The 55,701-nt window shown below is 45.3% G+C and overlaps 3 protein-coding genes and 1 long non-coding RNA gene across 9 annotated transcripts; 2 read left to right on the top strand and 2 right to left on the bottom strand.

Moving 5' to 3' along the window:
• Positions 1-203: 203 nt before the first annotated feature.
• Positions 204-21,376, bottom strand: ABCF1 (ATP binding cassette subfamily F member 1). 5 transcript variants are annotated; one of them, XM_072833860.1, is made up of 26 exons: positions 21,208-21,376; positions 10,601-10,647; positions 10,332-10,415; positions 10,074-10,203; positions 9,889-9,926; positions 9,697-9,804; positions 8,327-8,401; positions 8,132-8,245; positions 6,874-6,978; positions 5,981-6,103; positions 5,490-5,590; positions 5,308-5,393; positions 4,876-5,015; positions 4,642-4,790; positions 4,248-4,331; positions 3,960-4,084; positions 3,645-3,757; positions 3,332-3,503; positions 3,094-3,168; positions 2,935-3,005; positions 1,789-1,821; positions 1,537-1,705; positions 1,293-1,357; positions 1,134-1,206; positions 829-991; positions 204-610 (listed from the first exon to the last, which is right to left on the bottom strand). In XM_072833860.1, exons 1-26 carry the CDS (start codon positions 21,269-21,271, stop codon positions 607-609), a joined length of 2,511 nt encoding a protein of 836 aa, XP_072689961.1. In that variant the 5' UTR covers positions 21,272-21,376; the 3' UTR covers positions 204-606. The 5 variants fall into 5 exon arrangements, with proteins under 5 accessions (XP_072689961.1, XP_072689960.1, XP_072689963.1 ...); XM_072833859.1 differs by lacking the exon at positions 21,208-21,376 and adding an exon at positions 14,657-14,861 and having other exon boundaries at positions 10,074-10,200; XM_072833862.1 differs by lacking the exon at positions 21,208-21,376 and adding an exon at positions 14,657-14,829.
• Positions 14,932-21,764, top strand: LOC140637371 (uncharacterized). Its single transcript, XR_012034526.1, has 2 exons — positions 14,932-15,155; positions 21,158-21,764. It is a non-coding gene; the product is annotated as an uncharacterized lncRNA (long non-coding RNA).
• Positions 21,765-21,971: 207 nt separating this feature from the next.
• Positions 21,972-27,921, bottom strand: PRR3 (proline rich 3). Of its 2 annotated transcripts, XM_072833879.1 has the most exons (5): positions 27,267-27,921; positions 26,476-26,538; positions 24,389-24,571; positions 23,748-24,038; positions 21,972-23,285 (listed from the first exon to the last, which is right to left on the bottom strand). In XM_072833879.1, the coding sequence occupies exons 1-5, from the start codon at positions 27,370-27,372 to the stop codon at positions 23,179-23,181; spliced, it is 750 nt and encodes a 249-aa protein (XP_072689980.1). In that variant the 5' UTR covers positions 27,373-27,921; the 3' UTR covers positions 21,972-23,178. The 2 variants fall into 2 exon arrangements, with proteins under 2 accessions (XP_072689980.1, XP_072689981.1); XM_072833880.1 differs by lacking the exon at positions 24,389-24,571.
• A 305-nt stretch (positions 27,922-28,226) lies between these two features.
• Positions 28,227-36,265, top strand: GNL1 (G protein nucleolar 1 (putative)). Its single transcript, XM_072833863.1, has 12 exons — positions 28,227-28,584; positions 28,998-29,163; positions 29,513-29,649; positions 29,800-29,951; positions 30,070-30,141; positions 31,194-31,401; positions 31,571-31,666; positions 32,085-32,279; positions 34,743-34,921; positions 34,999-35,161; positions 35,403-35,543; positions 35,916-36,265. The coding sequence occupies exons 1-12, from the start codon at positions 28,512-28,514 to the stop codon at positions 36,155-36,157; spliced, it is 1,824 nt and encodes a 607-aa protein (XP_072689964.1). The 5' UTR covers positions 28,227-28,511; the 3' UTR covers positions 36,158-36,265.
• The last annotated feature ends 19,436 nt before the right edge of the window (positions 36,266-55,701 follow it).

Consider the following 55,701-nt stretch of genomic DNA (forward strand, 5'->3'; position numbering starts at 1 on the left):
TGAACCCCTTTCCCTTCCTGTCTGAAGGGCTGGAGGAAGGGAGGGAGACTCCTTAAACAAACACCATCTAAAATGCATTAAGACTACAAGGTGGAGCCATCTGTATTAGTGGGGAAGAGTGGATACTGAATGCTGCTAGCAAACGGAACAGAGCAAATCAACACTGAGAACAGTCCCAACTCCCACAAATCTCCAAACAGTGATAGGGCAGCAACAACTCCTTTCCTTTATTTCCTCCCCTTGTAAAGGGAGATTCAAGCTGAGTGTCCATTCTTTCCTGTCCCCAAGTCCCCAGCTAGACAAGTGACTGCAGGCACCAAACCCTGGGCTGGGTGATAGCACAGGCCTCAGAACGTGCCTCTAGCACTGAGATGCAGCAGTTATTTGTATGAGCAAGTCAACATTAAGTCCACCAGAAAAGAGGAGCACCACTCAAAGACCAGGGGGCCAGCTGGGCCTGAAGCTTTCAGGTGGACCAGAGGCAGGGTTCTTAGTGATAAGAGAGTCTCGAAATAACTGGCTACTTAAGCTTGGCTGGTTGGAGCCCACAACAATGAAGGTCACCTCTGTGTATATGGCAGGATGTCAAGGATAAGGCCAGCTCAGTTACCTGAAGAAAATTGAAACACACAGTCTTTCAGAGAGAAAGAACCAATCAAAGTGGTACCCTGGTCACGTCAAGACCATGCTCTGCCTTCCTGTGCCTGAATAGCTGCTGGGTCAGCTGCAGGCCAGAGGAAGGCTTCCAAGAGGAGAAAGGGAGACAAAAGGGGGCTTCTAGGCCACACAAGCTTGTTTTTCAGGAGACTTCCAGGAAGGAAAACTCACTCTCGGGGTCTGTTGACCATGACTTCACCAAGGGCCTCCAACACCTCTCGTTTGTAGTCCTCGAAGTCACCATCGATCTGGCTAACACTCTGCTCCTCCACCACCCACAGCTGGCAGTTGGTTTCTGTGATGAGTCGGGCATCGTGGCTGACGACAATCACAGCTTTGAAAAAAGATGAGAGAATGGAGGGCAGGCAGGAAAAAGGTAGAGGGCAATCAGAGCCTGAAAGAAGGGAGCCCTGGCCAAGGGACACAACAGTCTGGTCCCCAAGGAAAAGAGGAGTCTGCATCCTGAGCCAACTTACCGCCCTTGTATTCATTGATGGCTTCCCCAAGAGCATCAATAGACTCGATGTCCAAGTTATTGGTGGGTTCATCCTATGGAGGAGACATTCCATGACCAAGCGTTACAATTCCTTCCAATACTGTCACCTTTAGCCCCTCTTGCGGTCCAGCTCACTCACCAAGATGAGGACATCAGGCTCCCTACAAGCCAGCTCAGCAAACACAACCCGGGCTTTTTGCCCACCTGTAGCAAAGGAAGAGGAGGGCCATCACACTTGACTGCCTTAGATTTCTGAAGGTAAACTGAACATGTGTGCGCAGAGTTTCCCCAAGTCCTAGCTCTTCTTCTCTTCTGACTCTAGGTACAGTCTGGAGATGAAAATTAAGGAGAAGGACATCTTCCCTAGCCCCCTACAGTGGTACCAGAGAGTTTGCAGATCTGGATGGTGTGGGCGTGACTCTCAAGGCCAAAGCGGCCCAGGCACTTCCGGGCATCCTGGTAGGGCAGATTGAAGCCCCGCTGCAGGTACTCAGTGGGTGTCTCCTCCATGCGCAGCTGCTCTGCATACTGCTGGTTGAAGAAGCCAATTTTCTGCCCAAGAGAGGGAGGTGGTCTGTGAAAATCATACTTCCTCTATCAGACTCTTTGTTCCCTAATTCCCAAAGCTAACTTACCAGCCGGTGGTTCTTTCTCATTTCTCCACGCGTCTGTAAGGAAAAAGCAAGTGATAAGATAAGGGAAAGGGGAGACAGTGTCCTGCTCCACACCCCAACTTTTCTGAAAGGGAGACAAATACTAGAACTGGACTGGGAATAAGTCCATGCAAGAAAAAGAACCCAGATGTTCTCCCTAATGTGACAAAGGCACACCCAGGAAAGGAGAATAGTACAGAGCCAAAGGGGAATGACAGACGAATGAAGAGGAGAGACACAAAACACAGATTGAGAACCAGGAGGGAAGGGACCACAGACAAAGACGACCCCCTTCCCACCCAACAAGACCCACCAATGGCATCTTTTTCACGATTCTGCCTCAGATGGGGATTAAGAGACAGTTTGTGAGAGGCTCTAGCAATGTGGTGTCTGAAGAAAAGGGCTCTATTCTCAACACTTTCCTAGAAGGAGTAAAGAGGGCTACACCCAATCTAAAGCACTGTATGGTAATATGTTGTTGTAAAAGTCCTAAGAGCGATTATAGGCAGTATATCCTAAGAAAAAACTACATCCATGAACACATACCATAAGAATATTTACAACCGACCTTCAGTGAAAAATAATTTAAGTGACTGACATCAAATAAATCATAGTAAATTCACAAAAACATGAACGTACATGGATAATTACTGGCATGTAAAAATTCTCAATGTACATTATCTGAAAGAACTGGCTATAAAACAATCTGAGAGCCCATTTTTGTTAAAAAATTTATATATATATATATATATATATATATATATATATGTATTTTTTTACATTTGCAGAACCAAAGGGGAAAGCAATGCACCAAAATTAAAACCAATGACCTCTAGAATTTTCTTACACAATTTCTAAGCATTCTATAACAGACTTAAGTTTCTCGTATAACCAAAGCACATGTGAGGGAGGGATACCCCCAGTCCAACCCCTCTTCTACCTGCTTTCCTCCCCTCACCTGATCTACAAGCACTCTCTTCTACAACACCTCTTAGGGAAATGAGTCATCTGTGGTGAGTTCTGTATTTAAATCTTCAGCACTAGAAGGGGGCTGCCTGACTCTAGCATCTGGTGAACAGCCGCCTTTTCACAGCTGTCATGCTCTCCTGGCCTGGCTCCAGGACTTACTGGTGTCAGCTTGCCCGTCAGTAGCAGGAGCAGGGTGCTCTTCCCCACGCCGTTAGGGCCCACAATGCAGACTGCAAGGAGGAAGACAGGTAATCAGAAGTCCCCAAAATTGTCCCTGCAGTCCAGCTTCACATCCCCAAGCACTCGACACCAACTCACTCCTTGAATCCATGTCAATGCCAAAATCCAGATTCTTGAAGAGTGGTTTCTGCCCCTCATAGCCAAACGTCGCACCTGAGAAGCAGGAAAAAAAAAAAAAAAAAAAAAAAGATTCACTTTCTTTTCAGTCACCCTGAAGGTCCCGGCCTTGGGAGAAAAGAAATGGATCCCATGCTGGATGGAGGACATGGGGTGCACACGCTTCCACCCAGCACTGTTGGGGTCTGCAGCCACTCACCGTGCAGACCCAACACAGGAGGGCTGAGTGGTGGAGGGTTAGGGAAAGTGAAGCGCACAGTGTACTCCTTGGGGCGCTTCAGCAGCTCAGGAGCCTCTTGTGAGTCCTCGTCCTGGTTTTTCCGCCGGCATTTCTGCTGCTTCCGTGTCAGGGCTTCCTTTGTTTGCTTTTCCTGGAGAGAAAGGAGAAAAGGAGAAATCTTCACTGTTCACAGCGGTCCCTGAAATGGAGGGTGGTGCCCCTCCAGAAAGAGCCCCCTCTTTCTCTGTACTGAGAAAAGCCCTCCAGAAAAGGAAGACCCCCAGCTGCTCACCGCCTGCTTGGTGGACTTGCCACCTGCCTTTAGCTCCTTCAGCTTTTTCTCCTGCTTCTCATACTGCTTCAGCAGTTCTTTCTGCTTCTGCTGATACATCTTTTTGAAGGTCACTGCAGCAGACGAGGAGGATGGGCATCAACAGTTGTCTCTCTCCCCAGCAGAGGGACAACCAGGACCAGTGAGGACAGAGGTGAGCATCACTGCCTAGACTCCGGAGATTTAACATCACTGCATCCCTACCAGTCTTCCCTCTAAGTAAGGCCTTTTCTCGAAGGCCTTTGCTTTCTTCCCCCTACAGATGATCTCACTTACTGTAATTGCCCCGATAGTAATGGAGCCGCTGGGCATCAAGATGGATAATATCGGTGCAGACATCATCCAGGAAGCCCTGGTCATGGGAGACGATGAGCAATGTCTTCCGCCAGCCCTGGAGGTAGCTGGGTTTTAGAAAAGAGTGTGAACATATCACAATGGTCAGGTTAGGGTTAGGTCAGAGAAGCAGACCGACAACAAAAAAAAAGGGAGGAAGAGAGAAAGGGCTAGATCGTAAAGACAGAATGGGAACCCATGATGTCAAAACTGTAATCAAGGGTGATGTACTTATTGAGCCAGATGACAGCATTGAGGTCCAGGTGGTTAGTGGGCTCATCCAACATCAGCAGCGTCGGTTCCATGAACAGCGCCCTAGAGGGTGGGGCAGCAAAATATAGGATCGGGGCTAGCAAGATCCTTGCTCAGAAAACCCCACAGAAGCCTCTGGTAAGAGACCATGAACACTCCTTTCCAATCTCTCCTCAGAGAAGCTCCTATGCAGGACATGTCGATGAAAATATACCACCAGGTAGGGAGGAAAGATCTTGAGTTTGACAATGCAGATGATACAGAAGAAAGCAGGAAGCCTTGCAACTCCCTACTGGCCCTAAAACATGGAGAAGGGAAAGCCTCCCAGTAGATGGAGGCTGGAAAGAGGAGGGTGGTGATGTGGGTTGCCCACCTGGCCAGGGAGACACGCATGCGCCAGCCCCCCGAGAACTTCTGTGTGGGCCGATTCTGCATTTCAGGGTCGAAGCCCAGACCGGCCAAGATCCGCCGGGCTTTGGCCTCTGCAGCTGCTGCCCCGGTCGCCCGCAATTCTTCATATACCTGGAGGAGGGAGAAGAGGACACATGTCTAGAGGTTCTAGGAACTCCCAAGTCTCAGCCCATGTCCCCTGCGCCATCTCCTCTACCTTCTCTAGCCTCTCAGCAGCTGTGTCATCTCCCTGCTCCAGCTGCCTCTGGAGCCGACGCTCCTCTTCCAGCAGCTTCAGTCGCTTGGTATCAGCTCGAAGAACAGCCTGCACGGCCGGCGTCTCATCTGCTACCACCTCTGAGGGGAAGGCAAGGACAGACAGGTCGCCTAGAGAGCCAAGACTCCCATTCCTTCTTTCCTTCAGCTCTACTTCTGGTTTGCCTGGCCTTGCCCAACTCTTTGTACTTGTTTCACATAAAATATTCTCTATATCTCCTCTCGTTGGCACCCATCTCTCAGTCCCCAATCCCTGCCCCCTGCCCAAACGTTTCTCACTCCATAACCACAATTTCTTCTACTGTCAGTCGACTCTTCTACCCCCACTGCCCACCCCTCAGACCCCACAAACCCATCCCACCACTGGCCTCACCCTGCTCACACAGCAGCACGTCGATGTTGGGAGGGATGCTCAAGGCTCGGTTGGAGATATGCTTGAGGAGAGTGGTCTTGCCCTTCCTGGGGAATGAGAACTATTGGGACCAGGACACCCCTGAGAAATCTCTTCTTTTCCTTCCAGCTCCTTCCCCTTTATAGCTTCAGCCCTCTCCTCACCCATTGGGTCCCACTAGTCCGTAGCGGCGGCCGGCTACAATGTATAGGTCTGCGTTGACAAATAACTCCTTGCCATGGGCCGAGATGCTGAACTTCTCCAGCTGCAGTCATCAGGGAAGCAGAGGGAAGGAACAAGTACACAAGAGCCATAACTTCCTAAGTGCTGGGAAGCTTCTGACAGACAGCTCCAGCATGACGCTCCTCTTACCATACTGGTCTCCTTCCTGTTCACTGCTTTGAATTGGCATCTCCCAAATTCTAAGCCAGTCTAGCCCATTTTACTTCACCTCCAAGGGTGGATCCCTCTACTTCTGTTGGTTTTCCTACTTTCTCACTGAAGCTGACAGAACTCAAGGTATGGAATGCGCCTCCAAGCTGTCTTCCAGTGGACTAAACCACTCACAGTTTACTTTCTTGGCTGCCACGGCCACCTCAGGAAAAGGTGGTGCTTCCCTGAGCAAAATGGTTGGGAGGGGCCCCTCAGACCTTACCTTAATGTCAGATGCATTTTCTAACATGGCTTGGCGGGAGGACACCTCCGCTTGGGACACAGAGAAATCATTTTCAGCAGCATTGGCTGCTTTTAATGAAGCCACCTGGCGCTCATACTCCATCTGAGAAGGAAGCAAAAGCCACATATGAAGTCACTGTCTGTCAATTACCTGTCACAAACAGAGCCATTTATCAATAGACAGCAAGAAAAAGTTAACAGGGCGCCTGGGTGGCTTGGTCTGTTAAGCACCTGCCTTCGGCTCAGATTATGATCTCTGGGTTATGATCCAGACCCACATCAGGCTCCCTTCCTCTCTCTGTTCTCTCACTCTCTTTATTTATGTATTTGAGAAGGAAGGAAGGAAGGAAGGAAGGATGGATTCTTTCCTTATTTTAATTGTTTTTCTTGTAGTGTCCCCCAAAGCTCTCTTTCTTGCCCTCCAAATTCAGATGTCCCTTAGCTGAAAAAAAAATTTTAAAGATTTTATTTTTTGGAGCACCTGGATGGCTCAGTGGTTGAGCGGCTGCCTTTGGCTCGGGTCGTGATCCCAGGGTCCTGGGATCGAGTCCCATAACAGGCTTCCTGGAGGGAGCCTGCTTCTCCCTCTGCCTGTATCTCTGCCTCTCTCTGTGTATCTCTCACAAATAAATAAATGAAATCTTTAAAAAAAATTTATTTTTTAAATTTCCGAACATATAGCATGACACCCAGTGCTCATCACATCACGTGAAAGACTTTAAGTAACCAATGTGGGGCTTGAAGTTACAACCCCAAGATCAAGAGTCACATGCCAAGACTGAGCCAGCCAGATGCACCAACCCCCTCACCGGAATTTTTTTTTTTTTTAATATTAAAAAAATCAAATGTTCCTAACTTTGACCAAGGTCTTACCTGTTTCTTTAGCTTCTTCTTCTCCTTTTTGCTAAGGTGAGCATAAGGATCATCAGCCTTAGACTCCCCTTCCTCCTCTTCATCTTCTCCTTCTTCCTCTGAACACTGTGAGAACCAGGCGGTGATGAAAAACAAAAGATCCCTTCTAGAACTCAGATTTCATGTCATTCATCCAGGCACATAGCTCATCCCTTCTCCACCCAGAGTCCTGAAATATCTTGTTGGGTCCTCTCTCTCTCACACACTAACCCCTGGGCTCCCTGGAGTCCTTCAGCCACTTCTGCTGCCAGCAATGGTATATGACAAATAGTATAAACAAGTATGTATAAAATATAACAATTATACATATCTACAAATTAACTACCTATACCACTAGGGGAGGGGGGAATAAATGAAACAGGTTTTCTTCATGTATCAGTGAGTTTCTGTGGCTTATATGCTAACATGCAAAAAAAAAAAAAAAAAAGTCCAGAAACACTCAGAGCACTGAGAAACCTAACTGAATCCAGAATTAGAAAGTGCTAGAGGTGCAGGGACCTCAGAGAGCATTAGATCTTACAGATAATAAGCCTCGAGGTGAAAAAGTCACACTGCTGGTGACTGACAGAGCCAGAACCCAGATCATCTGAGGCTTACACCAGGGTCCTTTCCTCTCTGAATCAGGAGGTGAATGGGCCATGGGCCAGATTTCACTTGATGCCTTTTTATAAATTTATTTTTTATTGGTGTTCAATTTGCCAACATATAGAATAACACCCAGTGCTCATCCCGTCAAGTGCCCACCTCAGTGCCCATCACCCAGTCATCCCCACCCCCCGCCCACCTCCCCTTCCACCACCCCTAGTTCGTTTCCCAGAGTTAGGAGTCTTTCAAATTCTGTCACCCTCTCTGATATTTCCCACTCATTTTTTCTCCTTTCCCCTTTATTCCCTTTCACTATTTTTTATATTCCCCAAATGAATGAGACCATATAATGTTGTTCTTCTCTGACTGATTTAGTTCACTCAGCATAATACCCTCCAGTTCCATCCATGTCAAAGCAAATGGTGGGTATTTGTCGTTTCTAATGGCTGAGTAATATTCCATTGTTTGATGCCTATTTTTATATGGTCCACGAGCTAAGAATGGTTTTATACTTTCAAAGAATCATTTTAAAATAAAAGGATACGTATTAGAGATTGCATGTGGTCCCCAAAACCATAAATTATTCTGTGGCCCTTTACAGAACTCCTGCTTCCCCAAACACCAAAATATACACCTGCTCTGCCTTCTTGGCCTTCTCCTTCCCTTGTCTGGGTGGCTCCTTTTCTTTTGTTATTTCTTCTTCATCCTCCTCCTCTTCATTGTCCAGAGCAGCAAATTTATTATGAGGCTAACAGGGAAGACAGCAGGTCTGATGAAATTTTCTAATTCCTGAGCCCCAGCACCTCCTCCTGCCAATACCTGCCAATACCTTGGCCTTCCCCTTTGATTTCTCTTCCTTTCCCTTTCTGCCCTTCAGCCCAGGCTGCTGTTCCTCGGATACAGCCTGGAGAACACACGCACAAACATACACACACACACACATATACAAAGTTAATTCACTACTTTGTTGTTTACTAAGCATTTCTAGGGAGACTAGAACTAGAAATTAAGTATTACCAAGTCCTACTCAGGAAAAAAGATCTAGGAAAATCCTAGCTTCCAGCTTGAAATGAAACAGTGAAGAAATTAGTAAATGATGTTAGCAAAGCTAAGGGACTGAGTCAGGAAAGTGAGCAATGTGGGTGGGTGGCACTAGCACTGCAAGGCTTCCTAAGAGAGGGCAAATCTTGAGAACAGATAATGGATATAAGCTTGAAAAAGACATTCTAAAGAGGGAAGATGACATAGTGTAAGAACAAAAAATGGCTCCAGGGCAACTGGCTGCCTTACCTGATGGAGCATGCGACTGATCCCAGGTTTCTGTTTATGTGTTTGTTTGTTTTTTTTAACACTTTATTTATTCATGAGAGACAAAGAGAGAGAGGCAGAGACACAGGCAGAGAGAGAAGCCGGCTCCATGCAAGGAGCCCGATGTAGGACTCGATCCTGGGACTCCAGGATCATGTGACTCCGGGATCACCCTCAACTGCTGAGCCACCCAGGCACCCTGATCTTAGGGTTTTAAGTCCGAGCCCCAAGTTGGATGTAAAGATTACTTAAAACAAAACAGCCTCCAGAAAAAAAAAAATGCTTCAAGAGACATAAAAAAGAATGCTGAGAAGTGAACAAGCCTGTTCACACAAAGAAGAATTCCAATTCCAATTCTGCAAGAATTCCCTTGCAGAAGGGTACAAGAGGAAGAGCAAAGATCCTTTGTTTCAGATTTTAAGTCTAAAGCCCACAGAATCATTACAAACTTCTGAATGATGAGAACAGATATCACAAAGCTGATTTGATAGTGTAAATAAGACAGATCTAGAAACTAGTTTATTTACTCATTTTTAGGCAGGCTTCATGCCCAGTGTGGAACCCAATGAGGGGCTTGAACTCATGACCCAAGCTGAGATTAAGAGTTGGCTGTTTACCCAACTGAATCACCCACGTGCCCCTGGAATTAGTTTAAAAGCAGAAGAAGAGGCACCTGGCCTCCTCAGTTAGTGGAGTGCAAACCTTGATCTCAGGTTTGTGAGTGCAAGCCCCACTTAGATGTAGAGATTACTTACATATCTTTTAAGATCTTTTTTAAATTTACAAATTTAAGAAAGAAAAAAAAGGAGGAAAAAAAGCAAGGGAATTACCACACCATGGCCAGAAGGTGCTACATGGGATGGGAGTGACCAGCAGGGCTGCCACTTTCACCTTATTGATCCGATTCTTCTCTAGCTTGGCAGGTTTAGGAGGATGTTTTTCTTCTTCCTCCTCATCCTCACTGTGATCCTGAATCAGGGCTGCAAAAACATTACCACCCTAGAGAATAGAATGGCCAGAGAAGTCAGTGGAATGGTCAAGGTTGCAACCCTGGGGTCTCTGTTTACCACACAGATGGCTTACCTTAGTTTTCTTCCCTCCTCGGGGTATGGGGGCAGGGACTGAAATAACAAAGGGAGAAGATGAGGTTGGAAATGGTTATAATGTCTGGTTCCTCCATCTAATCCAACTCAAAGATCAAGGAACAAGGCACTTTACTATTCATGACTCAGGAATTTTGGGAACCCATTTCCCCTCAGGTCATTTACCCTCATCCTCCTCATCACTGGCTGGCACAGAGAGCTTCTTAAGACGCTCCATGAGCTCCTTTTCTTCTCCATCATCATCCACATCCTTCTTCCTTCGGCCTTTTCGGGTGTCTCGTTTCTTTTTTTGCTGCTGAAAGGAAAAGAGAGTAAGACAATGAAGCCCAGGCCCTTGCTGCATCTCTGCCCCAGAGAGTTCCCCATAAGCTGAGTGAAACAATGTAAGCTGGACAGGGTTGGCGGACCCCCTGACACTTGAACCTGCTGTTGCTGTTGCTCCTTCTCCTTAAGCACCTTCTCTTCTTCCCCAGCCTGTTTATCTTCTATAGCCAGCTCCTCAAAGAACTGTAAAGGGAGGTAAAATACAGGTAAATGTGGCTCTGAGACCAGCCCCCTCACACATAGGCCCACTGACCCTCCAGTCCACCCTCACCTTCCTTCCTCTCCAGAGCCCCCACCTCCTCCACATGGCCATATTTTGGTTGGAAATATCCATGGTCATTTCTTACCGACAACCCTCATTTTCTCACCGTCTTTTTGGTCTTTTTGTCCTTCTTCCCCTTCTTCACCACTTTGTCTAAAAGGTTAAACAGACATTGTGAATGCTTATCTACAAATCCCAAAACAGCATGACCACCCCTGCAAAGCTCTCAGTGGCTCCAGTCTATTTTACTATTTTCTATCATTCCCCAGGCATTTGTACTGTCCCACAAAAGACAATGGTGCCCTGGTAGCAGTGGAAGGGAGAAGTAGAATTCACAAGGTGAAGACAAAAGTGGGAATGGGAAGTAAGTAGTCAGAGTATTCAGAGATGATTCCTATTGTTTCTCGGTTTGGTTTTTTGTTTTGCTTTTAAGATTTTATATTTTGGTGATCATATACTCAACGTGAGACTCACCCCCAACACAGAGATCAAGAGTCCTATGCTCCACTGACTAAGCCAGCCAGGTGCCCCCAATGACTACTGTATTTTTAGCTTAGCAAAATTAGCTGTGCTAGTGGTACCACTATCAGCTCAGGATACACTAAAAAAGCCCTCTCCCCACCCCTGCCACCCATGAGGGAAAAGTACGACAGAGATACCACACATTCAGTTTCCCAAATGTCATTGGTGAAAAGCACAGACCGTGTAATCAGAGTGGTCTGGTAAGTAAATGAATACCTGGACCTCTGCTCTACCTGCGCTGCTCAAATTAACATTCTAGCATAAATCACACTGCATTGTACTTAACTGTTGGTACGTTCATCTTTCATCCCAGAGAGTGACCTGTCATACTGTTTAGCTTGCATTCCCATGGAACAAAGTGGGAAATCTTATATAAAATCTGACTTGGGTAGCCCAGGTGGCTCAGTGGTTTAGTGCTGCCTTCAGCCCAGGGCGTGATCCTGGAGACCCGGGATCAAGTCCCACGTCGGGCTTCTGGCATGGGGCCTGCTTCTCCCTCTACCTTTGTCTCTGCCTCTGTCTCTCATGAATAAATAAATAAAATCTTGAAAAAAATCTGAACAAATTCCAGCTCCTTTCTATCCAACCCTGATTCCTTGAAGGTAGGGAGGGGACTATGTCTAACTCCTCTTCTCCCTGCCCCCATCAGAAGGGAGGCACCAGCAGCCTCACGACTTCTCTTCCTGTACAGGTCTACGTACCATCATATTCCCCTCTAAACCACCCCATCCACCAACCGCTATCCAACTCTATGCAGAAGCACTCCGATAATCATTTAGTTTAAAATAAACAAATAATTTTAATAAATAATAATAAAATAATAAAAATAATAAACAAATAAACAAATTCTGCTACCTGCCACGTTAGTATTTTTCTTTTCATTTTTTTAGGGAGGCTCCATGCCCAACGTGAGGCTTGATCTCTTGATCCTGAGATCAAGAATCACATTCTCTACCAACTGAGACAGCCAGGCACCCCTCACATTAAGTATTTTTAGTCTAAAACTTGATATAGTCCATAGTAATCAATTATTCAGGCATGTTTTACTGACCATCTACTGTGCCGAAAACTGGAGTTATCAAAGGACACTCCCTATAATGTAAGGCTTCACAAACTAAAGGGTCCTATCCTCTTTTCTACTGTATCTGTTTCTCTACCCACACCTAATGTTCTGGACACTGACCTCTCCTTGCTCCCTGATTAAGTCCCAGACACACTTGGTCTGTTTTTGCTTAATCTGTGTCTTCTATCCAGAACACATTTCAAAATCTGATTCCCACATTGGGTGACTAGTGTGAATGAGCTGAAAAGAAGTGTTGGGGGATGCCTGGGTGGCGCAGCGGTTTGGCGCCTGCCTTTGGCCCAGGGCGCGATCCTGGAGACCCGGGATCGAATCCCACGTCGGGCTCCCAGTGCATGGAGCCTGCTTCTCCCTCTGCCTGTGTCTCTGCCTCTCTCTCTCTCTCTGTGACTATCATAAAAAAAAAAAAGAAGTGTTGAAGAAGTAATGAAAAGTTCTATAAGCTATTCTAAAGAGTTTAATCCTAAAGACTTTTTTGTTGTTGTTGTTTCAAAGATTTTATTTACGGATGCCCAGATGGCTCAGCGGTTGAACATCTACCTTTGGCTCAGGGTTATGAGTCCCATGTCAGGCTCCCTGCATGGAGCCTGCTTCTCCCTCTGCCTATGTCTCTGCCTCTCTCTCTGAAAATAAAGATTTTATTTTATTTCTTAATTTTAGAGAAAGGGAGTATAGGAGTAGAAGCAGAGAGAGAGGAAAGAGTCTTTTTTTTTTTTTTTAAGATTTATTTTTTTATTCATGAGAGACACATTGAGAGAGGCAGAGACACAGGCAGAGGGAGAAGCAGGCTCCATGCAGGGAGCCCAATGTGGGACTCGATCCCGGGACCCCAGGATCATGCCCTGGGCCAAAAGCAGAACTTAACTGCTGAACCATCCAAGCGTCCCCTCCTTTGGCTTTAATCTGCATACTCTCCCTAGCAGACTCCTTTACACTCAACGTTACAACAACATGCTTGTGGTTTTTTACTTTGTAGCCTAAGATCTCTCTTGTTCCCACCTACTCTTAGAAGTTCTCCAGAAATCCCCAAATTGGCAATCAAAAGCTGACTTTATCACTTCCCATTCCCCACCCTACCGGCCACTTCTGATTTCAAGCAATAGTCTACTACCCTCTGAGTTACTCGAGTGTCATCTTTAAGCTCTTCTTCCTTCATTCAGTCAGTTAGCAGACCTGCTCAATGCCATTTCCTCAATAACTCTTTGGTCTCCACTGTCTTGGCTTACTCTCTTACTGCTTCTCACTTAGATCATTGCCAGAGCCTCTTACACAGTCATCTTGTCTCCAATCTTGACCAATTCAAGCCCTTCTCCACTGCTCAGTATTGTCAGGATGAGCCGATCCAATCATTAAGCACATAAAAAAGTCCTTCCTTAATGTCTTCAGGATTAAAGCCTTTGGAATAGTGTATAAAGCCTTATTAATTGTCTCCTGAACATCTTTCTAACCTCATCACATTAGTCACCCAATATTGGAACCAGCCAGGATCACCTAGTTTTTACCTTTGCACATACTTCTTCCTCTGCTTAGAATGCTCCTCCCTTGGCTAACTCATACTGACTCTTCCAGAATCAACTCAGCTACCACATATTTCTGGGAGGCTTTGTTGACATTCCTACCCTATCTGTCTGAGTAGATGCTTCTCGCCGCTGTAGTCTCATGGCATTCTCAACCACATTCATCACTGTCAACCACTTTCTGATTAATGCTGTCCCTTCCACTAAACTCCATGCCCCTTTGGGGCAAGTCTTATTTTTTATCTCTACGTTCTCAGTTCTCTACACAGCACCAGTTATACAACAGGCACCCAATAAATGCTCGTAAACTTAGTCACTGTGTACCCACTAGAACTGTTTGTATCCCTTTTCTCTCCCCTTGAAGTGCCTTCAAATTTGGGAGGATGTCTTCATATTTTTTCTCTCTCTCCTAACCACAGTATACATGGTGCTTAATTTCAGGCAGCTACTCAACAAACATTCCATACACAGCTTAACCTTCATTCCAACACCCAGTAGCTACACTACGCTCTTGCTGCAGATGAGCCTGACATGTATTACGCAGGAGCTCAAGAGGGAGCCCTCCTCTGGCTCCTGAAGGGGTGTGGGTGAGGGCACCGAGGCACAGCTGACAAGTTCCTGTGGTGTGGATACAGTGTGGTGGGGAACACGTCCAACAAAGAAGAGAGGAGGTCTTTCTCAATTCTCCCCTCTCCCGCGGCACCATATGCTTTTCGTCGCCTCTTGTCCGGTCCCACTGAAACTCGTGCGCCATAGCCCGGCGCTTTCTTTCGCTGCCACCCAACTCGCTCCAGCCTGGGCCGACTCTTGCCCCCCATCACGACCTCCCCCCCCGCCTCGGGCACCATTGCATGACTTCTCTACAACATTCCACGCTACCTCCTCAACCTTTAACTTCTCTCCATCCTCCACCCTCGGGCACCATTGCACGCATGCGCAGTCGCCCCCCTCGTCCTTCTCACACCCCGTGACCCACTTCTAAAATACGCGCACTCTCTTCTCCCCTTTTCTCTCCCGTTGGCTCCCTGCCTATCAGCCTCACCGGTGGGGCTCGTACTCTCTCCGTCCCCGATCCACTCGGGCTCCGGCGGCTGCTGCCTAGGTCCCTTCGGCATCGCGGTGGCAGTTACAGGTACCCCGGGCACGCCGGGCGCTATTTCCGCTTCCGGCAGCGTGGGGTCCGGACGGGGCGGGCTCTCCACTCCGCGGCCGCCGGGCCTGTCCCGCGCGGTGCACGTGCGCACGGCGCGTCACCTCGGGGGCGTGCCCGCGGCCACTGGGCGGGGCCAGCGTGCGCCGCGGTAGCGACGTCAGCACGGCGCCGTGGGCTTTCTGGGAATATTGGGTCGTGACTCGATGACGTTGCGTCACCGAGTACCGAACAGAGTAATTTAGGACTAGGCCGAAGGAGAAGAGGAATGCTTGTTTTGTTTGCTTTTGCATTTTCAGTGGTTAGGAGCAGAAAGACGCAGTCCATCTGCTTAGGAACGGGCCTGGTGTTGAGATATGTCGCAAGGCGATCCGGCGTAGAGTTGTAAACGGTGAGCTGTAGCCCAACAGTGTGGTGAAGCTCGGGTTCCTTTGTGGAGGTGGTGGTGGGTAATGTTAACAGTGGTCCTGAGGTATGATTGCTGCACGCTAAACTCACTTGCAATAAATCGACAGGCAAAATGTACACTTTGATCAAAGTCTTGGCATGTATACAGCCATTAAACCACCACCACAATCAAGATTTGGGTTCACGTCTAACTATACCACGTAATAGATGTGGGAGCAAGAGGCTCCCATAGTTCTCTCAGCTCCCGTTCACTCCTTAAACCACTGATCATGCTCTTGTCCCTACCATTGCCTGAGTCCTTCCTTGGCAAGGTCAACAGATAGGAGGCCAATTCTCTGTCCTTATCTTATTTTCCCAGTGGCATTTGATGCAGATGCTCACTCCCACTTCTTTCTTTTCTTTTTTTTTTCAGGGACACTGCTTTCTGCAGGTTCCCCTTCCATTTCAGTGGTTGCTCCCTTTCCCTCCTTTCTGGCTTCTCTATGTCTAAATGTTTTAGGTCACATTCTTTTTTTTTTTTAGGTCACATTCTTTGACTTTCTTTTCTATCTAGACTTATCACCTATGTCTCACGACCTTTAATACCATTCATAACTGACGAAGATCTCTGGATGTCTCTTGACACCAATTTCTGCCCTAAGCTTCAGGCTCACAAATCCAACTGCTTAATGAACATGCTCTCTCAGATCTCTAATAAAATATCTCAAATTAATATTTGCAAAACTGAGCTCTTGTTTTTATTCCTTAACCCTGTGTCTCTTCCAGATTTCCCACCAATAAATCACATCATTGGGGCACCTGGGTGGTGAGTGGTTGGGTGTCTGCCTTCTGCTCTGGCCTGGGATCCAGCCTGGCATCTCACTCCCTGCTGAGTGGAGACCCTGCTTCTCCAACCTCTTCCACTCCCCCTGCTTGTGCACTCTGTCAAATAAATAAAATATTTGAAGGGAAAAAAAGAAACCACCTTTCATTTATTTACTTGAGCCCAAACTGAAAGGTCATTCGCTCTCTCCATTCCCCCTCATCAGCAAGCCATGTCTACTTTATTCAAAAAACATGTTTAAGTACATGGTATATGCCAGACACTCTTCTAGGCTCTTGGGCTCAGTGAATAAAATAAAGACCTCTGCTCACATTTCCAGTAGGAGAGAGAATGCCATGGAAAAAAGAAAATACAGGTCAAGGTAAAAGTACCAAGAGGGCAGGTTGTAGTATAAACTATGAAGCCTCAGTGAAGTGAAATTCACCTTGAAGAAGGTGAGAGTTTTGGCTGCATGGGTTTCGAGGAGAGGAGCCTTGCTGGCAGAAGGAATAGCTAGAGCAAAGCTCTATATCAGAAGTGTACTTGGTATAAAATGAGGAACAAACAGCAAGGACAGTGTGGATGGTCCAGTGTGAGAAGAGATTGTTGGAGAGGTGAACAGAAAAGTAAAGCGGGGTCTGGATTGGGAAGGGTCTTGTAGGTCATCTGAAGAATTTGGCTTCTACCCTTGACTAAAATAGAAAGTCATTACAAGGGTTTTTGTTATGATTTTAGATTTATTTGAGAGAGAGAGAGCACAAGCTGGGGGAGTCAGAGGGAGAGGGAAAAGCTGACTCCCCACTGAGCCGGGGTCCTGACATGGGACTCTATTCCAGGACCTAGTGATCATGACCTGAGCCACCCACGCATCCCCATTAAAGGTTTTGACCAGAGCAGTGACATGACCTGACTCACATCTTAAAAGGATGACTTTGGATGCTGAGATGAGAATAAACTGAGGAGCTCAGGGCGGGGAGGAATGGCAGAAGCAGGGAGACACGTTAGCAAGTGTTGGTGACGCAGACCAGGGTATTGGAGGTGGTGAAAAAGGAGTGGTTTCTGGATATGTTTGAGATGGAACCAGCAGGTCTTATAAAGAATTGGATGTCAGGTATGCCTGGGTGGCTCAGCGGTTGGGCATTTGCCTTTGGCTCAGGGCATGATCCTGGCCCTGGGATTGAGTCCTGCATCGGGCTTCCCATGGGAAGCCTGCTTCTCCCTCTATGTCTCTGCTTCTCTGTGTGTCTCTCATGAATAAATAAATATTAAAAAAATAAAAGAATTGGATGTCAGGTGTGACCAAAATATTTTTTTAAAACGATGGCTCCGAGTTTTCCAGACTGAACAAATAGAGAGATGGAGTTGCCATCAACTGAGACTTTAAAACATATCCCAAATCTGTCCATTATCTCCGCCTCTGCCCCAGAGCATACCACCATCTCTTTCCTTTGCACGACCAAAGTGGCCTCCTAACTGGTGGTTCTGTTGTCATTCTCGGTCTCTAGTCTATTCTTCACACCTACATCAGTAAGATGTAAATCAGATCTTCAAAACACTCAGAATAAAATCTGAGTGCTTGGTACAGCTTACCAGGTTCTATATGACCTGCCCCCTGTTGGTTCCTGATCTTTCTCCATAGTCTAGCTATACTGGCCTTATATTTTACTTCATACACTTCAAACTCATTCTTTCCTCAGGGATTTTGCCCTTGTTGCTCCTTAAGCTTGGAATGCACTTACTCCAGATACTCACATCGTTGCTTTCTCATTTAATTTCAGTCTCTAGGGCACCTAGGTGGCTCAGTCAGTTAAGTGCCTGCCTTTGGCTCAGGTCATGATCCCAGGGTTCTGGGATTGGGCCTGACATCAGAATCCCTGCTCAGTGGGGGAGTCTGCTTCTCCTTCTTTTTTTTTTTTTTTTTTAATCTTTATTTATGTATTTTTTTAAATAAATTTTTATTTATTTATGATAGTCTCACAGAGAGAGAGAGAGGCAGAGACACAGGCAGAGGGAGAAGCAGGCTCCATGCACCGGGAGCCCGACGTGGGATTCGATCCCGGGTCTCCAGGATCGTGCCCTGGGCCAAAGGCAGGCGCCAAACCGCTGCGCCACCCAGGGATCCCTCTCCTTCTCCTTCTGCTCCTCCTCCCTGCTCATGCTCACTCTCTCTCAAGTAGATAAAATCTTTAAAAAATAATAGTTTCAGCCTTTATTGATATCTTACCTCCTCAATGAAGCCATATTGTAATACTGATCTATTGTCTTCCACCTGTCACTCTCCAGCCTCTTCCTTCTCTTTTTCTTTAGAGCACGTATTACTTAAGTTTATAGTACATACTTATTGTCTATTATCCTCAACAGATTATAAGCACCATAGGGGCAGGGATTTATCTTTCTCTTTATTACATTTCTGGCCCCTAAATAGTGCTAAAATATTTATTGAATGAATGTGAGACTTAAATAACAAATAGAAAAACTTAGCATGGTACCTTGCACAGAACAATGGAAAGATCTTACACTCTGAGATATCCCCCCAACCTCCTCTGGCCATCCCTCCTCAGTCTCTCTCTCTCTCTTTTGATTTTTTGTTATTTTTATTGGAGTTCGATTTGCCAACCTCCTTAGTCTCCTTGTTGGTTTCATCCTTTTGTACTTGGCCACTAAATGTCAGCCCTCCTCAAGGCTATACTGGGCCCTCTCTTCTTTCCACTTGACATTCTCCTCTTATGTGGTTTCAGCAGATTCCTTAGAGTTCTATCCCAACCACCACTTTTTTTTTTTTTAAAGATTTTTTTTAAAGATTTTATTTATTTATTCACAGGCACAGAGAGAGAGAGGCAGAGACACAGGCACAGGGAGAGGGAGAAGCAGGCTCCATGCAGGGAGCCCGACATGGGACTCGATCCCGGGTCTCCAGGATTACACCCCAGGCTGCAGGCAGCACCAAACCGCTGCGCCACTGGGGCTGCCCTTTTTTTTAAGATTTTATTTATTTATTCATGAGAGACACACAGAGAGAGAGAGGTAGAGACATGGGCAGAGGGAGAAGCAGGATCCCTGCAGGGAGCCCAATGTGGAATTCAATCCCAGGACCCCGGGATCACGACCTAAGCCAAAGGCACTCAACCACTGAGCCACCCAGGTGCCCCCAACCATTACTCTCTATAGAGTACCCCTCATTTACTTCCTTAATATCATTAATCACAACCTGTAATTATTCACATGTTCACTTTTAAGAAAGACGGCCCCTGACAACTGGGAATTGGCCTGATCCTACCAGCTAAGCCATGATGCTCAACTTAAACATAACCTCACAGAACATAAATGTCAGCTGTTACTATGACTGTCACGAAGACAAAGTTCAAAACCTTCTCTAAGCACAAAGACAAGGTCGTCATGCAAACCATAAATATTAAACAGCCCCCTCTCTGCTAAAATGAATGAGGGCTCTTTTTGACCAACTGCACTTTTAGCCATGTTTCATTCCTCCCTCCTATTTTTTTTAAAAGATTTTATTTATTCATTCATCATGAGAATACACAGAGAGGAGAAAGAGAGAGAGGCAGAGACACAGGCAGAGGGAGAAGCAGGCTCCATGCATGGAGCCCAACATGGGACTCGATCCCGGGTCTCCAGGATCACACCCTGGGCTGAAGGCAGGGCCAAACCACTGAGCCACCTGGGCTGCCCCATTCCTCTCTCCCTCTAGATGAGATTAAGATGTGCATTCACAATTGCCTTCACTTCCTGAGAGCACCCAACCCAGACCAATTTCATTTCCTTGAACCTTTCCCCCAAATCACCTAGCAGAAACCCTAAACCTGTCATTTCTAACTTAGTGAGATAACCTTCAGAATTAATAAATCTGAAGACTAAGATTGTGTTCCTGGTGGTCTTTGGCCGGAGGGCATTGATACTTTTAGTGTTATTCTCTGTTACATCTCCAAATTTTACCAGAGAGCAGCCAATAAAGGATGTTCATCCTGAAAAGCCAGGTGCTTGAATAGAGTACCTTTCCAAGCTTCAGTGGCAGCTAGGACTAGTTATGGTCAGTGGCATAAAGTTGAGCTGTTAGCTTTAAATTTCCTCCAAGGGGATCCCTCAGTTGCTCAGTGGTTTGGCACCTGCCTTTGGCCCAGGGCGCGATCCTGGGGTCCCAGGATTGAGTCCCACGTCGGGCTCCCAGCATGGAGCCCGCTTCTCCCTCTGCCTGTGACTCTGCCTCTCTCTCCCTGTGTCTCTTATGAATAAATAAAATCTTAAAAAAAGATTTTAAGGCCCATACTGAGGATTGGAACATGGATAAGTTAGCTTATCCACTTCCCAAACCATGAATAGGAGGATCTGACCCCAGTAATTTTGGAGCTGGAATCTGAAGGGAGGGGTTCTGAATACCTGAGGACCTTGTGGTAGCATTATGCCTTGTGCTGTCTACCTCCTGAGTTGTGAGAAATAAACTTCTATTTTGCTTTAGGACTAACTGGTTTCCAATACAACTCAACTTAAAAGCTAATATGGGGCAGCTCTGGGGGGGAGGGGGGGCTCAGCAGTTTAGCACCACCTTTGGCCTGGGGCTTGATCCTGGAGACCCGGGATCAAGTCCCACGTTGGGCTCCCTGCGTGGAGCCTGCTCCTCCCTCTGCCTGTGTCTCTGCCTCTCTCTCCCTGTGTCTCTCATGAATAAATAAAATCTTTTAAAAAAGCAAAAAAAGAAAGCTGATAAACCATTGTAGTAGGTACTTAATATTTAGTGAACGTTTCCATGTTCACGGTTTAACTACCTATATTGTAAAACACTCAAATATGCAGAAGACATTTATGACACCAGTTTTACTGTGAATACTAAACCTGTATATCCAACTTCCCTTTTACTCTCTTCTGAGGTTTTTTTTTTTTTTTTTAATTTTATTTATTTATTCATGAGCGACACAGAGGGAGAAGCAGGCTCCCTGTAGGGAGCCCAATGTGGGACTGGATCCCAGGATGCTGGGATCACACCGAGTCAAAGGCAGATGCTCAGCCACCCAGGCGTCCCTCTTCTGAGGTCTTAAAAGGCAGCTCAGACTCATTATTACAAGAACAAATTCATAGCATTGTCTGTTTCCTATTTCTTTTTAAATGGTAGTTATGCGGGCCAGTATTACCCTGAGAAACCTAAAATATTTTCATTTTGATCTTTTCAGGTCTACTTTTCTCCCATTCCACTACCCACGGCTATACCATCATAACTCACCTGGACTACTGAAGATACCTTGCAAGGCACTTCCAAGCCTGGCCAGCTCCAAATTAGAATCCATCTTCTTGAAAAACAAAATCTAATCCATGATAGTCAATGGCCTAAGACCCTTCAGGTCTTTGGTAATAAAAGAGACCCAAGTCTTTATTTCTACAAGGCCATGAGTGGTCTAGCTCCTCTTTCTTCTGCCTCATGTTCTACTTTTCCCATCTTAGCAAACACCTTTGCTTGGCTTTTGCTCTCCTACTCAGGCCTCCTGCTTGTCCTTCAGAGCTTGTCTCATGTCACCTTCCCAGTCTCCCTTTATTACATACTCCCTTTTCATTATGTCTCACTTTTGACAGGTGTGGCCTTATGCATATTCATGATTTTTTGATAACCGTGTCTCTCCTATGGATTTAAATTCACTGGCTTTGGCTCTGTTCTTTCTAGTGCCTAGTATATTGTCAGGCCCACAGTCTACAACTATTTCTTCAAAGACTGTTTTGTCATTACAACTCTATAAACATCAAACCTATAAACATAGATAAAATATTAAAAGATTACTCCACAGATACTTGGCCTTTCCTTTCTCCTATAAAACCTTACCTGTGAATGTAATGCAGCCTGGTATATTTGATGCTTATAGATTAATGGGACCTCACTGGTTCCTTCAGACTGAAAGAAACGTAAGCTTTTTCCTATGAACAAATGGAAGAATAAAGTGACTCCAACCAAGAACAGCCTCATCTGCACCTCCAGAGATGACTGGAACACAGGGATTGAGGAAAATGCTTGTTTCCACTGCATTTATTACTAATATAAAAAATGTTAAAAAGAAAAAAAATTCATTCTCAGTTCTCCAACGGCTCTCATCCTTCCCTCTTGCCCACACAACTCCTGACCCATTTCCTCAGGGCCAGTGCAAAACCGAACCTGTTCACTGCCGTTTTCACAGAAAACAACCAGTGCCAGGGATGTAGGGAAGAAGGTTAGACGAGGGCAACAGTACCGTCCAGGTTCCACCCAAGGGTAGGCCAGGTGGAGATTCACAGAATTCAGACGAAAGGGCTGGTGGCCTCACAATGACGTACTCTAACTAAAGTGGGCTGGAGAGGAGATAGGATAGCCCGTAAGAGGCTTTAGAGGACATCTCATGGGCTTGGGTCAAACCCAAAAAAACCGACACCAGGAGAATAAGGAGACCAGGGAGGCAGTCTTGCAGAAAGTTTCACAATTCTCCCATGTTGGGAGGTGTGGAAAATCTAGAGGGCATCAAGAGCCTCACTCATTTTGGCAGAAAAACTTACTCTAGTGTTGGGAAGTCACAATGATGCCACGGACACTGAGAAAGGCTACGTACGAGGGGATGCACAGTTTCACAAAGCACAGTGATCACAGACGAGTGGTGGGGACCATGCTACTGACGCAGGATCTACAAAATCCAAAAGCAGGGAGAGTGGCCTTTCAGGGAATAACTCTGCACCAGTCATCCGTACTTGACCCCAGGTCAACCTGGTGAGTTTCACAGAGCAACTGGCAACTTTGGGGGTAGGGTTTGTCACATAAAAAGGACTTAAAACAAGCAGCTAGAAGAAGGGAATGGCAGGAAACTGCTCCAGGGCTCTTAGGAATCGAGGGCAGTGCCGAGGGCTGGGTGGACAGATAGATGCACAAGAAACAGCACCAAAGAGGTTTCCTGTTGAGCAGTCAATCGGCGAAGGGGAAGAGGATCCAGGAGGCAGTTGAAGAGAGCAATGGTGGGGTCCTGAAGGCGAGTCTCTGGAGGCTGAATCGGAAGAAAGCCCACACGCTGGGCACCAGTGATGAAACAAAACTCTGGACCCCAAATGGGGGAGGTGAGAGATGGGGGTGGGTGTCTGAGGGTGGTGGGTGGAACAGCCTCACAGTAGCCGTCACAGGGCCACAGGGAAATATATGGCCGCTAGGTCAGAGGGCTCCTTCCAGCCTGGATGGGAAGGCACAGTCTCACAGAGGAGGTCCATTGACGCCTGGGTGGTAGAAGGCACAGAGGTCCTCATATCGACAGTGGCCCTTTTTGGCAAAGTGTCGGCAGACGGGGCGGTTGGATTTGTCTGTGAACAAGTGAAAATTGAGCAGTTTAAAATGCAAGACAGAAAACAAATGTAACAAAAAGGAGAGAGAGGGCAGTCAAATTTTTCTACTCCCCACCATTTCCATACGTTTTAGAATGGTAGTAGTCCTCTTCCTGGGAGAAAAACACATTCAGGGCTATTCCTACTTCAAAAGGACAAAACAGCCTGGGTGGCTTAGCGGTTTAGCACCACCTTCAGCCCAGGGCGTGATCCTGGAGACCGGGGATCAAGTCCCACGTCACGCTCCCTGCATGGAGCCTGCTTCTCTCTCTGCCTGTGTCTCTGCCTCTCTCTGTGTCTCTCATGAATAAATAAATAAAATATTTAAAACAAACAAAAAAACAAAAACAGGACAAAGGACAGCCCAAAAGAGAAGAGTCACAGGCATTCTGGGAGTGATGGGTATTAAATATGTACAGGCATCAAAAAAAAGAACCTCACCTTCCATAACTTGGGGGCCATCCTTGGGTGGGCAGGTATTTTTGATAAGAGACCAACTTTTGAGCCTTCGGGGATTTCTCTGCTCTTTGTGAAAGCCTCCTCTGGAAGGACCCCCATGGCCTGGTCCAGGAAAAGGAGGTTCAGTATTGGCCCCCCACCAGCCACGACCATATGGGCCGCACCTGGGACCCAGGCCTCCCCGGATTGGGCCTCTGCCCCTGGGAGGAGGTGGGAGGCTCAGCAGTGGTGGAATCATTGGTCCCCTTGATCCTGGAGGACCTCTGTGAAGAGCTGGAGAGAAAGAAAGAGAAAGAAAGACATGGAAAGGTGATCAGTGGCCAGCTTAATCCTCATGAGGAAGCCCTGTGTTTTTGTTTACTTTTTTGAGGTACGGTATACATACAGAAAAATACACCAATTTTAAGTGTGCAACTTGATTACCATCAAAGTAAACACACCTGTGTTTTTAACCACCCGTGTGAAGGGATAGAGCCTTCTTAGCAATCAGAAGTCCTCCCCCCACTTGTGCCCCTCCTCCCCCACTATTCCATCCCCCCCCCCCAAAGTAACCACTATCCTGACTTCTAGCACCATAGGTTAGTTTTTGCCTGTTTTTGAACTTCGCATAAATGGAATCATACAGTCTGCATTCTTTTCTGTCTGGCTCCTTTCGCTCAACACCGTGTTTGTGAGATTCATCCAGGTTGCCTGTAGCAGGAGTTCGTTCATTTTCATTGCAGTGTAGTATCCCATTGCATGCACACACAACAACTTATTTATCCATTCTACTGATGGTGGACATGTGGGTGGATTCCAGTTTGGGGCTATAACGAAAAATGCTGCTATGAACATTTTTATACATGTCTTTGTTACACATATGTATGCATTTCTGTTGAGTATAAACCTAGTAAAAGTATTGTTGGGTCCTGGGGATATGTATGCTAAAGTTTAATGAAGTCCAACTCTTTTTCAAAGTGGATGTACCAATTTAAGTTCCCACTGGCAATTGTTCCACAGCCTTGACAACACTTAGTATTGTCAATTTTTTTTTCATTTTTGCCATTCTGGGGAGTGTTGTTGTTGTTTTTTAATTGTGGTGGAACATGTAAAATTTGCTGTCTTTTTTTGTTTTTAGAGTAATCTCTATGCCCAATACGGGACTCCATCTCACAACCCTGAGATCAAGAGTCACATGGTCTATGGACTAAGCACACCAGGCACCTAAGATTTGCCATGTTTCAGTAGTGTTAAGTAAATTCTCATTGTTGTGAAACAGATTTTTAGAACTTTTCCATCTTACAAAACTGAAACTCTATAGCTACTAAACAACTCTCCACTCAGCTCCTAGTAACTACCATTCTGTTTCTATGAATTTGACTACTTTAGATACCTCACAAGTAGAATCATACATTTGTCTTTTTTGTGACTGGCCTGTTTCATTTAGCCAGATGGCCTACAGGTTCTACCATGTTGTAGTATGTGACAGGATTCCCTTCCTCTTGGGGGCTGAATAATATTCCATTGTATGAATATACAGAATTTTATTCATCTGTCAATGGACATTTGGGATGCTTCCAGCTCTTGGCTCTTGTAAATAGTGCTGCTATGAATATGCATGTGCAAATATCTCTTCAAGACCCAGCTTTCCATTTTTTTGGATATATACCCAGAAGTGGGAATGCTGGATCATGTGGTAGTCCTATTTCAAATTTTTTTTTTTGAGGAAACTCCAGTGTTTTCCATAGAAATGTACCATTTTACAATCTCACCAACAGTGCACAAGCATCTTAACTTTGAAGTGTTATGTTTTTATCTTGAGATTATTTAACAACTAATGACATTGAGTTCTTGTTCACATGTTCTTGGTCACTTAGATCTCAGTTTTTGAGAGACAATTGTTCTGGTCCGTTGTCCATTTTTCTAACAAGCTGTCTAAAAGAGTTCTATATATATTCTAGATATGAGATCTTTATTGGTTGTGTTTATCGCAAATATCTGCTATTCTATTAATTTCTTAACGGTGTGACTTGATTAATAAAAGTTTAATGTAGTTCAGTTTATCCATCTTTCCTTTATGGTTAGTGTGTTTCTTGTCTAAGAACTCTTATCCCTTCTAAGACCATGAAAATATTTTTCTTTACCTTTAACACTTAGATCTACGGTTCACTCCGAGTTGATGTTTACATATGGTACGAATAGGTCAGATTTCATCTCCCCACATATCCAATTAACCAACATCATTTACTGAAACGACCACTATTTCAGCTCCATCTTCATCATAAATGACATATCTATGTATGTGTAGACCTGATACTGGACATTTTTTCAGGGCTATTTACTTATATGTTTGTTGTTGTGCCAATACCACACCATAATAACTACTATAGCCTTTCGAAAAATCATGATAGTCAAGTAAGTCCTCCTACCTCAAGACCGTATTTGCAGTCTCTTAGCCTGATCCTTTGCATGTCCACATAATAACATAGAATGTTTATTTCCATTATGGGGATCGTCACTGGGAATGCACTGAATCTATAGATCAATTTGATTATAAGTGACATTTTTGCAATATTGAGCTTTCCAACCTGTGAATATACAACATCTTTCTATCCATTTACGTACAGAATCCCTGATCTTTTGGTTTTAAGTTCTTACTGGGTTTTAGTCCCTCCCGCCGCCCCCCCTTCTCCAGGACCTAATCAAAGAATCAGAGCCCCCTTGTCCTCACCTGACTTGGGATCACCAGGCTTTCCATTGGCCATGGGGGGAGGGCCCAGAAGGCTAGGTGGTCCTAAGAGTAGACATAAAAATATAGTCACCAGAATGGACTCAGGTACTGGTAAAATCCTGTTGTTTTTCTACTACTCATTCCTTAATCCGATCAGTAATGGCAGATATATTCTCAGTAGCGTTACAAATTCTCAGCCCATCTGCCTGCTCTTTCCTTTGCAAAGCGTTTTTGAAGTTCGCAAAAAAAAAAAAAAAAAAAAAAGGAGACTCAAGCAAGGAGGATACTACGGGAAGGGTATTTTACAGCTTTCTCTTTCCCTTACATAGTTGCCATTCAAAACGTCCCAGGTGATTCCAGAGGTAACCCAATCCCTCTCTTTAACTGTTGGCCAATCGGAATGATCCTCCGCACTCCCCGCCTCAGAGTAGTTTAGAGAAGGCTGCACTTCCACCTTCCTTGGGCCCAAGTCTGGTCACAAATTGTTATACTAAATCATTGCAATCTGCGATCTCTGTAGGGTCCCTCTCCCTTGCTGTTCTGCGGCTGCGCGCATGAGCTTTATATGCTACCCCCCCCACCCCCGCCTTCTTCAGAAAGGTTACAGGAGGATGGAAGTTGAGGGATCAAGGAAGAGAACTCGCTCAGGGCTCCACAGGGGACAGCCTCCTAGCCCCGCCCCAGCGCCCCTTCTCCTTCGGTTAGAACCCCCTCCCCCGCACCTTTTCAGACCCTAACCCCTCAGCTAGACCAGCTGACAGGCATGTGCACAGCCCTCCCGGGCTCCTCACCGATGGGACTCCCATCCTCCTCGTCTCCAGTCTCCCCCCGCTCTGGCAGCTGGGGCTGTTGCGGAGGCGGCGGCTGCTGCTGATTCTGCTTCTTTCGTTTGGGCATCGTGGTTGCGGCAATGGCTGCAGCGGGATTTGGAGGGCAGTGAGGAAGGGGCACGCTGGGATTCTGTTTCCGCTTCCGGGGAGTGGAAGGAGAGGCTGAGACTCCCGCCCTTTCACTTCCGGAAGGCTCCGGGGAGCTTTTGTGCGGCTCATTCTTGAGGTCTCCGTCGGTCTCTGCCAGGCACAGAGACAGTCTCAAGCCTTTTTGCTGCGTTCCTATAAATGCTTAAAAAAAATTCCTCTCTTCTCCGCTCGCTGAAAAAAAAAAAACAAACCCACAACCGGCTCCTCATAGTATGCCATAGAGTTGATAGGCTCTCGGGCCAGAAAGCCTGAGAACGCTGTCGCACCTTAAGATCGCCACATCCGGTCCCGGTTACCATGGTAGCAGCGGCAGGCACAACTTCGCACCCTCTGACCTCTCTCCAAAAGTCCTTGTCCCACCTGGGTTTCCTTCCTCGCCCGCGCTTGCCTTTATGATCTGTAAAGCTGCTCATCATCGCTCCCACAAGGAATTTGGGCCCCAGCAAGGTGGCGCCCAGAACTCTTCAGACCGCTACCCGCCCCTCAAGACGTCTGGCACTGCCCTCAGTGTAGACCAGCAAGTCGACTTCATTCCCCGGAGGCGCAGTCCAGTCTTTCCACTAAGGTCCAACCTTGTGGCGGGGTAAATTAGCTTCGGCGCGCCCACGCCCCTCTGTCCCAGATGGTAGACCCGCCCTCCGCGCCCCCGCCCCCTCCAGGTGAGTGATAGGTTCCCTCAGCGCGCAAGGTGATGACACACGCCCCCCCTCCTCCGAGAGCGACTTGGTAGCGTCCGTGACGAAGTTCGCTCGATCCTCCCACGCGCGCCTCCTTGCTCGCCGCCGCTGCGCCCTCTTGGTGCCAGTGAGTCTCACGTGCGGAGAGTCCGGCCCGCTGCGTCTTTTCGCCTCGCTCCAGAAGGAAGCGGCGGTGTTTCCTTCGCCTTCCACCCAGGCCGCAGGCGAACTCGGCCGGCCCGCCCGTGACGTCACCGCCTAGCCCCGCCCCCTCCTGGGTCCCAGGCCCCTGCGGCGGGGGTTGCCCGGGGGGGTGGGGGGGAGTCAGTTGAGGCGGCAGGATCTCGGTGGAGGGTGGGCCAGGTGACTGGTCCAGGCCATGCCGAGAAAGAAGCCCTTCAGCGTGAAGCAGAAGAAGAAGCAGTTGCAGGACAAGCGGGAGCGGAAGCGAGGTCAGTGCGGGCGCGAGGGGAGGGGGCGGAGCCCGACTCCCCACCCCGGGAAGGAGGGGTGTGCCCCCTGGGCCGGGCGGGGCGGGCGGGGCGGGCGGGCCCGGCGGTGGCCGCGCGCCCACGCCCGCGGGGCCCAGTCGAGGGGCTTCTCTCAGCCCGGCCTCCCCCGAAGGAACGGAGGAGGACGGAGATTGGGGGCGGGGAATCCCTCCCGCTCGGACAGGGCGTCGTTCCCGCAGAACCCTGCAGAAGGAATGACTCCCCGACGCGCATCCTCTGGGGTCTTGGGAAGGATGGTGGGAGGACGGCCTCGAAAGGAATGGGGTGGTGGTGGGGAAGCCAGCTGGACCGGGGACGGGGTCTCGAGCTGCTTGGAGCCGGCCGGTATCGGCGTCACTGCCTCCTCCCCGCAGGGCTCCAAGATGGGCTGCGATCCAGCTCCAACAGCCGCAGCGGGAGCCGGGAGCGGCGGGAGGAGCAGACCGACACCTCGGACGGAGAGTCCATGACCCACCATATCCGCAGGCTCAACCAGCAGCCTTCCCAGGGGCTGGGCCCTCGGGGCTACGATGCGAACCGGTGAGAGCGGGCGGGGGCGGGAGCGCCGGCGCCGGCCGGGTGTTCCCCGCCCGCCTGGAGACAAGCGTGTTGGGGAGAAGGTGGCTGCTACCAGTGGGCGAGTGGGTCTGGGATGCCGCGGCTCCGAGGCAGCTGGGCCCACGGAACGGGCCACAGGCCTCCCTTCCGGAGGGGCTGCAGAGAGTTCTTGGCCCTCAGAAGGGCGAGGCTTGGGACAGACACTCGAGGGAGGGCCCGACAGAAAGGTGACTTGAACAACTCTGGAGAGAAAGCTCTGCGAAGATGTCTGCCCGGAGGGGGCTTTATGGGCACGGGATTGCAAGAGATGCTGCGGTCCCTGTCCCATTAGATACCGGCTGCATTTCGAGCGAGACAGCCGGGAGGAGGTGGAAAGGAGGAAGAGAGCAGCCCGAGAGCAAGTGCTACAGCCTGTCAGTGCTGAGCTGCTGGAACTGGATATCCGAGAGGTCTATCAGTTTGGCTCAGGTAAGAGCTCAACACCTGGATATTTGGGAGAGGCAGTGTGCTCCGGGAAGGAGCTGGGATGAGCTGTGACCAATGAGAGATCTGGGTGCCGCCACTGTTGAGCCCTGAAACCATTCTCAGACTTACTCGGGCTTTTTCTTAACCTTCCAGTCCTGGACTTTCCCCGTCGTCCTCCTTGGAGCTATGAGATGTCCAAAGAGCAGCTAATGAGCCAGGAGGAACGGAGCTTCCAGGAGTATCTTGGGAAGATTCATGGAGCTTACTCCTCTGAGAAACTCAGCTACTTTGAACATAATCTGGAGGTGAGAATGGAGTGGGGCCAGGAGTGGGGCATAGCAACCCCTTGGTCAAATTGTTCTGGGATCAGGCAGGAGACGGATTTGGGTCTTCGGTACTCTTCCACTGAACTTGTCTTTTCAGACGTGGAGGCAGTTGTGGCGCGTGTTGGAGATGTCTGACATTGTCTTGCTTATCACTGATATCCGACATCCAGTGAGTACTGGGGATGAGGGTGACAAGGGGTATGGAGGAGGAAGATTCTTCTGGGGTAAAGGCCAGAGGCAGAAGTTGAGAGATGGAAAGGTGTTTTTCCTTTTTAGTCATACCTATCTCATACTGACGTCTGTGATCAGGAACTCAGTCCTTTATTCATCAGTGTCACAGCTTGTCACTCCTGCTCTGGTTAACTGACTCTTTTACTTCCTTTGATAAAAATCTGTATATCTCATTTTCATTCCACCACAGCTAGACCGATAGGAAGTTCCAATGTGGAGTGCCACGGGATTCTGTGAAGGCAGCTGGGGGCTCTTCCCTGCCCTACCACAATAGTCACTATAGAGCGCAACCCGACCTGGAATGCTAGGACAGTGGTTAAGGCTCTGGGCTCAGCTACTGGACAACCTTTGTGTTAATTTGGCTATACCACTTCACTGCTGTCCTCCATTGGGAGACAGAGAGGTCTGTGGGGACATTTAGTTAGCGATAATCATGCTTCAGATAAACCTCATCGGCTATAATACTGCCACTGCACAGAGCTTGTGGGGACATTTAGGTTGTAAGTTCTTAACAGCATGTATACACATGCACTCTTGCGTGTACTCACAAACATGTGTTTGCTTGTGTGCACTCACACAGCCACACATAAGCATCACAAACATGCAGACATGTGCACGCTCATACATGCATGTGTATATGCATAGATGTGTGCATACAAAAACAGGTATTAAGTTTTATGCCAACTCCCACCCCATGCCTGACCCCAACCTTCATGCTAGTTTGCTAGGTACAACTATTTGCTTGTCTTGTTTTGGGCTCATTTTCATCCCTAATCAGGACCTGTAAGAAATCCCCCAGAGACAAATGCACAGGTATTGCTTACTGCTGCTTTATCTTCCTAGTTCAGTTTTGCTGATTTACTGTTTTGCCCCCAAATCTGCTACCACCAGAGTCTTGTCTCTGAGTCGTCCCTGGTGAGTGGGGAGCTGGAAGCAGAGAACTCTGGGTTGATCTCTCATTGCTCCCTCCTCTCACTAATCCTGCCCCAGGTTGTGAATTTCCCACCAGCACTTTATGAGTACGTGACTGGAGAACTTGGGTTGGCCTTGGTCTTGGTCCTGAACAAGGTGGATCTAGCCCCACCAGCTCTCGTGGTTGCCTGGAAGCATTATTTTCATCAACACTATCCTCAACTCCACATAGTCCTTTTTACCTCTTTCCCTCGGGACCCCCGCACCCCACAGGACCCTAGTAGCGGTGAGTAGGCAATGAGGAAGGCAGCATGGGAAGGGTGGGGTGACAAGGGACAACAGGGAGAACAGAGAGGCTTGTTGACAAAGGAGTCCCTGATCTCAGGCCTAAGGGTGGTGGGTGAGATGGGATGTATAAGCCCACATGCTGACACTTTTGTACTCTATACTCTCAGTGTTGAAGAAGAGTCGGAGGCGGGGGAGAGGATGGACTCGGGCCCTGGGGCCAGAGCAGTTGCTGAGAGCCTGTGAAGCCATCACTGCAGGGAAAGGTATATACCTCTTGGAGAGGAGCGGTGGGAGGATATGGGGGAGGACATGACTCCCAAGGCCTGGAGTCATTTTGCTTACCTTCCCTGAAGTCAGTCCCTTCTATTATGATTGTAGGCGAGCGACCAGGAGGAGGTATAGAAGAGGGAGCAGATTAACTTGGTGGAATCAAAGGTAGCAAGTAGGCAGGAGCCCCAGTGGTCTGTTGCCTTCAGTCTTCCTAGTATTTTTCCGAAACTCAAAAATTCACGTGATTTCTAGGTGGGGTCAAGTGAAGGCCGGGGAGAATCTGTCCTGTAGGTTGGCACTCTCCAACTCCAGAGGGTGCCAGTTACATTAGCTGTGCAGTGCATAGTCTGTGCAATCATCTGTGATGGCCCTGGGGAGAGAATCTTCATCATCTTATCCTTCCTTGAACAGTGGACTTAAGCAGCTGGCGGGAGAAGATTGCTCGAGATGTGGCTGGGGCCACCTGGGGAAATGGCTCTGGGGAGGAGGAGGAGGAAGAGGATGGGCCTGCAGTGCTGGTGGAACAGCAGACTGACTCAGCAATGGAGCCAACCGGCCCGACCCAGGAGCACTACAAAGACGGGGTGGTGACCATCGGCTGTGTGGGTAAGGATGCGGTGGCCCATGCATGGCAGTCTCTGAGGTACATAGTTTCACTATTTGGAAAAGGAGAGTGTTGGCAATAGTGGAAGGTTCCTGGCACCCTTGACTTAATTTCCACCTTTTCCTAGTTATTTACCCACCCTGAGTCTTAGTTATTTTGATTTTTAGAGTGAGGATGCTGATACCTAATTAGAAGAAAGGACGTAAGGAATGAAGACAATAGCACAGGGAGGGCCTAATAATACTTATCAAATAGTGTTATTAGTAATAATCATGATTGTTAAAATTGAAATTTACATGGTGCTTACCAGGTATTAGGCACCAGGCATCATTCTAAATGACATAAATCTTAACTGTTTCTTTGATGGTAATCAATCTGTAATAGAGGAACCGTTAAGTCCTAGCAGGAGCTTAGTTACCATCAGTATCTTCTGAGTCTTATCCTTATAAGTTTGTTGTCAAGAAGAATCTACCCTGAATTAAAAAGAGCCTTGTCTCTGCTCTTCGTGGGGAAGAAAGGAATGTAGAATTAGGGCCCAGGGCCCCTTTCCTTTGTGGGTGGGAGAGTTAAGAAGTGAAGTGGGCAAAAAAAAAAAAAAAAAAGGAGAAGAAGTGAAGTGGGCAAAGTTGTGTTATCTGAAGTGATAAGGGAACCAAATTAAGGTGAATACAGTAGTTAGTTGGGCTCCTGGGAAACATTCCTGACTTACCTTTCAGTCTTATTTTTGTCCTGGAAACAACCTACCTGACTGCTGACAAATGGCGCCCTTTCCAGTCCTTTCTTCCTGGTTCTCTCTTGCCAAGGTGGGAGGTAGGAGGTGTGGGAGGGGTGGAGATGGGGCATCCACTCTTTCAGGTCTCTGTAGTAACCTTTCTATGTTCAAAGTGATATAGGGAGAGCATTTTCTTTTAAAGATTTTATTTATTTATTCATAAGAGACAGAGAGGCAGACAGAGGGAGAAGCAGGCTCCATGGAGGGAGCCCGAGTCCCGATGGGACTCCAGGATCATGCCCTGGGGTGGAAGGCAGACAACCGCTGAGCCACTCAAGTGTCCCATAGGAGAACATTTTCTGTGGCACAGGCAGTCCTGAGTTTAGATATTGGCAAATATTTGTTATGTGCCAGGTGCTGTTTACAGGGGCAGGTTATGCTGCCATGAAAGTGGCAGAAAAGTCCCTATTCTCACAGAGTTTATTGCCTTGGAAGTAAACTAATTCATGAATTTGAAATCCTATTATTTAGGGGCAATGAAAGGGAGTAGAGAGTGACCCAGAGAGGAGGGTTCTCATGGGAAGCCCTCTCTGAGAAGAGCCTGGAATGTTGAGAGGAAGTTGCCGTTTGGAGATACGGGAAAAGGGCCTTCCAGGCCAAGGGATCGGTAAATGAGATCTCAATGTAGGAACAAACTTGGTGATTGTGGGACAAGCCAGAGTGTCAGAGCATTGGGAGATGGGAGCCATGGGCGGGGGGTAAGATTGAGGAGACGGACAGGACTTGGGAGTTCAAGGTCTGTGAAAGGGGGTGGCTGTAGAGCTGGGTCATGGTGTCTTGGTTGGTATAGAAAGGAAGTGAGGACATGAGTCCAGTATGGAGTAGTTGTCCTAACGAGAGGCAGGGTCAAAGAGTAATCAGAATCGAAGAACAGAAAAAGTGAGCTGGGATGTCACAGCAGAGAGTGGTGCTTGTGGTTGAGATTTTGGAGGTGTGAAGTGACAAGATCCAGAGTATGACCAAGGCAGTGGGTAGTTGAGGAAATAACCTTCGGAAGACGGATGCTGGCACTGGGAGGCCCAAGTGCTTAACAGGCCACCTGTGCGGATACTAAGGTCCCCCAGAGTGAGGGAGGTGTCATGAAGAGAATGTCAGTAAGCCCCAAGGGTTTCCAGTCTTCTCCCTGGAGAAGTTGCAATGATTGTGAGCTGCATGTCTACATATTGGGCATTTAATATACTGCAGGCACTGAACCACGCAATCCTATTTGTTTTTCATTTAATATGGACCACTCTGAGCTTGAAGGTATCTGCACTTGTGAAATGAGGAAACAGAGTCTCAGAACGTGAAGTAAATTGCCTTGAGATTATAGAGTTGATAAGTGAAGGGGCCAGGATTCAATCATGGCAGCCCAGAGTCTGATTTGAAACTTGCAAGGTTATACTACTTCTGTAACATCTGTGCCTTACTTCCCTTTTTAATTTTTTTTTTCAATTTTTATTTATTTATGATAGTCACAGAGAGAGAGAGAGAGGCAGAGACACAGGCCGAGGGAGAAGCAGGCTCCGTGCACCGGGAGCCCGATGTGGGATTCGATCCCGGGTCTCCAGGATCGCGCCCCGGGCCAAAGGCAGGCGCCAAACCGCTGCGCCACCCAGGGATCCCTACTTCCCTTTTTATCAATAGCTATAGCACTGCATCCTGCCTCACAGAGTAGGGATCTGTCCGCTATTAAGTTTTTTGCCTTCCTTAGGTTTCCCTAATGTGGGCAAGTCCTCACTGATCAACGGGCTGGTGGGTAGAAAGGTTGTGAGTGTCTCCAGAACCCCCGGCCACACCCGATACTTTCAGACCTACTTTCTCACCCCCTCTGTGAAGCTCTGTGATTGCCCTGGACTCATATTCCCATCCCTTCTTCCCAGGCAGTTACAGGTATGAGGGCAGAGGGGGCAGGGAGGGAGAGAAGGCAGGAGGCCAGGAACAGACTGAGTATTCTTGTTTCCCCTCAGGTTCTGGCAGGGATCTACCCCATTGCCCAAATCCAGGAGCCGTACACCGCTGTGGGCTACCTGGCCTCTCGAATCCCTGTGCAGGTCCTGCTCCACCTGCGCCACCCAGAGGCCAAGGATCCCTCAGCAGAACACCCCTGGTGTGCCTGGGACATCTGTGAAGGTGGGCTCCGTGTGCCTGGCTTCTCCCCTTCCCTTTTACCCTGCCCTATCTCCTCTCCTCTCCAGAGGTTCTGCCATTGATGAAGTACCTGGCTACTCTTGCCTGGATTTCTGTCGTGGGGCCAGCAAGATCAGTGGCCTGGGATGTTCTGGAGAAAACTGGAAGGACTTTGTTACGGGAACAGAGTGGTGATGACAAGGCTTTAACGGTTTCCCTCCCCGCTATTCTTTTCTCTCTCCAGCCTGGGCAGAGAAGCGTGGTTATAAGACAGCTAAGGCAGCCCGGAACGATGTGTACAGAGCAGCCAATAGCCTCCTACGACTGGCACTGGATGGCCGCCTCAGCCTATGTTTTCATCCCCCGGGCTACAGTGAACAGAAAGGTCAGAGAGCCAGAGTTCTTATGCTATAATATGGGCAAAAGGGTGTGGGCTCTGTGGCCACACAGAATGAGGGTCAGACCTGGATCCTGTACCTGCCGCTTGCTCTGTGTTACTAAGCATCTCCGAGACAGTTTCCTGACCTGCAAAACCAGGATGATAGTTGCCCCCTGGCAAGGTGGTGGTAGAGAGTAGAGTTAACATATGCAGAACTTGTGTTCATTGCTTAGCACATAGGAGTTGGAATGAGTGAATGAATGCCAGCAGCTGCAAAACCGATGTTAGTGTTAATTAGTCTTTGCCTCTTCTCATCTTTCTTTGGCTTTAGTTACTGCTTAAAACTCTTCTCCATTCTTTTCTTGTTTTGTTCCCCAGGCACTTGGGAGTCCCATCCAGAGACCACAGAGCTGGTGGTTTTGCAGGGCAGGGTGGGGCCAGCAGGTGACGAGGAGGAGGAAGAAGAAGAAGAGCTGAGCAGCTCCTGTGAGGAGGAGGGAGAGGAAGACCGGGATGCAGATGAGGAGGGGGAAGGGGATGAGGACACCCCAACTTCAGCTGCAGGAGCCAGCCTGGCTGCCCGAAACCCTTATGCCCTACTGGGTGAGGACGAGTGCTGAGTCCCTACCCTGTGCCACCTGCTCCACCCAGTATCTCTGCTTTTGGACTGACCTGGGGGTACCTCCCCTCTGCCGCCCCAATTGTGAATAAAGATTGTCTGCTTTGTAGCCCCTTCCCCGGATGGACTGAGGTGAGAACAGGTGAGAGCGGCTGCTTTAGGCCAACAGCTCTGGGAAGCTTTTCTCCTCTTTTCCCTTCTTGCCTTGTGCATTCTCTTTGGGAAGGAAGAGTTCTCTTAGGGGTTAATTCACTGGGTGCTAAGGCCCCAGAGTCCACTTTCTGCTCATTCTCCCACTCTGCACTTTATGAATCCCATTATCATCATGGAACATGGGGAGGGGAGGTCACTTCAGGCTTTGAGGCCTGGTCGAAATCTAGCCCTCATGCAGCTGGTGCCATTCCTTCTCTCTCAGATTTGAGCAGCAGCCTCATGTTGCCTCCTGCTGCTAGATCTGAGTCTACTAGCTCTTTGGAGCTTTTTGGAGTAGAAGTGGTAAGAGGTGTGATGAGCTATTGTCTCTGCATGAGCGTTTTATAGGATTTATTCAAATTCAACAAATACTTACTGAGGGCTGACTATGCATCTGGATTTCTGCTTTTAAACACTGAGCATATAAAGATGTGTGGACAGTGTCTGACCTAAATGTGCAGCCTGGCCATGATTAACACCCCATTCTCAGGCATCCAAGTTTTTGGATTAAGAAGGGTGTGTGATGTTCTCCAAATCTTTGGGGCTCATACACTATAATTCTAGGACTTCCTATTGATAGAAATTTTTAGGTAAGAAAATGTTTCTGAAAATGATAATTAAATGTGTACAAGTCACTTCTTAAATACTGCAAAGAGCTAGGGTGCACATTTATTATTTGAGTGGACCAGCCCCTTAAGTACACTGTTAGGCTTCTTTTTTTTTTTTTTTTTAATTTTTTATTTATTTATGATAGTCACACACAGAGAGAGAGGCAGAGACACAGGCAGAGGGAGAAGCAGGCTCCATGCACCAGAAGCCCGACGTGGGATTCGATCCCGGGTCTCCAGGATCGCACCCTGGGCTAAAGGCAGGCGCCAAACCGCTGCGCCACCCAGGGATCCCACACTGTTAGGCTTTATTATTGAAAGACCCACATGCACTAAAGGTCTATGGGACTCATAGGGGAAGACATAGAGCCAGCATTTTGAATCCCATTTAGCTTGGTTTGGGGATAGAGCAAAGATGATCAGTGCAGGATCTGAGCTAGAACTCAGCAGGTAGCCAGAACGATCTTATGGAGTTCTGTGCATTTCAGCAGCAGTCAGCTCTATTGAGGGCATCTTAAGACTTTATGTACTTCTTGTTAAGCAAGCAGCTGGACTCCTAGACTTAATTATTGGAGAAAAGGGAGAATGGGATTTGTTTTGTTGGCTGCCACAGTGTTGTCTGAGTTAAATGGTAGCAAAAAAGTATTGGTCCAACAGGCTGAGAAACCTATGCCTTTAGGTGCAGGAGTAAGGAGAAGATGGGAGTACCAGATTGCTTCTCTTCACTCTAAAACCTCCCCTGCAGGATCTGGGTCATTGGGCAGTTTTCCAAATTCCAGTAGAAACCTGGTCAATCCAGGAGTGAAGGAAATAAAGTATATTTAGGAGAGGCTGACATGTTTGGCTTTTGAAGCCTGATCACAGTCCCCCAAACTCACTCTTTATTGGTTCCAGTCAGCACCTAAGTGCTGGAATTTCCATTGCAGTACAAAGATGAAATACTGTCAGCATGTGAATGTGCTTGAAGGTTGCTCAAAATGTGTGGTAAAAGAAAAAAGTCCCAGTTAGAGAAAAACCCACCTGTCTCCCATCTTGGGCTCTTTAGCCTCAAGGCTGACTCTTCTGATGGAAGAAAGGGGCTCAGGCTCAGCTTCCTCTGAGGGTTCATGATGTTTAGAGAAGCAGAGGATTTATATGCTGCTGGAGTAGGAACATTGGAGTGTTCTCAGACAGTGGAGGGACGGGAGGTGATCAGAATTGTACCTGTCCCTCCCTGCCTCCTCTGCAGTGCTGCCTCTCTGCGCTTTATCTTTGGCTGTGCCATGAGTTTCACCAGGGCTATTGGGAGTCTGTTTGTGGGGCTGAAAAGGAGACCTGGAAGGGAAGCTGAAGAGGGGAGATGTTTATGCTGAATACCTAGAAGGAAGTAACTCTAAAGCCCCGGTGGGCTGCACTGTTAAGTGATTCTTCTCAGGCCCCTGTCAGTGACTCACTCACTGTAGGAAAGAGAAACGGAAAAGAACTATCTTAGCAAGAAACAGATTTCAGAGAAGAACAGATAATACCCCAATACTAACTAGTGCCTGGGGTTGGGTGTTGAAACTGACTAAAAGGGACAAAGGAAACCAGGGGTCCAATCTCCGATGCTGAAATATCCAAGACCCTTGTCCTCATGCCCCTTGGCCTGGGTCACATCTACTATGGGGATACTTGACCATAGAGGTCTGGGGCCCTGGCAGTTCCTGTTGCATCTGGCCAGTCTCTCTCTCTCTCTTTTAAAGTTTATTTACAGGGATCCCTGGGTGGCGCAGCTGTTTGGCGCCTGCCTTTGGCCCAGGGCGCGATCCTGGAGACCCAGGATCGAATCCCACGTCGGGCTCCCGGTGCATGGAGCCTGCTTCTCCCTCTGCCTGTGTCTCTGCCTCTCTCTCTTTCTCTCTCTGTGACTATCATTAAAAAAAAAAAAAAAAAAAAAGTTTATTTACACAATCTTTACATCCAATGTGGGGCTCGAACTCATGACCCTGAGAACAAGAGCCACATACTCTACTGACTAAGCCAGGCTAGGTGCCCCTCTGGCCGGTCTCTTGGTGCAGAGAAGTCAGTGCTGGCACTCTATTTAGACATTGAACTTCCTTCCAAGCGTCCCTTTTTCAGACTGAGGTTTTGTGTATGTGTGTTTAAGATTTTATTTATTTGAGACAGAGAGAAAGAGCACAAGTGGGGTGGGGGTGGTAGGGGCAGAGGAAGAGGGAGAGACAGACTCTTCACTGAGCAGGGAGCCTAATCTGGGGCTCGATCCCAGGATCCTGGCATCATGACCTGAGCTGAAGGTAGACACTTAACTGGCTGAGCCACCCAGGTACCCCATCAGACTGAGTTCTGATCTTACTTCTGGAATAAGATAGCTGTGTGTACTCTAGGGTAGTTCAGTTATCTGGGCCTCTGTTTTTTAATTTCTTATGATCACTGAATCAACAGAAGTTAATTGAAAGCAATATGTGCCAAGGCATGCTGAGTTTTCTAAAACAAAGAAATTGAATAAAGCATAGGCTGAACCCTCGAGTAAAAGAGCTAGATACTTATAATACAATAATTATGCAGTAAATTCTACAATAATTCTATGTAAATTAATTACATGTATCCATTGAACTTCATAACGAAGTTGTTTTTGCAAAAAAAAATCAGTAGTCTATTGTAAATAATTGGTTTGAAAATACTCAACAGGAGCAGGTAAGCCAGTTTTGATGAGTCAAAAGAATCTAGAGGAATGGAGGTCCAAGCTGAGGCCTGAAGACTGAGCAGGGGTTAGCCAGGCATTAAGAGGGCAAGAGCATTCCATAAGGTCTAGGAAGAAGCACATGACAAACTGGGAAGACCAACATATTCAGCAGGACTCGGGCTTACAGTGCAAGGGACAGGTAAAGAAAGGTGAAGCAGGAGAGGGAGGCTTGGGCCAGCTCTTGCTGGAATTTGTGAGCTGTGCTAAAGATGTAGGCTTTATCCAGAGGAATGGTGAAGAATTTGAGGCCTAAGAACAAGGAGAGATTTGTGCCTTAGATCACTGCAGTATGGAAACTGGTTTGGAAAGGGGAGAGAGATCCAAGGCTTTTGAAGTGATGTCAGGGGAAGAGAATGGAAACTAGAATTAAGTAGTGGCTGATGGAAAGAAGAGAAACAGTTTTATGGGGTGCTTAGGAGATAAGGTTAATGTCTGGGGAATTGTTTTGCTGTGTGGAGGAGGGAGAAGGACAAGTCAAGATTGCATACCCTGTTTCTGACTTGGCAACTGGGTGAGTGATGGTGCCATTTTCTGTGACAGGGTTTATTTGAGTGGAGCTTGGAGGAAAGGGGGTCCTGACTGCAGACAGACTTGGGTGGCATCGACATCAGGGAAGGAGAGTAATGGAGATAGCCCTGAGAAAATGTGTAGCATGAGAAGAGAAGAGGGCACTGTTCAGTCAGTTAAGCGAATGCCTCTGCTCACTGGGGAGTCTGCTTCTCCCTCTCCATCTGCCCTTCCCTGCTTATGTTCTCTCTTGCTGACTCTCAAATAAATTTAATTTTTTAATCTTAAAAAAGAAGAAGGCTAAGGAAGAAAGTGGAGAACAGAAATCAAAGGGAGAGCAGGGGAAGAAAAGCCAGCAGACAGGATGAAACCTGGAAAGTGTGCAATGAAAGCTCAGGTAAGAAGGAAGGGCCAAATGTGGGATGCCCCTGAGGGGTGAGGACCCCAAGAATGAGGAGTGGTCACTAGATTTGACCACAAGGAACCTTGGTGATACTGTTGGGAGAAGTTCCATTGGACAGGTGAGATCAGAATGAAGGAATGACTTGGAGGAAGGAAGTGGAGGCAGTGGGGGAAAGGATATGATTTTCTTAAAAAAAAAAAAAAAAAGATTTTATTTATTCATGAAAGACACACAGAAGCAGAGACCTAGTCAGAGGGAGAGGCAGGCTCCCTGTGGGGAACATGATGCGAGGACTCAATTCCAGGACCCCGGGATCACAACCTGAGCCAAAGGCAGATGCTCAACCACTGAGCCACCCAGATGCCCCAAGGATATTATTTTCAATAAATTTGGCTGTATTTGCAATGAAAGACAGTGGAGAGAGCAGATATATAGAATTGAGGACTTTTTTTTTTTTTTTTTTTTTTTTTAAGTTTTGAGTGTTATAACATGCTGTTAAGAAGAATCAAGTGAGGACGAAAAGTTGGAAATGCAGGAAAGTGGGAATTAGAATGGAACAAACCCTGGAAAGCAGATGATGTGGTCCCTGCCCACAGGAGCCAAGTGGCTTCTGTGTTAATAGAAGGAAACGGTACCGGTACTGCCTCAACCAGTTGTTAAAACACTTCTGTACCAGTTAGTAAGTAGTGTAAGAGTAACTACAGTAAGCAGTAAACAAAATAAATTCTGAGTGAACTCATTAATTCAAGCTAATTAAGAAATTGTAGCAGCCATTGGTTAAAGGGTTTCCTGCTGCACCTGAGATGCTTAGCAGCATCATCTGCCCATGTGGCAGCATCACTGCAGGCTGAGAACTGCTTTTTATATATATGAAGCACTCTAAAATTGCCTGTTTAAATTATCTTTGAAGTATGGAGTTGCTACTGCTTCTAAATAGTTTAGTTTCTATTTTGATTTTATTGCTAGTGCATTGTCATTCTTGTGCCAATAAATTGCAGTGTTTTAATATTTATAAATTCAAGAATTTTTAATAAAATATTAAAGCCATACTTGGGTAAAGAGACAACAAAGTTTGGATATGTTTGTTAGTGTGTCTTTTTGAAATATCAAAGTGAGAATCTCTTGATTGCTTAGGAGAACAAAGAAAAGATAATATTAATGGGATGCATCCTGGAATGTCTTCCATTATTGTGTAAAAATTAGGATAATATGGAAATTCTTTCCAACTTTTAATATTTTATTTTTTAAAAAATATTTTTTAAAAAAGATTTTATTTGTCCTTTTTTATTTTTTAAATTACTTTTTGCATTCGTTTTTATTTAAGTTCGATTTGCCAACAGCAAAAAAAGATTTTTTAAATTTATTCGTCTGAGCAAGCAGCACAAGCAGGGGGGAGGGTTGAGGGAGAGAGAGAAGCAGACTCCTGCTGAGCCAGGGTGTCAGATGTGGGGCTTGATCCCAGGACCCCAGGATCATGAGCTGAGCCAAAGGCTGGTGCTTAACTAAGCTACGCAGTTTTATTTTGAAAAACATACAGAAAAGCTGAGAAAAAAGGGATAATAAACACCCAAACACTAAGTCCAAAGATACAACAAATCTTAATATTTTGCCATATTTGCCTTAATTGTCTCTATCTTAATTATCCATCTGTTTGTATACCTACCATTCTTTTCCTAAAGTATTTGAAAGCAACTTACAGACACCAAGACCATTCATCCCTAAATCTTTGGTGTATATCTTACACAATCACGATGGAATTATCAGGTTCTGAAATTATCTGACGAATAATTCGTAATGTCCTCTAATGATCCATATTCAAACTTTCCCAATTTAAGTGTCTTTTATAGCATTAATTTAAAAAGAAAAGATCCAGTCAAGTTCCATACATTACTTTGTTGTTCTTGTTATGTCCTCCTCTCCCCTTTTTTTTTTAAATCCAAAACAGTATCTTTTCTTCATAGAACTGACTTTGAAAGACTAGGCTAGGGGAATCCGTGGGTGGCTCAGCGGTTTGGCGCCTGCCTTTGGCTTAGGGCGTGATCCTGGAGTCCTGGGATCAAGTCCCGCATCAGGCTCCCTGCTTGGAGCCTGCTTCTCCCTCTGCCTATGTCTCTGCCTCTTTCTCTCTCTCTCTCTCTCTCTCTTTCTCTCTCTCATGAATAAATAAAATAAAATCTTAAAAAAAAAAAAGACTAGGCCAATTGTTAAAGAATGTTGTACATTCTGGATTCTATTATTGTTTCTGTCTTGTCATTAAACTCGTTCCTCTCTCCCTCTGCATTTTTTTTTTTCAATTAAGAAAAATTCTGGGGACACCTGAGTGGCTCAGTTAAAAATCTGAGTCTTGATTTCAGCTTAGATCATGACCTCAAGGTCGTGGAATTGAGCTCCACCTTAGGCTCTGTGCCAAGCTTGGAGCCTGCTTAAGATTCTCTCTGTCTCTGCCTGCACTCCTCTGCAACCTCCCCTCCCCACCCCCAAAAAAATCTTAAACAGAAAAGTGCCATGTACTCCACATTGCCTCACATCAGAAGGCATATAATATGAGGTCATCCTACCACTAGTGATACTTGGTTAAGGTGGACATCCTTAGTCAAATTTGTCCTTTAAAGTTTTCTCCTTTACAATTAACAAATCACCTGCAAAGTTCTTTGACACCATGACTAGCCTAAAACACTTTTACCTAATAATTGACGTTCCACAGTGATCCTTCCCTGAATGAGTTTATTTCATCAGAAGCTACAAAATGGTGTGTTTCTACTTCTCCCCTTCCTACATTTATAAAGGGTAGTTATCTATAGAGGAGTTTTCCCTCATCAACTAGGAATCTAGGGTTCCTTCTAAAAAGACAGAGTAACTGCTTTATTTCCCTTTCATTACCAATTTTCGGAGTAAGATAGTGGCATAATATTAATCTACTAAGGTGGAAAATTAGTCTTTTTCTTTTTTTTCTTCAACTACAGATCCAGGGTTTTTATTCAGTATTTTACAACCAATTACAGTCATTCTTTTTGTGCTCAAACTACCAAATGTGTCCAGTTGAGTGTTTTGTTTTGTTTTGTTTTTTTAGAAGCAGCTTCTTTTTATTTATTTATTTATGTCACACACAGAGAGAGAGGCAGAGACACAGGCAGAGGGAGAAGCAGGCTCCATGCACCGGGAGCCTGACGTGGGATTCGATCCCGGGTCTCCAGGATCGTGCCCTGGGACAAAGGCAGGCGCCAAACCACTGCGCCATCCAGGGATCCCCCAGTTGAGTGTTTTTTAAAGTTGACTCATATGTCCTTTTGAGATGCCCTCTAAGTTGTCTGTGAGCACTTTCTAGCTTTGGCACAAGAAGTCCCAGGTTCAGTGTTACTTCTGTAAGCTCCAGACATGAAATCAGCCATTCCTCCAGGGAGCATTACTACTTTTAATGAGGAATGTTTTTTGGAAGCCACTGTTTAAGTGATGGGAGATTTCATTGCTTCAGAGATAGCACTGCTTTCAGACGTTGAAGGCAGTGTTTAGAAAAATCGAAAAATCATGAATTCATATGGATATTTCCAATTCAAAATTTACCTTCCTGTTTTCTTCCTTCTTTGATTTTGTATTTTATAACATTTATCAGAGGAGTTGAAATTCTTGGCTCTTAGTAACTTGGACGTATTTGCCTATTTGCTTTATCCTAAAATATAAAATAGTTTAAAAACTGCAACAACTACTCCTAACAATAAAATTGCTAAATGAAATTTAATATTTATTTGCTATTCTTTTACTCCTTAGAATATTTACTATAAAGGATGTACAGAGTTCTGTATGCAAAAGTCACCTGAGATAATTATTTTCTCTAAGGGTTACCTTAAAATTTGCTAAATAAGGAGCTTTTGTCTTTATATTTTAATTTTTAAAAATGATTTCATTTATTTATTCATGAGAGACACAAAGAGAGGAGCACAGACACAGGGAGAGGGAGAAGCAGGCTCCCCACAGGGAGCCTGGCATGGGACTCAATCCCAGGTCCCTGGTTTCATGCCCTGAGCCAAAGGCAGATGCTCAACCACTGAGCCAGCCCTAGTCTTCAATTTTGGATATTGATTTTTTTCTTTAAAAATTAATTTCATTTTTGGGGTAACTTGGCTCAGTAGGTTGAACGTCCAACTCTTGATTTCAGTTAGGGTCATGATCTCCAGGTGCTGAAATTGAGCTCCCCCAGAAAGCTCCATGCTTGGCACAGTCTGTGTCTCTCTCTGCCTTACCCTCTGCTTCTCTCCCCTGTTCCCATACTCTCTTTCTCTCAAATAGATAAATGCAAACTTTAAAAAAAAATTAATTTCAGGGATCCCCGGGTGGCTCAGCGGTTTAGCACCTGCCTTCGGCTCAGGGCGTGATCCTAGAGTCCTGAGATTGAGTCCCATGTCAGGCTCCCTGCATGGAGCCTGCTTCTCCCTCTGCCTATGTCTCTATGTCTCTCTCTCTCTCTGTGTGTGTCTCTCTCTCTCTGTCTCTCATGAATAAATAAATAAAATCTTTAAAAAAGATATATTTAATCCTATGGATAAGAAGCAGCAGAAAGGAAATGAGCTTCATTGCAGAAGGGTTTTTGTTTTGTTTTTTTGGTATTCAGTCCCATCTGGGTCAAAAAATTTTGTGACTCCATTTCTCTAATTGTATTTATATGGGAATACTTGTAAATTTTAACAAATGTAGTTTCCATTTGGATGGAAAAGCCATCATAACTTGTTTGGATGCAGTTCTAAATTATGCATATTACAACTGATTCCAAAAATATTTCTGCTCCAAAAATTCCATAGTAAATAAAAACGAATATTTAATCATGAAAATAGCATATATTTAGACAAGTATATTTATCCTAACCTCTCTTTCATTTCTTCCTTCCCTTGTCTATTTTTAACTTAAATTCAATTTAACTAACAAATACTGTATTACACATTTCAGTGGTAGAATTTGTGATTCATCAGTTGCATATAACACAGTGCTCATTACTTCAGTGCCCTCGTTCATTTCCATCACCCAGTTACCCCATCCCCTCACTAACCTCCCCTTTTGCAATTCTCAGTTTATTTCCTAGAATTAAGAGTCATGGTATGTCTCCCTCTCTGATTTCACTTATTTTAGTTTTCCTTTTCCTTCTCAATGTTAATCTATTTTGTTTCTTAAATTCCACACATGAATGAAGTCATATGGTATTTCTCTGACTTATTTCATGTAGCATAATACCCCCTAGCTCCATCCAAATCATTGTGAATGATAAGATTTCATCTTTTTGATGGCTGGGTAATATTCCATTTGTGTGTGTGTGTGTGTGTGTGTGTGTACACACACATACGCACTGCATCTTCTTTATCCATTCATCTGTTGATGGACATCTGGACTCTTTCCAAAGCTTGGCTTTTGTGAACATGCTGCTATGAACATTGGGATGCAGGTTCCCCTTCAAATCACTATTTGTATCCTTTGAATAAATACCTAGTAGTTCAATTGCCGGGTCATAGTGTAGATCTATTTTTACCTTTTTGAAGGACCTCCATACTGTTTTCCTGATTGGCTGCATCAGGTTGCATTCTCACCAAGAGTGTAAGAGGGTTTCCATTTCTCCACCTCCTCACCAATATGTTGTTTCCTAACTTGTTCATTTTAGCCATTCTGACAGGTGTGAGGTGGTATCTCATTGTGGTTTTGATTTGTGTTTCCCTAATGGCAAGTGATGTGGAGTGTTTTTTCATTTGTCTGTTGACCATGTGTAGGTCTTCTTTGGAGAAATGTCTGTTCATGTCTTCTGCCCATTTCTTGACTTGATTATTTGATTCTTGGTTTTTTGGGTGTTGAGTTTGATAAGTTTTTTTTTTTTTCCCATTTTAAAAATTTATTATTTTTTAAAATTTAAATTCAATTTGCCAACATATAGTGTAACACTGATAAGTTCTTTATAGATTTTGGACACTCGCCCTTTATCTGATATTTGCAAATATCTTCTCCCATTCTGAAGGCTGCCTTTTAGTTTTATTGGCTATCTCCTTTGCTGTGCAGAGGCTTTTTATATTGATGAAGTCCTAATAGTTCATTTTTGCCTTTGTTTTCTTTGCCTTTGGAGACATATCTAGCGAAAACTTCCTGCAGCCAAGGTCAAAGAGGTTACTGCCTGTGTTCTCCTCTAGGATTTTGATGGATTCCTCTCTCATATTTAGGTTTTTCATCCATTTGAAGTTTACTTTTGTGTCTGGTGTAAGAGAATGGAACAGTTTCATTCTTCTACATGTGGCTGCCCAGTTTTCCAGACACCATTTCTTGAAGAGACTGTTCTTTTTCCAGTGGATAGTCTTCCCTGCTTTGTGAAATATTAGTTGACTGTAGAGTTGAGGGCCCATTTCTGGGTTTCTATTCTGTTCCATTAATCTATGTGTCTGTTTTTGTGACAGCACCACACTGTCTTGATGGTCATAGCTTTGTAATACAGCTTGAAGTCAGGCATTGTGATGCCCCCAGCTTTTGTTTTCTTTTTCAACATTCCTTTGGCTATTTGGAGTCTTTCCTGGTTCCATACACATTTTAGGATTGTTTGTTCCAGACTGTAAAAAATGTTTATACTGTTTTGATAGGGATTGCATTGAATGTGTAGATTGCTTTGGGCATCACAGACAGTTTCACAATATTTGTTTTTCCAATCCATGAGCATAGAATGTTTTTCCATTTCTTTGTGTCTTCCTCCATTTCTTTCATAAGTCTTCTATAGTTTTCAGAGTACAGATCCTTTACCTTTTTGGTTAGGTTGATTCCTAGGTATCTTATGGTTTTTGGTGCAACTGTGAATGGGATTGGGGATCCCTGGGTGGCTCAGTGGTTTGGCACCTGCCTTTGGCCCAGAGCGTGATCCTGGAGTCCCGGGGTCAAGTCCCACATCAGGCTCCCTGCATGGAGCCTGCTTCTCCCTCTGCCTGTGTCTCTGCCTCTCTCTCTCTCTCTCTCTCTCTCTGTGTGTGTGTCTCTCATGAATAAATAAATAAAAATCTTTTAAAAAATTATAAATGGGATTGATTCTTTGATTTCTCTTTCATCAGGCTCATTGCTTTTTTTTTTAAGATTTTATTTATTTATTCATCACACACATACACACACACAGAGGTAGGATATAAAACCAATGCACAGAAATCATACAGGAAACCTGTATGAGATCTAGCAATCTTGGGGTGAAGTCTTTAGGGTTTTCCACATAGAGTATCATGTCATCTGTGAAGAGGAAGAGTTTGACTTCTTTGCTGATTTGGATGCCTTTTATTTCTTTTTGTTGTCTGATTGCTGAGGCTAGGACTTCCAGGACTGTGTTGAACAACAGTGGTGAGAGTGGACATCCCTGTCATGTTCCTGACCTTAGAGAGAAGCTCTCAGTTTTTCCCCAAAAAGGAGGATGATATTTGCTATGAGTTTTTGGGATATGGCTTTTATGACATTGAGATATATTTCCTCTATCCCTACACTGTGGAGTTTTAATTTAAAAAAGGATGCCATATTTTGCCAATGCTCTTTCTGCATCAACTGAGAGAATCAGATGGATCTTGTTTTTTCTTTTATTAATATGGTGTATCCCATTGATTGATTTATGGATCTTGAACCACCTTTGCAGCCCAGAAATAAATCTCATGTGGTCGTGGTGAATAATCCTTTTGATATACTGTTGGATCGTACTGGCTAGTACCTTGGTAAGAATTTTGGCATTCATGTTCATCAAGGATATTGGTCTATAATTCTCCTTTTTGGCGGGGTCTTTGTCTGGTTTTGGGATCGAGGTAATGCTGGCCTCATAGAACAAGTTTGAAAGTTTTCCTTCCATTTCTATTTTTGAAACAGCTTCAGAAGACTAGGTATTAATTCTTCATTAAATGTTTGGTAGAATTCCACTGGGACACCATCTGGCCCTGGACTCTTCTTGTTTGTTGGGAGACTTTTATTTACTGCTTCAATTTCCTTGCTGGTTATGGGTCTGTTCAAAAAACAGAAATTTTTTCCTATTTTAGTTTTGATCATTTATATGTTTCTAGAAATGCATCTGTTTCTTCTGAATTGACTAATTTGTTGGTATATAATTATTTATAATATATTCTTATAATTGTATTTCTTTGGTGTTGGTTATGATATTTCCTCTTTCATTTATGATTTTATTTATTTGGGTCCTTTCTCTTATATTTTTTAGAAGTCTGGCTAGGAGTTTATTGATCTCTTTAATTTTCTCAAAGAACCAGCCCCTATTTTCATTGATGTGTTGTACGTTGTTGTGATGGTGGGTTTTTGTTTTGTTTTGTTTTGGTTTTGATATCTACATCATCGATTTCTGCTCTAATCTTTATTTTTTCTCTTCTACTGGATTTAGGCTTTATTTGTTATTCTTTTTCCAGCTTCTTTAGGTATAAGGTTAGGCTGTTATTTGCAACTTCTCTGGTTGAGAGACTTATATTGCCATATACTTCCCTTTTACCTTTTGCTGCATCCCAAAGGTTCTGAAGTGTCACGTTTTCCTTTTCATTTGCTTCCATGTATTTTTTTTTTTTTAGATTTTGTTTGTTTATTCATGAGAGAGACAGAGAGAGGCAGAGACAGAGGTAGAGGGAGAAGCAGGGTCCATGCAGGGAGCCCGACGCAGGACCCGATCCCGGGACCGTGGGATCACACCCTGAGCCAAAGGCAGACGCTCAACCACTGAGCCATCCAGGCACCCTGCTCCCATGTATTTTTAAAATTCTTCTTTGATTTCCTGGTTGGCACATTCATTCTTTAGTAGGGTGCTCTTTAACCACAATGTATTTGTGTTCCTCTCAAATATTTTCTTGTGAATGAGTCAAGTTTTAAAACATTGTGGTCTGAAAATATGCAGGGAATAACCCCAATCTTTTTGTACCAGTTGAGACCTTGATTTGTGATCCAGTATGTGATCTATTCTGGAGATGTTCCATGTGCACTCGAGAAGATATATTCTGCTTTAGGATGGAATACACTGAATATACCTGTGAAGTCCATCTGGTCCAGTGTGTCTTTTAAAGCCCTTGTTTCCTTGTTGATCTTCTGCTTACATGATCTGTCCATTGCTTTGAGTGGGGTGTTAAAGTGCCCTACTATTATTGTATTATTATTAATGTGTTTCTTTAATTTTGCTATCAGTTGATTTATAACTTGGGTACCCCAAGCTAGGGGCGTAAATATTTACAATTGTTAGATCTTCTTGTTGGATAGACCCCTTTTATTAAGGCATAGTGTCTTTCTTCATCTTATTAGAGTCTTAGGTTTAAAATCTAATTTGTATGATTGGAGCAGTAGATTGCTACTCCAGTTTTCTTTTGATGTCCATTAGCATGATAAATGGTTCTCTGCCCCCTCACTTTTAATCTGGAGGTGACTTTGTGTCCAAGATTTTACTCATTTATTCATGAGAGACACAGAGAGGGAGAGGCAGAGACACAGGCAGAGGGAGAAGCGGGCTCCCTGCAGGGAGCCCGATGTGGGACTCAATCCCAGGACTCCAGGATCACGCCCTGAGCCAAAGGCAGACGCTCAACTGCTGAGCTACCCAGGTGTCCCTGTTTGTTTTTAAATCTATTCTGATACTCTATGTCTTTAGATTGGAGAATTTAGTCCGTTTACATTCAGAGTAATTATTGAAAGCTATGAATTTCATGCCATTCTGTTACCTGTAAAGTCACTGTTTCTGTAGATTGTCTCTTCTTTTCTGGTCTTTGTTACTTTTGGGCTTTCTCTTCACTCAAAAGATCCCCTTTAATATTTCTTGCAGAGCCATTTTAGTGTTCACGAATTCCTTTTGTTTTTGTTTGTCCTGGAAGATCTTAATGACAGCCTTGCTGGATAAAGTATTCTTGGCTGCATGGTTTTCCCATTTATACATTGAATATATCATGCCAACCCTTTCTGGCCTGCCAGGTCTCTGTGGATGGGTCTGTTGTTGGTCTTATGTAACCCTTATAGGTAACGGACCTCTTATCCCTGAGCTGCTTTCAGGATTTTCTTTTAATCTCTGAAATTTGCAAGTTTCACTATTATATGTGGAGGTATTGACCTACTTTTATTGATTTTGAGGGCAGTTGTCTGTGCCTCCTGGAGTTGAATGCCTGTTTCCTTCCCCAGATTAGGGATGTTCAAATAAACCTTCTTTGTTAAATAAAACTTCTGTCCCCCTCTTTATCTTTTGGGACTCCTATCATCGCATATTTTGCTTTATGTTATTACTGATTTCTCAAAGTCTCCCTTCATGATCCATTAGTTGTTTTTCTCTGTTTTTCTCAGCTTCCTTGTTTTCCATCATTTTGTCCTCTATATCCTGAGCTCATTTCTGGCTCATTTATCCTCGTTGTCAGAGACTTCATTTGTAATGTATGTCAGTGATAGCACATTTAATTTCCGCCTGATTAGATTTTTGTTCCTTTATTTCTACACTACGGGATTCTCTAGTGTCTTCTATGCTTTATTCAAGCCCAGCTAAGTATTTTTATTATCATTGTTTTGAATTCTAGTTCTGACATCTTACTTGCTTTTTTATTGGAGTTTGATTTGCCAACATATAGTATAACACCCAGTGCTCACCCCATCAAGTGCCCTCTTCAGTGCCCATCACCCAGTCACCCCATTCCCCTGCCCTCCTCTCCTTCCACTACCCTTTGTTTCCCAGAGTTAGAAGTCTCTCATGGTTTGTCATCCTCTCTGATTTTTCCCCACTCATTTTCCTTCCTTTCCCTTATAATTCCTTTTGACATTTTACTTATATCCATATTGATTAAATCCCTGGCATTGAGTACTGCCTCCTGTTCTTTCTTTTGGGGTGAGTTTGTCTCATCATAATGTCAAGAAAAGAATAAAAGGAAAGACAAAAGGCAAAAATAGCAACACCACCACCAGAAAAACAACAAACAAAACAAACCAGAAGAAGACAGAAATAAAACAAAATAAGAAAAAACAAAAACAAAAAAAAACAAGAAAAACAGAACAAAAAAGTAAACTAAATCCTGGGTGTATTTTGGTCTGTTTATTAAATGAAATTAGATCCCAAATTGAAAGAAAAAAATGTATATATACAAAAATAAATACAATGGCAGGAAACCTAAAATGAAAATATATATATATATGTAACATGTATGTAAAAGTAAAAATTAAAATGACAAAAAATTGAAGAAAATTAGAAAATAGCTGAAAAGAAGTGAAAAACTAAGGAATAATAAAAAATCAATGAATAGTATATACTGTTTTTCCCAAGAGCTAAAGTTTTGCAGGTCTCTACAATTGGTAATGGTAAATTTGCCACTAGTGAGTTGTTTCTGCTGGTTTTCTGTGGTGGGGGCCTGTTGCACTGATTCTCAGGTGTCCTGGGCCTCATGATGGCTGATGGCGAGGGCCAGGCCAGAGGAGCCTTGCAAAGGGGCCAGGTTCAGTATAAGTGGCTCTGGATTCCACTGTGTGGCACCGTGTTGCTCTCTGAAGGCTTTCAGCACTGATAGGGGAGATGAAAATGGTGTCGCCCAGTTCTCTAGCACTGGAGCTGAAATTTCGAGTCCCCCACTCTTCGGTGAACCCTCACAGAACGCAAACTCCCTTGTTTCCCTGGTTTCCATCCAGACTGTGTGTTCACTTTGCCTGTGACTGACTTTTTTTTTTTTTTAAGGTTTTATTTATTTGAGAGAGAGCAGGGGGGAGGAGGGAGGAGAAGCAGACCGTCCACTGAGTAGGAAGCATGCAGATCCCCGGACCCTGGGGTTGTGATCTGAGCAGAAGGCAGGCGCCTAATGGACAGAGACACCCAGGTGCTTCTGTGACTGTTTTTCATGACCCAGTTTCAAGTCTCCGAACTTTACAGACTCTGTGGCTTGGACCTGCACTGTGTCTGGTCGGGGGAGGGAGGACTCGCCATACTTCTGCCTCATGCCAGGCCCTATCTGGAGGGCGGTCGTGCAGCTGCGCACCCTTTTGCCTTCATGGCCACACTGAGCAGAAACCCGGCACCTAAACTCGCTGATGGCAGCTGGCTTCCCCAGTGGGTGCCTGGGACCTGCTGCGCTCAGACACTCTCATTCTTCATCCTGAGACCCCCGCTGTCCCACCTGGGATTTTGCCTCCATCGCCGCCTGAGTCCCTTTAAGCCAGGGACTCCCCACTGTAGGAGACTTCTAGAAGTTCTGATTTTGTGCTCCGCTGCATACAATGCTTTGCAGTAGCCCCCGTAGGCAGCGCCCTCCCCTCTGCCATATCCTCTGATATTTCACCCTGGATTTGGGTCCTCGCACCTCCTACCTCCCACAAAGTGGTTGCTTTTCTACTTGTACAATTGCAGCTTGTAGATTTCCGATCTATTTCTCAGGTTTTCAGAATGATTTGATAAATATCTAGCTGTATTCCGGGGACCAGATGAAGTTAGGGTCTCCTATTCCTCCACCTTCTTATTTCCTTCCCCCTTTAAGTAACCATTTGTATTGGTTTCTGTTTTAGTCTTTCACATATATGTGTTATTAATAAACACATATATGTGTTATTCTTAATTAATCTCCTTTCTTATACAAACAGCATTATATAGGCACATCTTTGTACCTTGCTTCTGGAGAAGGAGCAGAAGCCAAACTGAGGGCAAAACATGACCTGGCACTCCACAAACCCTTCTCCCCAATCCCCCCAATGATCTGTGTGACATTCCTCAGGCCCCCCTGGCTGCCCTAAAGCTAAGGGAAAGAAAAACAAATGGTTAGATCACAGTCCTGTAAGACATAAGCCTCCCTCAGTTTACAAACGTCTTAGCATTTTATGAGAATAAAAGCATTCTTATCAATAACCTTTCAGAAGGAAATGTAGATAAAATTAAATGTCCTTGGGGCAGCCCCAGTGGCCCAGCGGTTTAGTGCTGCACCTTTGGCCTGGGGTGTGATCATAGAGACCCGGGACTGAGTCCCATGTCAGGCTCCCTGCATGGAGCCTGCTTCTCCCTATGCCTGTGTCTTTGCCTCTCTCTCTCTCTCTGTGTCTGTCATGAATAAATTAATAAAACCTTTTTTAAAAAATAAATAATTAAATGTCCTTATAATCTGCAGCCCAGTGACAAATACTTGAGGCAGGCAGAGTATAATGTTCCTCCTGGAAGCTCCCAACTGTTTAATATTTTACTGGGGGTCCAGGAGCTTACCCCCTCAACAACCTTAACTTGACAATGAGAAGGCCTCCAGTATCTAGAAGGTCCTCTTTAGCGCATGAAAGTTCTTCTGAAAACCTCCCTTTTCCTTACCTCTTCCAATTCCAAGTATATTATCAATTGCTCCTCACAACCCCAGTGCAACTCCTTCTGCCCCTGGGTCCTATCCCTGTGCTTTAATAAAACCACCTTTTTGCACCAGAGAAGTCTCCAGAATTCTTTTTTTTTTAAATATTTTATTTATTCATGAGAGACACAGAGAGGCAGAGACACAGGCAGAGGGAAAAGCAGGCTCCATGCAGGGACCCTGAGCTGAAGGGAGACGCCCAAACACTGAGCCACCCAGGCATCCCTCAAGAGTTGTTTCTTGGCTGTGGGCTCGACTTCACACCGCCAACCTCACCTACACTCAAAAACTACATCTCTTATGTCATTAACAGTATATCCTGAGGATTGCTCCATATTAGTATTGGCAGGTCTTTTTCATTCTTTTTACAACTGAATAGCATTGCTGTCTCGATGTACCACAGTTTATTAAGTCTCCTACTGGTAGACATCGTGTCATTTCCAGTGTTTTGTTATGACAAATAATGCCAAAATGAATACCCTCACGTCTGTTCACTGTGGAAATATATACTGAGTAGATTAGAAATGAGGTTTCTGAGTCTAAGGGTAATTATAGATGTAATTTTGTTAGGTTTTGTCAAATTCTATTCCACAGGGATTCTATTAAACATTTTGCTCTCCTATCAGCGGTGATAGTGGGCTTGCTTCTCCACAGCCTTACTAACAGGCTACTTCGACAAACTTTGGCACTTTTGTCACTCTGATCAGTGAGAAATTGTATCTTGATGTAGTTTTATTTGATCATGAATTCAATCGAGATCATTTTGATTAAGTTTTGGAATATATAGGTGAGGTTTGGTGGGGCGAGGTCTGGAGCTGACGACCAAGAAAGAATTCTTGAGATGTCTTTGGGGCAAAATGGTGGTTTTATTAAAGCAGGGGGACAGGACGCATGGGCAGGAGTAGCTGCTGCCCTGGCCCGTGAAGGGTGGCTGATTATATACCTGGGAGTTGGGAGGGGTTTGAGGATAGTGTAGTCTCTAAGGAATTTGGAAGCAAGGTTTCCAGGACCTTGAGGAGGAAAAGGTCACTTATTACTGTCTAATAAAACCTGAGTCATGAGACCCTTCAGATGTGTATGGGTGGGCCATGTGCTTGGGGATGGTTGCGGGCATGTATCTTGGGGGATGGAGATAAAGGAACTTTCTTTTTTTTTTTAATTTATTTATTCATGAGAGACACACAGATTGAGAGAGAGAGGCAGAGACACAGGCAGAGGGAGAAGCAGGCTCCATGCAGGGAGCCCGATGTGGGACTAGATCCCAGGACCCCGGGGTCATGACCCAAGCCAAAGGCAGACGCTCAACCGCTGAGCCACCCAGGCGTCCCTATTTTTAATTTTATATACTTATGTTTGTTAATATTTTATTCTGTGTTTTGAATCATAATAAAAAGGCCTTCCCAATCCACAGGTTACAAAGGAATTAACCAATGTGTTCTTTTAGTACTGGTATGGTGTCATTATATATAAACTTCTGATCTATTGGGGTTTGTTTTAATGTGTGATGTGAAGTGTGGCTCTAATTTTATCTTTTCCCAGAGGCTATACAGTTGTCCTAATACTGTTTATTAAAAAGACTATCTTATGCTCAGAGATTTTAGATGCCACTTTACTGCATACCAAATTTTCATATTTACTTGATCCTAATTTTTAAAATTAGAATTTAGCAATATTTTTTTTTACACAAGAAATAACATATTATCCTTAAGACTCCAATGTAGACAAAAACAGAGTAAAATAGCTCAATTCCCATTCTCCCCTTTAGCAGCTGTAACTCCTAATCATCTGGTGTGTATTCTTCTATTTATTGGTTTGTGC

The sequence above is a fragment of the Canis lupus genome, chromosome 7 (genome assembly GCF_048164855.1).
Source record: "Canis lupus baileyi chromosome 7, mCanLup2.hap1, whole genome shotgun sequence".
Classification (NCBI taxonomy): Eukaryota; Metazoa; Chordata; class Mammalia; order Carnivora; family Canidae; genus Canis; species Canis lupus.

What these genes read in the sequence shown, in the direction of transcription:
- PRR3 (XM_072833879.1), bottom strand. Translation starts at nt 27,372, where the DNA reads ATGCCCAAACGAAAGAAGCAGAATCAGCAGCAGCCGCCGCCTCCGCAA. An exon ending in GGAGGATGGGAGTCCCATCG is followed by an intron (nt 26,539 to 27,266) that starts GTGAGGAGCCCG and finishes GTCTACTCTTAG; the next exon opens with GACCACCTAGCCTTCTGGGC. An exon ending in TGGCCCCCAAGTTATGGAAG is followed by an intron (nt 23,286 to 23,747) that starts GTGAGGTTCTTT and finishes ACTTGTTCACAG; the next exon opens with ACAAATCCAACCGCCCCGTC.
- GNL1 (XM_072833863.1), top strand. Translation starts at nt 28,512, where the DNA reads ATGCCGAGAAAGAAGCCCTTCAGCGTGAAGCAGAAGAAGAAGCAGTTG. An exon ending in GGTCTATCAGTTTGGCTCAG is followed by an intron (nt 29,650 to 29,799) that starts GTAAGAGCTCAA and finishes TTAACCTTCCAG; the next exon opens with TCCTGGACTTTCCCCGTCGT. An exon ending in TGCCTGGGACATCTGTGAAG is followed by an intron (nt 35,162 to 35,402) that starts GTGGGCTCCGTG and finishes TTCTCTCTCCAG; the next exon opens with CCTGGGCAGAGAAGCGTGGT.
- ABCF1 (XM_072833862.1), bottom strand. Translation starts at nt 14,729, where the DNA reads ATGCCGAAGGGACCTAGGCAGCAGCCGCCGGAGCCCGAGTGGATCGGG. An exon ending in GGACTAGTGGGACCCAATGG is followed by an intron (nt 5,394 to 5,489) that starts GTGAGGAGAGGG and finishes CTCATTCCCCAG; the next exon opens with GAAGGGCAAGACCACTCTCC. An exon ending in TGAGAAAGAACCACCGGCTG is followed by an intron (nt 1,706 to 1,788) that starts GTAAGTTAGCTT and finishes TCTCTTGGGCAG; the next exon opens with AAAATTGGCTTCTTCAACCA.